A 72089-nucleotide genomic window follows, 5' to 3' on the forward strand; every position below is an offset into this window, starting at 1 on the left:
TGCTGGGGTCCCGGCCTGGGTGAGCAGGTAGCAGGACACATGACCCACCTTGGAGACTTCTCCTCCCGTGCATTGAGCTGTCGTGGTGTGTGTGTGTGTGTGTGTGTGTGTGTGTGTGTGTGTGTGTGTGTGTGTGTGTGTGTGTGTGTGTGTGTGTGTGTGTGTGTGTGTGTGTGTGTGCGTGGCCAGACTTGAGACCACATTGTACTCAGGAACACACAGCCTCTGCACCATCTGTCTCTCCTTGCCACATTGCAAATCCATTATATGCTGCATAACATTATTCCTCCACCCTAACTGACACGAGCCCCTGAGCTCCCTGCTGCCGCCGCCCTGTAGCGCCCCCTCCCCTCCCCCCCCCCCCCCCCGCCGCCGCCGCCGCACCTACACCCTTCTCTCTTTCTTTATTTTTGTATTTTTTTTTAACCCAGCCGGAAGAAGAACAACCCGGTTGCGGGCTGTGAGACGTGTCTGACTCGCTGTTCAGAATCGAACAGTTGACATATATGTAACGCAGCCACGTGCCCCCTTGTGGAGCCTTCCTTCACACGGGACCAACGCCTGCAGGGCATCCGCTTTGACTCCCCCCTCGGCTTCCATAATGTCACCTCCCCAAACCTCACTTCTAAGTTGTTGGTGTTTTAAATTACAGGGTATGAACACACACACGCACACACACGCACACACACACACACGCACACACATGCACGCACACGAGCACATGCACGCACACGCACGCACACATGCACACACACACACACGCACATGCACACACGAGCACATAGGCACACATACACACAAACACACACATGCACACACAAATGCACCCACACACATGCACACACACACACATGCGCACACACATGCACCCACACACATGCGCACACACACATGCGCACACACATGCGCACACACATGTACACACACAAGCATGCACACACATGAACACAAGCACACACGTACACGCACTCACAAACACACACACACATGCATACACAAACACACATGCTCACGAACACACACATGCAAACACACACATACACGCACACACAGACACACACACACACAAACACACATGCAAACACACATACATGCACACAAACACGTGTGTGTGTGTGTGTGTGTGTGTGTGTGTGTGTGTGTGTGTGTGCGCACAGCTCGTTCAGACGGGGCTCAGTAGTTTTATAGTCCAGCTCATCTCAGTCCCAATCAGAGATCAGAGAGGTTCTCCGCCCCCCCCCCCCCCGCCCCCGGTGTGGCAGATTCCCTGCCCCCCCGCTGGGGTGACAGATCAGTTATTATGTTTTCAAGCGGCCTCCAGTTACAAGTGGTTTCTCTGCCGGTCTTGCAGCCTTCTGGTTTCTGTGGGTGTGCTGCGCTCGGCCAGAGCAGCAGCTGCACTGGGAGTAAACACAAGCCGCTGAGACGCTGACGAGCTCCTCTGGAGATCCCCGGCCGTCCCCCCTTTCTCTCCCCCTCCGCTCCCCTCGTCTCTGATGGCTAGACGGGGGGTGACGCGGCTCACCCACTTCCCTCATTGTCTTCCTCCCTCCTGTCTGGCGGTGCAGTGAATCAGTCGGGCAGCGGTTAATTAGCCGCTTATCTGCAGTGTCAAAGGCTCTCGCGGGCTGAAAGGAATCAAACCCGTGGTGCTGGAGACCCGGTGACCAAACACCAGGTCAGGTTTATTTGTAAAGCGCTGAATCACACTTCCGCTCTCCGGGGGTTAATTCAGGGTCACACGGGGAGATACCGTACGTGGCAGAGTGGCCACGGGCACTATCAGAACCTGCATTTGCATCAGGAAGAGCTGCAGCAAGAACCTTTTCAAGGGGGGAGGAAATGGGGGGGAGGGGGGGAAATGGGGGGGGGGGATGGGGGGGGGGAAGAGCTTGAGAGGAAGGACCGCTCTTCTGGGGTGGACAGACAAGCGGAGACAAAGCGATCCCCCAGTTTGAAATAAAACAATTGACTGTGACAGTGAAAGAGTTCAACATGGATGCTGAGGTGTCCGGGTGGCATAGACGTCTATTCCGTTGCCTACCAGCACAGGGATCGCCGGTTCGAATCCCCGTCTTACCTACAGACACAGTTGGCCGTGTCTGTGTCTGTGGGTGGGAAGCTGGATGTGGGTCTGTGTCCTGGTCGCTGCACTGGCGCCACCACTGGTCGGTAGGGGGGCCTGTTTGGGGGGGGGGAATAGCGTGATCCTCCCACGCGCTACGTCCCCCCGGTGAAACTCCTCACTGTCAGGTGAAAAGAAGCAGCTGGCGACTCCACATGTATGGGAGGAGGCATGTGGTAGTCTGCAGCCCTCCCCGGGTTCGGCAGAGGGGGTGGAGCAGCGACCGGGACGGCTCGGAAGGGTGGGGTAATAGGGCAAGTACAATTAGGGAGAAAAAAGGGGAGGGGGGGGTCCGATTAAAAAGAAAAAGAAACATGGATGCTGGGATGGCGCTGCATGCAGAAGCCCCCCCCCCCAGACCAGGGGTTTAAAGGCTTCAGGTCCTGTCTCAGACCAGCATCGGTTTGTGTCTTTCATAACACAACGTCGTGCACATAGGGAGACTTGTGAAAAGTGAGGATTCTGCTTTGTCACTCGGTGGTGTGGTGTGGTGTGGTGTGGTGTGGTTCGGTGCGGTGTGGTGTGGTGTGGTTCGGTGTGGTGTGGTGTGGTGTGGTCTTCCAGACTGAATTCACAGGGATCTGAAGAGATCTGATCAGGCCTGTTCGTGGGAGAAACGGGAAGAAGGGGTTGAATCACCCGAGCGTTTTTGAAAAGTTTGCCGTCCACATTTAAACGCTGAGAAGGTGTTGAGGTCCTGCTGTTGCGTAAGCACAAAAGCTCTGTTTTCCCCGTCCAAACGGCAACACAGTACCGGCCTTTCCAAACCAGCCCACTTTGGACAGCCTTCCCCAAAAACTCCCAGTTTCGCTGGCCACCCAGACAGCATCCGGAGATGGGCCACTTCGGGCAGTGATGCGGCACTGCTGGCCTTCTTCTGGCCCTGACAAAACGGATGTGAGCCTGAAGTGGCCCACATGTATGACAGCAAATATGGTCCAAATGTGCCAAACCACACGGGGCCTTTTTTGGCAAAGACGCGGTGCTCTGGGCAACATGTGGTCTGGATGTGACCCTGAAGTGGCCCCGTTCGGTGAATGATGAATATGGCCCAAATATCACAAAACAAATATGGCCACCTTTGGCAAATATGTGGCACATGCGGCATTGCTATGGCTTGGTTCTGGCCCGGATCTGGCAAACAGGAGCGGACCGCCCAAGTGCCGTCGTTCCACGCGGTATGTGGGCCGGGTGTGGGACGGGGTCCGGGCCACAGCAGTTTTGCTCTCTGGGAAGAGGTGCTGGCTTCATGTAGGTGGAAGTCCAAAACAGAAGGAAATGGCAGCATTTTCAGATTGAGCTGTGTTAGTGTGGACCATCCCCCCCCCCACCCAAAATAAATTAGCATGTTATTCCGAGAGCAGGATCCCTTATGCGAGCCGGCCTTTGACCGACGGTGGCTGTGAATACGCGGTCCTTTACAGTGTACTAAAAGGTGTTATTGGTTGGGAGGACGGCTGAATAATGCAGAGCATCTCGGGCGTAGAAGCACACGTGGTCGTGACCAGGAGCTCGGTTTATTCCAGAGGTCACTTCAGTTTGGTTGCACCGAAGACACTTCAGTTGGGGTTTTTTGGGGTTGGTCGAATGTTCCACCCCACTCCCCAGGGGCCGGATTAAGCTGCCAGGGGGCTCTGGGGTAAAACATGTATGATGCCCCCCCCCCGCCCCCGACCCGACAACCGTCCACTCTGTGTACACTATATATGTGCAAAGCCTGGATACGGGTCCATCTTAAGACCGGCGTCGTTGCAGTGGATGTTCTCTGCCTTTAACCCCATCCTGTTGTACTGCACCCCGGGACCAACTCCCCTTCCTCTTTCCATTGCCTTGCTCAGGGGCACAGGCAGGAGTGTTAACCCTAACATGCGTGGGTGGGAGGAAACCGCAGCACCCGGAGGAAACCCACGCAGAGACGAGGGAGGACACGCAAACGCCACACAGAAAGGACCCGGGACGGCCGGAGGTTCGAACCCAGGACCTTCTTGCTGTGAGGCCACGGTGCTGACCACTGGGCCACATTTAAATTGACACAATTATCACAAGCCAGGTGACGTATGGTGAATCTGGTGCCTCTTGGGCCCCGGGGAAGTTGCCCCCTTTGGCCAGTCAGTGATCCAGCCTTGCGAGCCCCCCCCCCTCCCCCCCCATGGCGACACCCATAGACTGAAACTTAATAGCCACAAGTCTGTAAGAGTCCCTTACCCATTTGTCAGCTTCATGAGCCATCCATCCATTATCCAAACCACTGATCCTTACTCAGGGTTGTGGCGATGCTGGAGCCTATCCCAGCAGTCACTGGGCGGCAGGCGGGGAGACAACCTGGACAGACTGCCAGTCCATCACAGCCCCCCCCACACACCCCTAGGGACAATTTAGTACGGCGAAGTCACCTGACCTACATGTCTTTGGACTGTGGGAGGAAACTGGAGCCCCCGGAGGAAACCCACGCAGACACGGGGAGAACATGCAAACTCCACACAGAGGACGACCTGCGATGACCCCCCCCCCCAAGGTTGGACTACCCCGGGGCTCGAACCCAGGACCTCCTCGCTGTGAGGCGACAGCGCTAACCACTGCGCCGCCGTGCCGCCCGGCTTCATGATGTCTGCTTTACAGCAGCGACCTGTATGTAGTTGGGGTTTCTTTGAGCTTTAGCCATTTTGCCTCCACCCTTTTCATACGGTCCAGGGTGGAGCTGGACGCACAAGACAGGAAGTGGATTCAGCAGTAGAATGACTACAACATGTCGACTCGGGTGAGCAAATTTAGATGTTCCCTTTACCCACGGAGGTTTTCTCTGAATGCTGCTGCTCGGGCCGTTCATCCCGGGGTTCGAGCTCCGCAGCGGCGCGGTTATTTAAAGGCGGCGTGCAGATGGAGGCCTGACAAAACATCACAGGAAGCTTCATGTCTTCACGCCGCAGATCACTCCCGAGTGAATAAAGGACGGGCGGACAAAACTCGACAATGGTGTGTGGGAGAGGTGTAGGGGGGGTATGTACGGGACCCCTGGAAGGGTTTCCATGTGAATGCACATCGCATTCATCTCGCCATAGTTTGATGGAGCGCTGAAATGCTGGGGAGGCTTCCGCCTCAGGAGTCGCCCCTCTGACAGCAGCTCATGCACTATGTATTGAGGAGGGAGCTGTTTCTTTCCTCAGCTCCCCCCTCACCACACACCCACCCACCCTTTAACATGGTGTGGAAGTAAAGCTGTCCAACCTCGTGGTCACGAGGCCATGCTGCATCCAAACGAATGAGAACAAAGAGTCGCAACATCAAATGGCCTCCGTGCAAACATTCATCCGGCTCACTATGAATTATTACCCCAAATTGAAATGAGATCAGAATACATTTTGCAAAATTTGAATATCAAAGGTCAAGTTATTGATAGTTATGAATAAGAAATCTGTTTATTTTTGGGACACTACCACCACCGCTCCCTCTTCCCCCCCTTTTTTTTTTCTCCCCCCCCCTTTTTTTTCTCCCCAGTTGTATCCGGCCAATTACCCCACTCTTCCGAACCGTCCCGGTTTCTGCTCCACCCCCTCTGCCGATCCGGGGAGGGCTGCAGACTACCACATGTCTCCTCCCATACATGTGGAGTCGCCGGCCGCTTCTTTTCACCTGACAGTGAGGGGTTTCCCCAGGGGGACGTAGCGCGTGGAAGGATCACGCTACCCCCCCCCCCCCCCCCATGGATTCGTCAGACTGGAGAAACGGAACGGTTTTCTGCTGAGGAAACGGATCTGCTCACACGCGAAGTGAAAGTGGATCCGTCTCCGATCCAGTTTCAATAGGCTCTTTCATTTGATGAGTCTTGACAGACACCCTTATCCTGACGGGTCCATTTAAATCCCCATGTGTACTGCCCCTATTGGCCAACTTCATACCTCATTAGATAGATAAGAAAGATAGATAGATAGATAGATAGATAGATAGATAGATAGATAGATAGATAGATAGATAGATAGATAGATAGATAGAGACCCTTGTCTCAGATTTAGCAAATGTGGCGGTTCTACGTTTGATGAAATACGATGTAAACACGATGTATTAATGTAACTATAATACCTCTCTATCCCCCTGTTGACCTGCTCATCTTCCCTTTGTAAACTCATGCCATGGCCACATCCCCGCATCCAGTTCAAATGAACCATCGAATGTTAATCTGCGTTAATCCTCTGAGAAGTGCCCCCAGAACGGCATTATCATACTGCTGTCTAGTCCGGATGGAAACCGGAAAGGCAGAGATGGAACTTGTCAATTTGAGTGACTTCGACTCTGTGATGATTAAAACATTAGCACACCCAACATGCATGCCCACCAATGTATGTGCATATATTCAAACCTACACACACCTCCCCCAGCACGAATATGCATGCACATGTACACGTGCACACACACACACACACACACACACACACACACACACACACACAATCTTATTTAGAGATGCTGGTCTCATCTATCTATCTATCTATCTGTCTATCTATCTATCTATCTATCTATCTATCTATCTATCTATCTATCTGTCTGTCTGTCTGTCTGTCTGTCTGTCTGTCTGTCTGTCTGTCTTTATATTTATAACAGAAATGCTGAAATTAGCAACAAGTGAATAATAAACAGTCCTGCAGAATTATGTGATGCAAACAAAACAGGATTTAACAGATGAATTGTTCCCAGGTGAGAAATGAAAGGTACACAATACATCTTTGATCCCCAACTCCCAACACAAATATACGTGCACATGTACAGCAAGTACACACACACACACACACACACTCGCACGCATGCACACACACACAGAAACATCAACACATTCGCCAGCTATCGTAGATGGAGTTATACATGAAAGCATTAGCTGTTACAGTGCAACATTGTGTCATCCTACTGTACAGCGCAAAATTTTATCATCGTACTATACAGCGAAACATTGTAACATCATGCTATACAGCACAACATTGTATCATCATACTACACAGCGCAACATTGTATCATCATACTATACAGTGAAACACTGTATCGTCATACTGTATAGTGAAACATCGTATCATCATACTATACAGCGCAACATTGTATCATCATACTACACAGCGCAACATTGTATCATCATACTATACAGTGAAACACTGTATTGTCATACTGTATAATGAAACATCGTATCATCATACTATACAGCGCAAAATTTTATCATCGTACTATACAGCGAAACATTGTAACATCATGCTATACAGCACAACATTGTATCATCATACTACACAGCGCAACATTGTATCATCATACTATACAGTGAAACACTGTATCGTCATACTGTATAGTGAAACATCGTATCATCATACTATACAGCGCAACATTGTATCATCATACTACACAGCGCAACATTGTATCATCATACTATACAGTGAAACACTGTATCGTCATACTGTATAATGAAACATCGTATCATCATACTATACAGCGCAACATTGTATCATCATACTATACAGCGCAACATTGTATCATCATACTATACAGTGAAACAATGTATCGTCATTCTGTATCGTGAAACATCGTATCATCATACTATACAGTGACACATTGTATCCTCATACTGTCCATTTACATTGACACTATGGTGATACGATGTTGTGCTGAGCTGTTGGACGGTAGCCTGCTCTCCAGGACTAATCTTAAACCCTTATCACCCCGAGTCTGACCTTATTAAAAGTGAGGCTTTAACAAAATGAGCCAAATCCTAAAACCTTTGTGGACCCCCGGCATAATGGGTCCTGGTCTGGCCTACTTGGATGGTTTGACATGTGGTGACCTTTGCATCATGTAATCCGGGAGTCCCCTTTGACCGCCATAGGTATTATGGTCCCGGTCCAGGGCTGGGGGTGAGGGTTCAAATTGTGACTTGCTAATGAGCTCCTGTTGAAGACGTGGACTGGATTCCGAACTGCTGTGGCAAACAGAATCCCGTCACTTACTTGAAATGCAGAAAAATAGTATTTCAGTGAATGATAGATATGGTCTGGAGACGATGGCACTGATGAAAAGACAGGAGGTGGAGCTGGAGGTGGCAGAGTTGAAATGTTAAGATTTTCATTGGGGGTTATGAAGAAGGACAGGATTAGGAACAAGTATATTACAGGGACCGCTCAGGTTGGACGGTTTGGAGACAAAGCAAGAGAGATGAGATTGAGATGGCTTGGACATGTGGGGAGGAGAGGTGCTGGGTATACTGGGAGAAGGATGCTGAATATGGAGCTGCCAGGGAAGAGGAGAAGAGGAAGGCCAAAGAGGAGGTTTATGGATGTGGTGAGGGAGGACATGCAGGTGGCTGGTGTGACAGAGGAAGATGCAGTGGACAGGAAGAGATGGAAACGGGTGATCTGCTGTGGCGCCCCCTAACGGGAGCAGGCCGAAAGTAGTAGCAGTAGTAGTAGAGGATGAAGCTCAAGTTAGAAGAGGGGAAACAGTGCATATCCCAAATTGCATGTGGCAGCTAAAAATAATTTGACAATTGTCAGCAAGTTAATTTATACTCTCCAGTCACACCTACTGACTCATACCACGTATCACATCCACAGGAATCTCAAATAATGACGATAACAATTTGCCGTGTGTTGCATATTCATCGGGTCTTTGATGGACTCGTGGGCTGTAGTCTGATGCACATTTTGACACCGAGGGTCGCAGGGAAAAGACTCCATTTCATGACACTCCGCTCCCTCTGCTCCACCCTCCACCTCCGTTTTCCTCATCCTCCGTCCATCCTTTTCTGAGAGTGAGAAGGAGGATGAAGGTGAAGGTATATGTCAGATGGAGACATATGTACTAGACTTTGTGTTACGTAACCATTATCTGTTTGAGCCCTTGACGTCTACTTTAGAATCAAACGTGGAAAAGAGAAGTCCTGTCCCGTTGCTCCATACAGGGGTGTTTCTAGGCAGAGGTTGCCTAGGGCACTATCTGGGGGGGGGGGACACCCCTTGAAAATACATATATTTTTGAGGCTATGTGTATTTTTAATGATTATAAAAATAAAATGAAAAACACGCATGATGACTTATTTATTTGTTATGGGTGAGATGATGAGAGAGACAGTGGGGGAGTGCCCCAGCGGACGCTTCCCTGCCTCAGCTGAAATGTCCTGCTGGTCTGTCTGCCCTGGTGAAAAGCTCAAAGCCATCGGGGGCGCAGTTTAGAAAGAGGAGAGATGAGGGAGAAAGGAGACAAAGATACAGAAGTATGCTTTTAATGGGCATTTTTTTTAAGTATCTGTCTCTCTCTGGTTTCAGCTAAAAAGCTAAGCTAAGCTAGAAACGTGTTATTTCCACTGAAGACAGTGCTTTTTTTGGGGTGGTGGTGGTGGTGTGGGGGGTGGGGTGGGGTGGAGATCTTGCCTAGGGCACCAGAATGGCCAGAAACATCACTGGCTCCATAAAACTGGATTACCACTGGACTTTACGGCACATGCTAACTTCTGTGTATGGCTGTCTATCTGGAGCACCGCAGGGTTGATACCTCAGTCCCTTACTCTACAGACTGTTCACACATGACTGTGTTGCCAGATATCATAACAGCATGGTGACATTCGTAGATGACACCCCGGTAATTGGACTGATAAATGACAACAATGAAGATGCCTATAGGAAGGAGGTGAGGGACCTACCCACATGGTGTCAAGATAACAACCGCTCCCTAAATGTTGAGAAACCAAAGGAGGTGATTGTTGATGTTAGGAAGTCCAAAATGGTTCACACACCAATTTATATCAGTGGTGTCCCTGTTGAAATTGTGAAGAACTTCAGATTTTTAGCCATTCAGATCTCAGACTCCCTCTCCTGGCCTCTAAACACCAGTTGTATCATTAAGAAGGCTCAACAAAGACTATAACATCTGAGATGTCCTGAAAAATTGAGAATATTCACGAAAACCCTGGACAATTTCTCACTCACACCCTGGATACATCCCATATTGACTACTGCAATCCTATCCTCTTTGGTCTTCCCCTCCAGTGTCTTCAAAAACTTCAACTGGTCCAGAATTCAGCTGCCCGTGTCATTACCAGAACCCCTTCCATAGATCACATCACTCCTGTTCTCCAGCAGCTCCACTGGCTCCCTGTTAAATACTGTATTGACTTCAAGATCCCGCTCCTCACCTTTGAGGCCCTTAATGACCTAGCTCCTCCATATCTTTCCGCACTCCTTCATATCCACACTCCCTCCCGCACTCTCAGATCCTCTTCTGCTCTCCAGCTCACTACACCATCAGCCCGCTTGACTACCATGGGGACTGGAGGCTTCAGTCATTCTAGCCCCCGCCTATGGAAATCTCTCCCACAAGACATTCACAACACGGACTCTCTTTCAGCCTTCACATCCCGTCTCAAAACGCACCTTTTCAAACTGCACCGAAATTAAGGCCGTTGGATTTGCATGAGAAAATGATGCACATCAGTTGAACATATTAAAGCACTAGCCAAGTCCACACCTGCTTAGCGTCCGCCATTTGGCAGAGCCAGGGTACATGTCGGCGTGGCCGCCGGCAAAGCAGAAGCTTAGGAAAGCTGCTCACATTTACAGACGCTGTTTGGACGCATGTTGATGCACACGTTCTTCAGGCAACAGCACAGGTAGCAGTCGCCACGGACATCTTCACAAGAGGACCACTGCAGACGTTTTCGCCGTTTGAAGGGGGCGCAGCTTCCCAAACAAAACATAGCTTCTTCATCCGCCCTGAACATGACGGAAACTTTTAGGTTTTACCCCCCCGTCAAAATTACGAGAATTCTGCGTGATCAGAGAAGTAACATAAATGAATCGTGTCATATCTACAAAACGCACTTTTGTAAATTGCACAACCGCACCTCTCCCCCTTTTTCCAGTGTGGCATATTCAGTCTGAGCCGCCGCGCTTCACTGAGATTTGTGCACATGATTATTTTATACTTGTCTGTTGTATTAGCTTTCTATTGTCTGCCCTGCTTTGTTTTGATCTTATGCTGTCTGATACAGAGCTGCTGATTAATTTATTTGTTTATTTTACTGTGTTCTGTAAGGTGTCCTTATGTGCTCTGAAAGACGCCCACAAATAGAATGTATTATTATTAGTATTATTATTATTATTAATTTCTATCAGATGACCATAGAGAGCATCCTTACTGGAAGTATTCTGGTGGGGTTTGGCAACCTGACTGAACAGGACCACAAACAACTGAGAAGGACAGTAGAAGTGGCTTCAAAAATTATAGGACCCGCACTGCCACAGCTTCAGGACATGTACACCACCCGCTGCAGAAGGAAAGCCCTAAGTATCATAGAGGACACTATCCACCCAGCACATAGTCTGTTCTCCCTCCTTCCCTCAGGACAGTGCTTACAGAGCATCAGAGTTCATACCAGACGCCTCAAAGCCAGATTTTACCTCCAGGAAGTCAGAATAATGAACAGTAGGCACCTTACATAACTTAAGTCATTATTTTGTGGGAATTCATCCATCCATTCATTATTCAAGCCGCTTATCCCAACCGGGGTCGTGGGATTGGAGCCTATCCCACCAGTCACTGGGCGGCAGGCGGGGAGACACCCTGTACAGGCCGCCAGTCCATCACAGGACACACACACACACACACACACACACACACACCTAGGGACAATTTAGTATGGCCGATTCACCTGACCTCCATATCTTTGGACTGTGGGAAGAAACCGGAATTCTTTTTTGGAGATTGTGAGTTCTTATTTATTGTTTTCATTATTATTTACTATTTCCTTCTACTATATAGTTTAAGGTTTGAGAGAGCCAGGGCACATGTATTTCATTGTAACTGAAGGTACATGGAACTTTTTATACATATATGATAATAAAGCGAACCGGAACTCGTGTCTCATTCCCAGTGTTGGTTAAGGAAGATGGAAAAATGTTGCATTTATATGTAGAGGGAGGACCCTACCAAAGTAAATCCAGTCTTTATGTGTGGCATCGCTGAAATCTCAGCCGTGCTTATGCGTTACCCCGTTGCACAGTATTAGCCTACACAATGGCAAACGTCCCATCGATTGCATCATCCCTTTGCTTTAATGTGTAATAACTTAGCATTGTGTCAAATATATGTACTTTTAGCTGAAATCCTGTGTTTTGTCTTCCTCCACTGTTAAATAGTTATACATCTAGACCATGGGATCAGGTTACATAATATTAACTTGCATTAACATGTTAGGAGACACGCTCCGTATGCCATTGTTGAACGTTTTGACCAGGTAGGACGAACACCGGTGCAGCAGCAAACGTGTCCCTACTCAAACATGGAGACGGATCGAAACATGATGCCCATGTGGCGCTGCTTCTGATTCTACAATCAATATTACAGTTGGACAGCGTTCCCATGTAGTTTGGTGTAGTTTGTAATACCGTCTTTGTTAGCTTCGGTGGGAGCTGTTTACTGCTGAGCTGACGGCACACCAGCCACAATGGCTGCGACACACATTTTTGTGCAGGGCTCATTCGGTCATGAAAAAAACAAAACGAGAAGTCAGTAAATTTGTAAGTACAATTTTCAGGCCCTGGAAAGGTCTTGGGAAACGGTGATTTTGCAAAAATATTTTGATGCAAGCTCAGTCACCCAGGTGGAGAAGCACCTGAGGTTGGGGATGGAGATACCTGCAGCCAGTTACAAAAAAGCATGTGAGTGTGCTATTAGTATACGTATTTCAACTAAAAATCAGTGAGTATTCTTCAGTTTACTTTTTAAGTGCTTATCAGAGAGATACTAAACAAAATTATACTTAAGTATACTACTAGTACATTGATAGTAATATCAATGTACTTTCCCTACGGGGATCAATAAAGTATCTCAAAATCTCAAATATACTAGAAGTACACTTGAACTTTACTTAAGTTTACTTAATGAAATTAACTTCAATTACACCGTTTTGTCACTTAGACGAGTGATGAAACGTTAATCCCAGTAAACCATGTGCCCGGATGAACTGATTCATCTTTCCGGGATAATTTTTGAAAATTTTTGGAAAAGTAATAGTAATGATGATCATAATGAAGATAATGATAATAATAACCAACAGTGGGCAGAACTGTTATATATAGCACAAAAAGTAGGGAAATGTGTGTTTGGTAGATTATTTCTTTGTTGTAACAATGCTTCTTGGCAATCAATCTGATACCGTTGGAAAGCCTGTTTGTTTCCCTTTTAAATGGGGCCACATGTGTAAGGAACAGGCATTCGTGGGATGAGCAGCAGAGCTGAGGATGTGGGTTGCGCCCATGAAAAATTTGCCAAATCTTCTCTGCCAATGCCAAACAGCTTATTTTGCTGTTGCTATTGACTCTTGTTTTGAGCTTCTGGTACCCCAGGTGCTGACAACCAGCTGCCTGATATAAGATTTATTGCCAAGAAGCATTGTTACAACAAAGAAATAATCTACCAAACACACATTTCCTTACTTTTTGTTCTAAGTTTATCAGTCGAAATTTGGAAATGTACCTTTAAAACATGCTCGCCGCGACACGAGAAGCGACGTCATCAGAGAGCGCCTTCTGTTCTTTTCTTTTTTTAATATTTTATTGAACATTGTTCGTATTCATGTACAGAATCTTTAAGAAAGTTCATTATAAAACAAACATGGCAAATATACATTCCATCCAAAAATACATAGATATATCCAAAGTGCCAAAGGGAACAGTATGTAAACATGTCTATACAGTATATCAGGAAGTACATAGAGGTTGAAGGTCACGTGACAAATACACGCCTTGTGTTCTTTGAGTTGAGCGGCGCTGCCAGGCGCGCAGCTGTGGAAGAAGACGTGTGTTATTGAGCTGCTGGTTTTCTTCCTGCCTCTCGGCTCTGGAGTAAGGTTTTGGCTACGTGTGGCCTCTGTTGTGCATGGTTGTTGCAGCAGTAGCCGTACAACCGGTAACGTTGCTGGGAGTCACGACGAGCACTGTGAAAATCCCAGTACCCGCGTGGTTGTGACTCCATCCATCCGTCATGCAAACCGCTTATCCTGCCGTCAGGGTGGCGGGGATGCTGGAGCCTATCCCAGCAGCCACTGGGCGGCAGGCGGGGAGACACCCTGCACAGGCCTCCAGGCCGTCGTGTGTGTGTGTGTGTGTGTGTGTGTGTGTGTGTGTGTGTGTGTGTGTGTGTGTGTGTGTGTGTGTGTGTGTGTGTGTGTGTGCGATAGTTGGTCGCAGTATGCTAACATGGGCCTCCTCTAGCTCGCTTTCGTTTCAGTTAGCTAGCTGGTTTGCTAGCTGTCTGTTCAAACACATGGTTTCTGAGGGAACAGTAAGACATGGTTTCTTTTGTTCATGGAGGTTTGGCTAAGTCATGGAAATGTCTTTCCAGCGCCGGTGAAAAGTGTATGAACTCTGTTTGCAGTCCTTGCTGACAAAGGGATGGGGGAAATCGCAGCTTTCAGCCGCAGCTAATTTTGAACATGTGCAGCCTTAGCTGCATTGGAAAAGTGTTAGAAGGTGGAGATGTTACACCGTGGAGACATAACGCACAACTGCCCGCATGTTAACCGCCGTGTCTGTGGAGTCGCGGGTCACCGCTGTGCCGAGGCTCCCCCGAGGCCCCGCCATGACGAGATGAGGAGAGACGGGGGAGGGGGGGGGCTGGATGCAGGAGGCGACAGCAAAGCATTGCGTGCGTGTGTGTGTGCAGATGGGGAATGCGTGTGTGCGTGCGCGTCTGTCTGCGTGTCGCTAATGGACGGAGGGCGAGAGGAGCGGAGGGGTCGACAAGATGGTCTTCCACCTGATCCTCAGACCCGGGTCTGAAGCAAGCAAGAGCAGATTAACGTGAAGAAGGGACCTAAAAGCAGAATCAGAGCTAGGTTACGTGCGCCGGGGTCGCATGATCGATCCACGCGCAATCCTAAAGCCACACAGCAAAACGCAAAGATGACGCGTTGCTCTGCGCCATTCTGCTCCACGAGCTTCACAGCGCACGCGAGAGAAATACCGTAGCGATGACGCGCGCGCACACACGCGCCCAGTCACGTTTACAGACACGTGCGCGCAAGCCTGGATTAACGGGAAATTGGTGTTTCTGTTTACCAACGTCCTTTTTTCATTACACAGTGAAAATGTTGGCTGTGCGCAAACACACGCGCACACACACGCACACACACGCACGCACACTTCATTTCCCCTAAATCCCCATGACGAGGTTGGGGCTATTGGCCGCGTCTCCAGACGCACGCACGGACGGCCCTTTAGGGCCGCGCTGTCTCTAACGACATTCTCTCAGTCATAAAAGACTGTACACTGCCTCGAGCCTTTCTCTAACTCTGCCTAACCACAGCGGTTTGACTGTCTTCTCTTCCTTCCTTCTCTCTCTCTCTCTCTCTCTCTCTCTCTCTCTCTCTCACCCTCTCTCTCCCTCTCCCCCCCCTCTCTCTCTCCCCACCTCTCTCTTTCTCTCTCTCTCTCTCTCTCTCTCTCTCTCTCTCTCTCTCTCTCTCTCTCTCTCTCTCTCTCCCTCTTTCTCTCTTTCTCTCTCTCTCTCCCTTTCTCTCTTTCTCTCTTTCTCTCTCTCCCCCTCTCTCTTTCTCTCTCTCCCCCCTCTCTCTCTTTCTCCCCCTCTCTCTCTTTCTCTCCCTCTCTCCCTCTCTCTCTCTCTCCCTCCCCCCCTCTCTCTTTCTCTCTATCTCTATCTCTCCCCTCTCTCTCTCTCTCCCTCTCTCTCTTTCTCTCTCCCTCTCTCTCCCTCTCTCTCTCTCCCCTGCCTCCCTCCTGTCTGCCTGGTTAATTTTTCTCCCATAACCCAACACTCCTCTCTCCATCGTCACCTAGAGCTTTCATCTTGGCAGGGTGCTTCCTTTGTGAGAGTACTCCAATTGGCATACAAGCACCCTTGTCAGACACTATTCATTGCACTTGCATAGATATGAAAAGTGTTTTAACAAGCACTGCCGAGCTTTGCGCCGCTGTGGCAGCTGCATACCAATGGCGATGCAGATTCACTGACCAAATTAGAATTTCAAAAAAAGAAAGAACCTGTGGTGTTCCGAACCGAGTGGACCCGTTCCCTGTTCAAAACTGCCCTCGAAACTTGATCCGATGGGGGGGTGAAGGTTGTTAAAATGTGCTACTGCAACCGGTTATTTTCTTGCCCGGTGCGGGATTCGATACGGGGTGTACTGCACCACAAGGCGACATCACTAACCGCTCGGCTAAAGTGTCAGACCCGTTAGCTAGGGGGCTAACGTGTCTAATTAGTAGTTTACACTACTAACTTTCTGGCGCTAAACTATACAGGAAGAACCGTCGGCCCTCGGAAATACGCAAGCAGCGCAATCCGCGATCGACCGCGCGGCCGTCCGTGCCACTTCCGCCATTGTTCAGACTTCATAAACGTTGTTCGCTTTGTTTATATATTTTTTATTATTTGCAAACGAGAAAACCGGACAATGTCGCACCGCTTTCAGCTTCGTTTTTAGACTTTCAGTTTTCTCTGTTTCTCAAACAGATTTGTAGCTGAGCAGATAAAAGCGGTGTGTGCGCGCGCCTACGTGTTGCCATGACAACACCACAAGTCAATATGCGGGATATTTTGTGATTTTAGATGCAATTATCTTACATTGTTTGTTTTTTTTGTCCGCAGTTTCGGGTTCTTTGTGAGTTAAACTCATTAATATTTTTGTTACATTCATGACGATAAACAAGTTTTTCTTTTTATTGTAAGTGACTCGACCGCATGACCCGGAAGTTCTGGGCAAAGTTCAGAAAGGGCGGGAAATGCCGGACGAAAATGGCGAACTTTTGCGCTCCCATCTGTCGCCAGTCTGTTATCAGTTAGCCGTCAGCTCTGAGCCGCCTTTTCACGCGTCGAGGCTCATTATATTGTTACAGAGTAGTTGAAGCGCCACGTGGTGAGAATATTCACCACACACAACAACAACAAGTGACCTTCACCCGCTCTTCTTCCGGTATGGCAAGGTTGCAGTATGTGACATTGTCAAGAATTTTGACTTTGTGCACATGGATGACAAAGCTGAGGCGGAGGAAGCCATACGCAGCCTCCACCAATACGAGCTGAATGGTCAGCCCATGGACGTAGAACTAAGTCGGGGCAAATCCAGAGCTTCGACCAAGCGACATGTTGGCAACATTGCTCGCACCAACCAAGCGCTGCAGGACTACGCCTTTGTTGACATGGAGCGAGTGGAGGATGCCGTGGAGGCCATCAGATTCAGATTGATTTTATTTCGAACATGCTAAAATAAAATACACAGGCAGGAATACAAGAACAAATGGAAATAATAGTAAAGATATTTTGCAAACTCTCTGTAACAACACAAGTAACTAACTGGACCATGTTGGAAAAGGGCGTAGGATAAAGTAAAGAACTTTTCTGGTCCTACCCCTTTCTTATACTTTTATCTATCAAAACAAAACAAAACTTTCAAGACAAAACAAAAGTGGAAAAAGAAAAGAAATGCCAATGCATATAGAGATCAAAATAACAAAAACGGTACAAGTCAAACAAGGCACCTTCCACGTCATGTATTATGTCATGTTATTCCAGACCACCTCTCTGTTCATCCATCCAATATCTATTCAATATGTTGTTTTTAAAGAGTTGTTTAAGCTCACTTATTGATGTACACATCTTCATTTCTTTTTTACAGTTGTTCCATAGATTGACTCCTTTGATAGATATACAATGAAGTTTTGCATTTGTCCTCACTAGTTGTTTTTTGAATATACATATTCCTCCGAGATCGTGTTTACTTTCCCTCCTTCGGAACACTGTTTGGTAACTGCTGGTTTTTTACTCTGTACATGATTTGGATTGTTTTGAAGTCAACCAAATCCTTAAATGTTAGTGCTTTCAGTTTGATAAAGAGTGGGTTTGTAGGCTGTCTGTAAGTGGTTTTGTTTACAATTCTTATGGCTTTTTTGAAGGATGAAAATAGGATCTGTGTTTGTTTTGTATGTGTTCCCCACACTTCCACACAGTAGGTGATGTATGGAAGTATGAAAGAGCAGTACAAGGTGTATAGTGCTGGTTGATGCAGGAGATCTTTGACTTTATATCGTATTGCAATTGACTTTGATATTTTTGCTTTAATATACTTTATATGTGGTTTCCAACATAATTTATTGTCTATTATTACTCCAAGAAATTTGATTTCTGACGCTTTTTCGATTTCTGCATAATTTATCATGAGCTTTTTGTTTGAATTTGTTGACCGATTCCCAAATATTATGAATTTCATTTTGCTTAGATTTAGTGTTAATTCCTTTGAATCAAACCAACTCTTTGGTGTCTTCAATTCATTTCCTACCGTATCCAAAAGTTGTTCCAAGTTGTCCCCACTGCAAATTAGGTTTGTGTCATCTGCAAATAAAATTATTTTTAGTGTTTATGAAACCTCACATATATTATTAATTTACAAAATAAACAACAATGGCCCCAACATTGAGCCTTGAGGAACTCCACACTTAACCTTCATTAATTGTGATTCATAATTATCAATTTGCACATATTGGTTCCTATTATTTAGGTAACTGAATAGCCAAGAAAGAGCTACTCCTCTGATTCCATATACTTGTAGTTTTATTAATAATAAGTCATGGTCAACCATATCAAATGCTTTTTTTTTTAGATCTAAGAAGACTCCTACAGCATATTCTTTCTTTTCTATAGCAGTTGTTATCTCTTCCACAAAATCAATAAGTGCAGCTGATGTAGTCCTATTGGTTCTAAATCCATATTGTTGTTCACACAGTACATTTTGTCTTGTGATAAAGTCATCCAACCTTGAGTAGAATATTTTTTCCAGTGTTTTAGAGAATTGTGAAAGCAAAAAAAAAACAGGTCTGTAATTTGAGAGTGTGGACAACACAGCCTTCAAAGGTAAACTCTCGGTCAAGGGAAAGCTTGTAGTCTGTGCTATTTTTAAACATGGGTGGTTTGTTCATAAGGGCAATCGGGCGACGCACCACCAAAGGGGAAAAGGAGGGATTTTTTTCTATCATATTCTACCACTGTGTTACAGTAGTTGTGACTGTTCTAGACAGTTTGACCTGCCTCTGTATGTCATTGTCCAATCAGCGTAAGGTCATGTTCCATGGAGTATCGCCCCTTTTGGGCGATTTCATCCATCCATCCATCCATTATTCAAACCGCTTATCCGGCTCTCAAGGTCGCGGGGATGCTGGATCCTAGTCAGGTTGAAAATTGCCCAGATTGCTCTGATAGACTCATGTAAGATCAAATTTTTTCAAATCACAGGCTCTACAATGCAATCCCTATGGGGGAGAGGCTGGCAAGATGGCGGACTGAGCGGGTGTACTTGCTAGAGCTTAGGCTAAAGTTCCTCAATAGTATTAAATAAGGATTTTTTCCCCCTCAAAGAAGTTTTGGATTACGAGTCTAATAATGCCAAACAAGGGAAAGGAAGTGAAATCTAGGAAAAAAGATAAAGATATGGCGAAGAACACCAAAGCTAGCAACAAGGATGATGTACCGGACGTGCTTTTAGTTCATGACTACGTGATGGAGGCTACTAATGCCAGGCCCAATAAACGAAGTGTCGACGAGCTAGAAGATTCCCCGTTAAACACAACATCTAACGGCTTCCATATTCGGAAATGGGTAAGGCCAATGAGGAATCTGCAATTGAGTCCGTTCTGACTGCAATAAACACCCTGGGCACCAGATTGAATAAACAAGAAAAAAAACTGGAAGATCTCAATACTCAGTTTAAGGAGAATAATACAGTGATTGGCAGCCTGGCTACAGCATTGGAATTCAGTTCGGTGGAACTCAAAGAATGCAAAATTAAAGTAACTGCTTTAGAAGAGAAAATGGCAGCTCTGGAAAAAGAAAACACCAGTCTTAAAGAAAGAGCGGACGAGCATGAAAGGTACAGCAGGCGGTGGAATCTGAGAATAAAATGCATGAAAGAAAGGGTAAATGAAAGCACAAGGGAGGAGGTGATTAACCTACTCAAGAAGGATGCACCGCAATGGGCACAGAACATGGATGAGATGGTAGACACTGTTCATCGGGTGGGGAGAAAGGAGAAGAGAACGCACCAGGTCATTATCCAATTTGTCAAACGTCAACACAGAGATGGGATTTGGAGAATGACGAAGGAGACAGAAATATGCAGGAAAGCGGGAGTTCGCTTTACTGAAGACTTAACCATGGCAGATAAACAGGCTAGAGAAGCTCTTTGGCTTCGGATACAAGAAGCGAGAAAGGCCGGGAAGAAAGCAAACTATCGTGGACCTTTGGATTCATCGATGGGCAACGGTCCACAGTGGCGGCAACAGGGTATGGCTTGGTTGGGCTAGCCAAACCAAGGATTGTGTTAGCCCCACCATGGAACAATCAAGAAAATTACCAAGCAGAATTAGCGAACCCAGCACCTCCACATTAGCCTGGCATCGCCACACCAATTCGCAAATGCAAAGGGAAACTCTCATTTGGCGCAGACCAAATGCCGCTGTTAAAGTGATGACATCATTTTCGTAAACAGAACGGACACACATTCGGATAAATTAGCTTGCTAGCTAGTGCCATTGACATTTATTGTAAGTTATAATCACTCATACGAACAATTACACTGCCAAATATGAAACCCTCAGACACATTGTTTACTGTTGGTGTTCAGTGCTACAGATAGGCCGGTGTGACACATTGTTTGTGTTTATATGCTAACCTGTTATGTTCTTGTTTTAAATGCTACCGCCGCACAGCATGCAGTGGACAGGTGTGCCTGACAACACGAATGAGGTGAAATAGCATGAGTAGTGTTGTCTAAACTCAGTAGTAGTACTGACCGTCCATGTCTGTTGCTCTCGATGTAATTTTGCGTGTGAAAAAAGGAGCGCGCAATCATCTAACCCATAGTCGCCTAATGCGTGGTATTTCTAGCTGTTGGGAGGGGGCACTATTCTATTGTGTATGTGTTCATATTCAAATTCTGACATTGATTTGAGCCCCGCCACTGTACGGATTAGCCCCACCGTAATTTAGCCCCCCAAAAAAATACTCTGCCGCCGCCACTGGCAACGGATCTAGTGGACCGAGTGAACATTGATATGTAATCTGACCGGTAAAGACATTAAATAAATGATGGAAGGGGATGGATGCCCCCCCCCACCCCAGAGGAACTTCTGAGTGGAGGATACATTTAAAGAGGCTGGTTCTTTTCATTTTTCATAACAAAGTGATGTGAAGTTAAGCTTTATTTTTTTTTCATTCTATATGTTTTCTCTAAAGTCAGAGATTTCTTTTTATCGTTAAATGCAAGAGGTCTTGAGGATAATGTAAAATGCAAGGCAACTTTTTGTTTTGTTTTGTAGAGGTCTTAAAGCGCACTGCATGTTTTTGCAAGATACTCATTCATGTGAAGAGGACACCACATTTTGGAAAATACCAGTGGGGAGACAAAATTCTTTTTTCTCATGGCAGTAATCGATCTGGGGGTGTGGCCATATGTTTTTATAGATTCCCTTGGGAGGTAGTAACAGTCAAAAATGACAAGGATGGTCATTGGATTGTTGTGGTTATAAATTTAGAGGGTTCATTTGCAATTTTGATTGATATCTATGGATATAATACTATTGGTCAAAACAAAATATTATTTGGAGCTCTTACAGAAATTATTGCTGAATATAAGCAAACTTATGATGTAGGATTTACTTTAATAGGTGGATATTTTAATATGGCACCAGATGAGTGGTTAGATAGATGTCTGTCTTTGTATAATGATTACCATTACAACACTGTATTGAAGGAATTCATAAATGTCATTATTTTATTGATATTTGGAGAGAGAAAAACCCCATATAGGAGACAATTCTCTTGGATAAAATCCAATGGGAGATCAAGACCCAGAATAGATCTTCAGCTGGTGACTCCAGAAATCATAAATTGTGTGACTAACGTCGCAATGTCTGCCGCTCCATTGACAGACCATTGTGTAACTGAAATAGCTCTGAAACCAGATGGTAATCATAAATGTAGAAAACAATTATTGGAAGATCAATTCTGATCTGTTAAATTTAGAAGAATATGTTAAGGAAGTAAATGGTGGAAATTAAAAGTGATACAGAAATAGATACTTACTGCAGGAAATGGGAATATTTTAAATATAAGGTCAGGAGTCTATCAATTAAATTTAGTAAAACCAGATGTCAACAGCAAAGGGAAGATGAATATAAATTGTTTCAAGAAATTAATGAATGTTGTAAAAAAAGTTATCATATGAAAACAAAGCAAAGATATTGAGTTTACAAGCCAGATTAGATAACTTGTTCATCCAAAGGGCACAAGGAGCTTATGTTAGATCCAGAGCTAAATGGATAGAACAAGGGGAGAAGAACACGTCTTATTTTTTATATATTATTGCCAATTGGAGGTAGGTAGGAAGTAGGTATAGGACAGATAATAAGTGAAACTCAGTCGGGGTTTCCTAAAGATAGGTCTAAACATAATAACATTAGGCTGGTTTTTGATTTACTAGATTATAATTATTTGATCGAAGACAGTGGTTTCATAATGTTTTTAGATTTTTACAAAGCCTTTGACTTAGTTGAAAATCCATTTATAATAAAGTCTTTGAAATATTTTGGTTTTGGTCCAAAATTTATAAAGGTAATTAATATGATGTATAATGACTAATAGTTCAGTTTCTCTCCCTAATGGAACATCTAAAAGATTTGAGGTTAAACGAGGGATTCGACAGGGTTGTTCTTGCTCCCCTTTATTATTTATTTTATAGTTCAGTTTCTCTCCTTAAAGGAACATCTAAAAGATTTGAGGTTAAACGAGGGATTCGACAGGGTTGTTCTTGCTCCCCTTTATTATTTATTTTAGTTGCAGAATTGTTCGCTATTTTTATAAAAAATAGTCCAGACATTGAGCCTTTAAATGTGCTAGGCAATCATCTGATCATAACTCAGCTGGCAGATGATACTACCATCTTCTTCAAGAGGTCAGAACAGATCCCTCTGGTAATCAAGAAGATAGATGAGTTTTCTAAAGCATCTGGACCATCCACTAATAACTTTGTATGATATTCCAGTAAAAAATTAAGTAAAATGCTTAGGAGTGGTTATACTAAAGATTGTAAAGCTAGAGAAGAACTAAATATTGAGACTGTTCTAAAAAAAAAGTAAATCTATACTCAATTCTTAGTTACAGAGGGATTTATCAATATTCGGACGAATTTTGATTACTAAAATTGAAACATTATCTAGAGTTATATACCCAGCTTTTTCATAAGCAATTCCTGACAATTTAATTAAATCAATCAATCAAACAAATTTCAACTTTATTTGGAGAAAAACAAACATCATTATATTAGAAAAGGGGATATGGTAAAATCATTAGAAGAAGGGGGCTTAAATGTGATTGACTATGAGGCAATGAATGGAATGTTAAAACTAAAACGGTTACAGCAATTCATACAAGATAATAATGGATTCTGGTTTAATACTCCTTCTAAAATATTTAGTAAGAGCGGTGGGATAGATTTTCTGTTAAGATGTGATTTCTGTATTGCTTAACTACCTATTAAGCTGTCTAGATGTCATCAGCAGGCTCTCTTATGTTGGATACTGGTTTATAAGCACAATTTCACTCCATAGCTCTCCGATCTGGAATAACAGATGTACCTTGTTATTATGATTGGATGGAGAGAGGTATTTGGTCTATTTTACATTTGATGGATCCAAGAGAAAATCTTCTAGAGTACAATGAATTTGTTTATAAATTCAATGTGACATGTACCAAAAAACCCCAACAATACTCAGTGGTTATCAAGGCAACCCCACAAGGAATGGTGAATATGGTAAAATAAATGTTGACCTATGATGTGTTAGTACCAACGATGCCTTCACTTTACATAGAAAATCTCGATTTTATGGAGAAGAAATGCACAAACAAAATGGTAAGGGGTGTCCTTAACCTCCATACTCTTTCCTCTACCGTTAAAAAGAAGAAAATATATTTAAAAATTGTCCTTAAGAGATTATAGGAAGAATTAGAACCAGATACCTCACTCTCCCTATTTTACCAAAAGCGAGAGAAACTCATTTTAAAATGATAAATGACATTTATCCCTGTAATGAGTTTCTGAGACAAAGATTTAACACTGAAAAAAAACAACAACTGTATGTTTTGAGATTCTGTTCGCGAAACATTAGAACATTTGATTTTACTTTACTTTAAATATACTAGAGCCTTTTGGGAATTATTGGATATCTGAAAAGGACTTTAATTTGCCTAATTTAGATTATAAGGATATTAAATTTGGAGTTATAATGGAGGATAAAAATATGGAAATGTTGTACAGTAACCTGATATTATGGCTAAACAATTCATCCATAGATCTAGATTTATTAAGGCCAGGCCACTATTCTTAGTCTTCATGAATGACTTAATACATTTTAAGAAAGCACTGAAATGTATTCAAACCATACAAGCTTTGCATATTTACAAAAACATAGATATATTGATTTCTGATGAGACCTCTTTCTGTCTTTTTGGGGGTTTTTTTCCTTATTTTTTATTGTTTTGTGAAATTCTAAAAAAAAATGTAATAGCTCAGTCTGATTTGTACTATTTGCTAATTTGTTGTCGTTATGATCAGATGTTGTTCTTTTGTTCATATAATAAAGGCGTTAAAAATTCCGATTTGAAAAAAAACAAACCTCTGCCCCGTTGCTTCCGGGGGGCGTGCGCCAACGTGCCTTCGTCATACTGACCTTGCGTCCAAACTCACGCGAGACACCAGCGTGTGTCTTAACTGACCGCTACTCGGCGTAACGGACGCGAAGAAGAAGGTCGGCGGCGACGACGTCTGGTCACACCACCGTGCGTATTTAGTGAAAGGTATTTGTCACACCCGTCGATTCATTAAATATTGTTTGATTTTGAAGTAGTAGTGAAAATCTGTGGAGCAGTTTGGGAAGGAGCCTCAGCGTTACAGGGAACCACGGAATGCGGCGGGCCCCTCCCGCGTCTGAGGGCGCCGCCATGCTTTTTTTCCACGGGGGGGGGCGGGGCGGGGGAGGACTGGGCAGAGACACGCCCAGTTTCGATCAGAGGGTTTATGTCGCGTTTATGTTTGTCGCAATGTCGCCGACTGTCTCCTGGTATCTATGGAAACGCTTCGCGTCGCGCGCCGTGTTGTAAACAACGCTCTCGAGCAAAACCATGGCAACGCTCGAACGCCTCGTCCCCTCCATCCAACTATCCAATCACAGCTAAGCGACGTAATGTGCGCGAGTCTGCGACGTAAGAAAATGTGTCGTGTACACGACAGCCCTGTAACACACACACACACACACACACACACACACACACACACACACACACACACACACACACAATCGGTTTAGTGTTGATGTTGATTTTTGATTTGGATAAGTAGACACGTGGATAAGTAGACACGTGGATAAGTAGGCACGTGGATAAGTAGACGCCTCGGCCCTTGGCTAACGGGTCGGACCCCTTAGTCGACTGGTTAACGGGTTCGCGTCCCGGCTGTGGCGGCGGTTCCCGGCCCCCCCCCCCTCGAATTCGCTACATTGCTGTCAGACGTGGGGTGGCGAAACCGCGTGGTCGTCGGAAGCGCATGCGCCCTAGAGGCGTGAGGGAGTGGATTTGCTGAAGCGCAGCGGGTAGCGACACGTCGGCCCTTGGCTATCCTCGATAAATAACAGAAATTGTAAGATGTGAAGGTCCACTTCACTTTTCTATTTTATATTCCACTATTTTGTATTCTATCCTATTGCTATTGCCATTCTGTTACTATTTATAGTTCATTGTTGAATGTGGGCACTTTCATTTGCACTTAAAGATAATTAAGCTGCACAAAATCTTTAAAGTGTTCAGGCAGTCTGTTCAAATAGCCAGACTTTGTTTTTACTGTTTGTTTCTGTAAATACAGGTTATTGTTGGTGCGATGTTGAGGAATTTGAATATACTACCCCTTTATTACTTGCATTTTTATAAACTATTGTGTACTTGCAGTTTATTTATGTTGTTTGTTATCATGTTTACAATCATACCATACCATTGTCACTTTTCAAAGGTGACAGTTATATGAATGTTCACTCCATGCAATTTACTAGCACTAGATGCTAGTAAATTAGTTATTGTGCCAGTGCTTTTGTAAGACATTTGTAATGAAAAAACAAACAAACAGTACTTTCAAGAACTGTAAGTAAATACTTCTAATGTTTTTGACTTACAGTTAAGGTCAAAATTATTAGCCCCCAAGGAACTATGGACCATTTCCCTAAAATTCTGCCCAATGCTTGCATCATTCATAAAACTTTACATAGTAAAACATTCATCAATGTTAAGGCCCCTATTTGGTACATTTTGGAATGTAAGATAAATCTTCAGGTTTGCTTTATGCCAAATGTAGTGAAAATTGAGGTGGTCAAAATTATTAGCCTCCATGTGATTTTTTGCTTTCAAAACACACCTGAGCAATCAATCTGCTTTCAAACCACACTTGAGCAATCAATCGGCATTGAACTTCACTTATGGACTCCAGTGAACAGAGTTAGTGGCACTTGAACACTTGATTGAGAGGGACTACTCTTAAATTCTTGGTAAGAAGTAATTTCATCATGCCAAAAAGTAAAGAAATCAGTCTGGAACTCAGACAGAAGATAGTGGAGGCTCATCTTAAGGGGGAAGGCTATACTGCCATTTCCAAGTGTTTCACAGTGTCTAGAACAACTGTACGTTGCATCATTGCAAAGCACAAGGAGACACATTCTGTGAGAAATAAACCTGGGTGTGGTTGAAAGTGCAAGATTTCAAAAACCTTGGAGAGGAAAATAGTCAGAGATGTCAACAACAATCCCATAATTTCTGCCAAGATGGTTGTTGCTGAACTGGCCTCTTCTGGACTTGATGTTTCAAGGAAGACTGTTGTGAGGGCTCTTCATCATGGTGGGCTTCGAGGTCATCGTCCAAGAAAAACTCCATTGCTCTCACAGCGGCACATCAAAGACAGACTGAAGTTTGCCTGTGAATGTCTGAAACATGGACATGAGTTTTGGAAGGCTGTCCTTTGGTCTGATGAGACTAAACTTGAGCTGTTTGGGCACATAGATGTTGCTTTTGTTTGGTGAAGGAAGGGAGAGGCCTTCAACCTTAAAAACACAGTTGCCACAGTTAAACATGGTGGTGGGAGCATAATGCTGTGGGGCTGTTTTGCTGCTTCAGGCACAGGGAACCTTGTTCGGGTGCATAGGTTCATGAAGAAAGAAGATTATGTTGACATTTTGAAGGATAATATAAAGAAATCTGCCAACCTAGCTTTAGGTCGCTGTTGGGTCTTCCAGCAAGACAATGACCCGAAGCATACATCCAAGTTGGTCCAAAACTTCTTGAAGGACACAAAAATCAAGGTCCTGGAGTGGCCCTCTCAGAGCCCAGATCTCAATCCTATTGAGAATCTGTGGCAGGAGCTCAAGGTTCATGTCCATGCTGGAAAACCACGCAATTTGGATGAGCTGGAACAATTTGCCATGGAAGAATGGGCTAAGATCCCCTCAAGAGACACGTGCCACCCTAGTTAGGAACCACCATAAAAGGTTGTTGTCAGTTGTGAGTCAGAAAGGTTACACTATTGACTATTAATTGTCAGAGGGCTAATAATTTTGGCCTTGTCATTTTTGTTTTTTCTTGTTTCAATTCAGCGCATCAGTAAAATATCTTAATCAAGCTTAGTGGAGATTTTGTCTTTGTTCTTTTGGAAGCAATTAAATCATAAACACTTTTGGTTATGGTCATTTCCATGGAAAAGTTAAGGGTTTTGTTCGATTTCATAAAGGGGGCTAATAATTTTGACCTTCACTGTATGTGTAGTCCCCTTCTTTATTAATGGTAAAGCAGATATCGCTCTCCATGTTCAAAGGTATTTGAAGGTAAACTGACTGATGACAATTTATCCGTTGATGACCGTAGCGGATTGATCATATTCATTGTAGAGCAAATTTTTTCAGTTATGATGACTGCTGGATGTAACTTTCCACAAATAGGCCTAGCATATAGTATGTAGCTTATCTAGCTAAAGGGAAAATCTTTGTGTTGTGTGTTGCCATCTAGTGGTTACAGGTGGTATTGATATGTGAGTTGACCAGAAAAAAAACAAATTGTGGCAATTGTCTAGCTACTTATTAATTTACCCATTGAACGGGTCACCTTAGTCATCATTGCAACAATTACCCCCCCCCCCCCCAATAAATTTGTCAGGAACCGCGCATGTTTTTAAATACGAATTGGACAGCTTTTAAATTGGCGCAGAAGTCATGCGATGAGTAACCCATAGCTGATTTTCCACATAATCAGAAATAATGGATAACGTTGTATACTTTAAATGTCAAGACGGCTCCAAACAATCAGTTGTAAAATTGGGCTAATAAGATCTATTACCATTGGCATTATAAGTGGTCAGTAGCTACTGGCCTCGGGGGGTGTCGCTACGCTCAGTGATGTTGGTGAAGTTAATGAAACGTTTTTGTAGTCTTTAGAGCCCTTTCGTGTCAGAACCCAACGGTCTCATGCGTGTCTTCTCTCCCCTCAAAAGGCAAGCTGATGAACGCACAGCAGTCCACCAGTCTGCGTTGCACTGCCCTGGGAATGGGAGATCAACCCGGCAGGAGACGGGGTCACTGGTTGATGGGCTGTCCAGTCGGTTGGAACTGTAGCCACGGTGACCGCATGATGAGTTGCAGCAACCGGGTCCTCCCACGGGCCCCCCCAGGTTATGGCAGGGGCGGCTACGGAAGGGCCAGGGCTCCAGCATCTGATTACATTGGTGGCTCTGCGTGTCGCCAAGCTCCTGATATGAGAGTGCTGGCCCCACCTGCTACCAATTGGTTTTTGATGAGGTATAGGCACGCAAGAAGAGTAGCAGTCCCCTGTATGGCGAGGTCATCAGCTTATGATCGTGACCGCTATAGTAGTTTTGCCTCTTACAAGAAGTACAGAGCACGTCCTTATGATTCAAGATATTTCCAGAAACGCCGTCGCTTCCATTTCCCCCCACCCCCTCCCCCACCCTCTTCCCCTTCTTCCTCCCCTTCAAGGCTCTCCTCCAGCATAGCTCCGTATGACCGTCAGACACTGCCCTCAACTTCATCGGCCTCAGCTGCAGCCGCTAACGATGCTCGGGACGGCAGCCCAGTCAGACGAGGGCCAGTCACCTCGGCAAGCCAAACCTATGAGCACCCACCCAACTCGTCCGTGTCTGGCTCCAGAATTTCATCCTATGCTGCCCTGCGAGCCTATCTGTTCGAATGACAAAACATCGCCAGAGCAAACATACCGGGCTTTTGATGTTTCTTTTGTTTGTTTTTTTTTTTTGTTAATTTAATTTTTGTGACCTCTGAAAATGTTATCAGTTGTCAGTTGTTCTCCAGTTGGAATGCTTTATTTCTTACTATGTTAGACTATTGGAATGCCATGTAGTGGCACCAAAACCGGTATATAGGCTCACATTTGTACAGTTTTGTCCCCCGTCTCAGCGGTTCCAACGTTGGCTAATGCTAACAGCAGAAATGTCATGCAGCGTTGTAGCGTTGGCTTTGAGGCCACGGCTGATGGGTGGAGAGTACCCCTGCCGTACAGCAGCAGCGGGTGAAACAGCTGAGCTCAGGGCTCGGCCTGTACACATGTCGTGAAACGCATGCTGTTTGTCAGGGGTGCCTTTGTTAGTTTTGAATCTGGTTGGAGTTCATGTTCAAGTCATAAGTGCAGATGGTTTTCAATAAACCCAGCTATGTTGGTGACAAAAAAAAAAAAAAAATCTGTTGTTTGCGGTGATTACTGATTCAGTTACATTACTGTTAGACATGTTTTGTAAGAAAAGTAGAGACACAGGATATTGGTTTCTTTGCTGTTTTTGAGCTTTGTGCGTGAAATGACGTTGTCTGTTTCCTGGTTTTCGCGGCGTTCCGTGACTTTAAACGTGAATGTGGGAATCAGTGAGACGCGTGGGCTCTGATGAGCGGTTACAAAAGTCCCCGTGTAGTCGACCGGATGGCGAGACGTGTCGTGTGTCCTGTTGTCGGCTGGATGCTGACGTGGTCGCGGGGCTCCACAGGGCCGTGAGGGCGTGTGCCATAACGGCTTGTACCGCCAACTCAGCAGCAGGACCTGATTCAGAATTGTTTTCAAAATCTGATTTTCTTGAATTAACAGAGGCGAAATTCACCTTTATCCTAACTCTGCTTGTCAAGATACTAGCAGTCATTTGGTATTTTTTAATATTCTGTTTATCACCATTATTTGTATTTTTTGAACTTTTCTTTTTATTATTTATGTTTACCAGGTGCAGTTACACGGTACAGTCGCGTGTTGAAGTACACAACACATACATATAGATGTCTTACGAAGCAGTCCGTGGATTTCGGCGTCCTCTCAATGTCCCTATATTGTTCCCATCCTCAAAAAGGAAACGGGAATGAGTCATGATGTTTGTCCATGAACACAGATAACAGGTAAATATATACATTATATAAGAAAGAAAGGACGGTTTAAATGAGGAGAAAAGAGATCCACGAGAATTTTGTCACTATTTCTTATTTCAAACCAATTGGAAAAAATGTGAAATAATTGGGGACCACTTCCTAAAAAATATATGTTTTTAATTGTGACCTTGCAGTTCTGTTTTCCATGTAATAGACACAGTGGCGCCCCCAAGGGGTGGCCAGGGGTGGCCATGGCCACCCTGATACTATCCCTGCCCCCCCTGCTGGCCCCCCCAGCCACGAGTCGCATATGCAGAATATGCTTCTGATTATGCTTAATATGCTTCTATCTGATATTTTGCATTAGGTGCTGTTCAGTTTTCCACAAGGCTATACAGTATACTACAGCAGCATCATAGAATTCCCGAAATTCAGTCATGGCTTTTGGTTTTGGTGTGCCACCCCAAGATTTTCAGTGGCCCCATTTGGCCACCCCTATGAAAAATTTCTGGGGGCGCCACTGAATAGACATCCTTAACCTTGCCCCTCCATTATATTGCCGTGGGGGCTGATCTTCTTGACAGTTAGAAGAAGGACTCTCACGAGTGATGCAGGATTTTTGTCTTCTGCATCTTCTGGCAATATTCCCAATAAATAGCAAGATAGGTTTAAGGGCAGGTCTATATCTAAACATTTTTTTAATTTAATTTTGTATATTTTGCCAATGTTGCGATACTTTTGGACAGTCCCACAATATGTGTGAATGGTCTCCTGTCAGCCCACAGCCCCTCCAGTGGTGTGTCTGGTAGCTGAAGGTGGGCAGGGTGTTGTAAAACGGTGTGAGTTTGAATACTTGATGGAAAACGTCACCTGGTAAAACTACCGGAAGTACTCGAGGTAGAGTAATAGAGTAGCTTGTAAAAAAATGTACGCAAGTACTACATTTCAAATTGTAGTTAAATGAATTACTATTCATCTCCTCAGAGTTAACATGACAGATTCAGCAGTTATTTTATATTCATTATATAGAACTGGTTAAAGCTATGTTCAAACATTTTTATTCCTGTCCAACTTAAAATGAGCATTTTGCGTTAAAGACAGAATCCGGCGAATGGCTGCCGGGTTTCATTCGGTGCAGCTTCAACGCTCAAATAACATCCTCAGACCCTGCAGGACTCACATGTCACCTATAAGGAAAACACATTTTCTTTTTGACCCATTTCGTTCAGCTGAGAGTATGTTAAACACAGTGAAGTCTGCAGGTAAAGGGCTTTAACCTCTGGACGCGTGTTCCTCCATCACAGAGAGAAAAGCAAAGGGAGAAAAGTGCAAATTAGTCTGGCGGTCCTCAAATAGAGAAATTATATAAACTTGCAATTTACTGTTGTGCTGTCATGTCAGGGTTGAAAATTATACTCAGCAGGCAGCCCACGTGTCGAAGAAAACCAAGCTTAATTTCGGTTGTTGTGCGGTAACAACACTTGGCGCCCAGTGTCTGGATGCAAAATGTCCATTAACCACTTCTTTCTGCAAGCGCTTTCATAAACCCTGAAGTCTGCTGCTCAGACGGCCATCTGGACCCAGGAAGTAATCGTCCTCTGCTTCTTTGTTTGGTTGAACTCCACTTTGTGTCCTTGGTTAAACCCAGTGCCTGGTTCTGATGGGCGCGTCTGCTGGCTGAGGAGAGTTGAACGGCGAGTCTGAAAAAGCAGCGGTGCATACTGGGAAAGTGAGACGCTTTAAATGAGTCTCATGGCGCTCATTCAGACAGCTGCAGGTGAATTCAGTTAAACACTGACGCACATAGTGCAGCTGGCGGTCATTTTAATGATCGATTATTGATAATTGTTTCAGTTAATTGATAATCATAATCAGCCATGCTAGCTGTGTAGCTAGGAGTAGTGGGCAGCAGCGGCAGCACCCAGGGACCAACTCCAGTGCGTCTCGCCATGCCTCGGTCGGGGGCTTGGACAGGAGTATTAACCCTAACGTGCATGTCTTTTTGATGGTGGGGGAAACCGGAGCACCCGGGGGAAACCCACCAGAGACACGGGGAGACATGCAAACTCCACACAGAGGATGACCCCCAAGGTTGGACTACCCCGGGGGCTCGGAGCCAGAAACTTCTTGTTGCGAGAGGCGCCACCATGCCGCCCACTTTGAATTTAAGGAGACTTTTTGAATTCAAGAAGAATTTGTTCTTAAGCACAAATTCTTCTTAAATGTAAGGAGTAGTTGTAAAGCATTACTACTTCTCACTGCTGCCAGTCTCTAGCGAGCATGAACACCAGGCAGGGAAACGGGAACATGGACGCCACAAGGAACAACAGAGGACAATCAAGGTCAAACTAGTGTTGGACGACACAGGAAATGTTGTTATCACCATTATCATAGGGAATTTCATGAGTTATTGATTTATGTAAATATCACAGTATCTTCCTACATATCATAACGAGCAGTGGTTACGTGTTAGCCGCGTTAGCTTGGTACTAGCTAGGCTGCACCAGGATAGCTTAGCATAGAGTCATTCAGACGAAGTCAATAGTAGGATTTCGCACTTGTGTCACTTTAATTGCCTATACTTGCCGTCATACAATGCCTGGTTACGACAGCACTGTGATCTTTCAACATACATGGATACAGTTTGTAGGTGTATTTCTGACCGTTAATAATATGCAGTAATATAGTGTTTACGAGTCCGACTGAGGTTCATCACACTGACCTGTTTGGAAATGTAAATTATAAAACCAAACCAAGACTTGTTCTCAAATAATATACCTTGAAATTTCAGATCTCATTTTGTGAGAAATTTAAGGTCATCGATTGTCGTTATCAATAATTTGAGCGGGAAAAAAAATGTCCAAATTTCATCCCGATACAACACCACTGAAAGACGATATTGAATTATTTGATCAGCCCAAGGCCGGTCTTTCAGTCTATCCACCAGTCTCCCCGCAGAGTGGTATTAAGCCGGAGACTCTATGTAGGAGACTGTCCTCCACCAAGAAAACAACCCCATAGGTCGTTTGTACAAGCAGCTTATTACGACCTATAGTTACGTTTTAAGCTACCTCCTAATGGTCCTCCATAATTATAACACGTTACTTTCCCTCTAACAATAAGTGATCTCCTTCCATAAGCTGTCATGAGAACGGATATTAATAAAAGCAATGTTTAATGTCACATAGCAGTTATAATGTCCACGCTAGCTGACTTTCTAACTTTTGGCTAATGTTAAGTTAGCTCTTTTAAAACGTTATTCAACAGGTAAACATACTGCCAATAGCAATCTTAGTTACTCTACTAGACGGCGAAACGACACAAAAACACGCTGACTACATATTCTATTGTTCTCACATTGTTTTAAAAACCCACAATGCACAGAGGCAAAAAGTATCTGTGGCATATCTCCTGCCGCCGGTAGGGGGGCGCTAATTTAGGAAACGCTCCTGTGGGTCGTATTAGTGGACAAACGACCTATGTGGTCGTATGGGTTGGAGGACTTGTTGCTCCGTAGGGTAGTAAGTTGAGTTTCTGCTGAGAAATAGGTTGGGGTGGGCTGGGGGTGTCGGGGGGGGGGTGGTGGTGCGTAAGTCCTGATAAACGCTCCGTCACTGCAGATTTGAGAAGGATGCGCTCAGACGACAGGAAGACGCGTGTCCCTGGGCTCGTTCATTTGAAATCGAAGCACGCGTGTTACCAAATGCAAGGGAGACGAATACTTCATTATCAATTTCCCATCGCTCTCTCTCTCTCTCTCTCTCTCTCTCTCTCTCTCTCTCTCTCTCTCTCTCTCTCTATTGCAACGCTGCTATTTTCAAATATAAGCGTGTTCTGAACATGGCATGCTCCATCTGGCACATGTTGCGTCGTCGTCTCGGTTCTCCTTTTAGGCACCTGTAATGGAGAAAGTTCTGGCATCTAAGCAGATGACATCAGGTGTTCCGAGTTGCTTAGTTTTCTGCGTCCGCTGCACGCTGATCTGAGCCACAAGGATGCTGTCTTCATAAGGATATGAAGTGCTGGCTTGATAGACCGTGACATATCATTTCCTCGCTTCAGGATGAAACGTACAGTAGCTGGTTCCATCAGAAAGCATCCAGGCTGCACTGATGAAACTGTTACGCTTGCAAGTTATGTTCTCTCTCTCTCTCTTCCATTCTCTTTACCCGTGTCCTTAACTTCGTCTCTCTCTCTCTCTCTCTCTCTCCCTCTCTCTCTCTCCATCACCCTAAAGCAGAACTTTGATTTTTATCTCAATACTCAGCAATTTCGCTGAATAAAGGTTGTATGTGAGCGCAATACACACAGCGAATACCTGACATCTCTGTCTCTTAATGCCGGCCTTTGTTATCTGGAGTGGACCCTTAAAAACGAGACAAGTTCACAGGTGATTCAGAGTTCGGTCGGTGCCACTTTGTTCTTCTTCTGTTTCTTTTTTTTGTTGTTGCTGCTGATACAAGATTGAACGTGCAAACTAGAGAAGGGAAATGGGTGTCGAGGAACGAGAAAAGGAAGTAGGACATAAAACATGGAGGATGCTGATATGTATATGAATTTGATCAGATCAGGTGTGCCGGGGTGGCGTAGCTGTCTATTCCTACCAACACGGGGATCACAGGTTCGAATCCCCGTGTTACCTCCGGCTTGGTCGGGTGTCGCTACAGACGCAATTGGCCATGTCTGCGGGTGGGAAGCTAGATGTGGGTATGTGTCCTGCTGGCTGTTCTAGCGCCTCCTCTGGTTGGTCGGGGCGCCTGTTCGGGGGGGGGGGCTGGCTGGGGGGAATAGCGTGATCCTCCCACGCGCTACATCCCCCTGGTGAAACTCCTCACTGTCAGGTGAAAAGAAGCGGCTGGTGACTCCACATGTATCAGAGGAGGCACGTGGTAGTCTGCAGCCCTCCCCGGATCAGCAGAGGAGGGCGGAGCAGCGACCAGGACGGCTCAGAAAAGTGGGGTAATTGGCCGGATACAATTGGGGGAGAAAGGGGGGGGGGTCCAAAAAACAAAACAAGATCAGGTCTGTTGCTCTGCTGGCTTCGCCATTCCTCTCACCATCCAATGGATTTACTCCACTACTACTACTACTACTACTACTACTGCTAGTACTAGTACTACTACTACTACTACTACTGCTAGTACTAGTACTACTACTACTACTACTACTAGTACTACTTTCGGCTGCTCCCGTTAGGGGTCGCCACAGCAGAACATCCGTTTCCATCTCTTCCTGTCCTCTGCATCTTCTTCTGTCACACCAGCCACCTGCATGTCCTCCCTCACCACATCCATAAACCTCCTCTCTGGCCTTCCTCCTCTCTGGCCTTCCTCTTCTCCTCTTCCCTGGCAGCTCCATATTCAGCATCCTTCTCCCAACATACCCAGAATCTCTCCTCCACACATGTCCAAACCATCTCAGTCTTGCCTCTCTTGGATTTACGCCACCTTTTCAGTTATTTTGGAGCCAGAGAGACGCCATTAATTCAGAATGGGAGCAGCTGGTAGCATATGGCGCCACAGGTGAAACAGACCCCTGTTAAAACACAACGGTGCTGCGTAAAACGTCCAGGACAGACGGACTTGCACGTTGCACGCTGCAGCATTGTTTTCTCTGTCTGCGTCCTCGTTCGCTCCGTCTCCTTGGTGGGGGGGGGGGGGTAACACGGGTTGTTTACAGTTCCTTTAGTCGCCACTAAATGAAGCCACATTTCTCATCGGTCAGCAGGTTAAATGAGGCTGACTCCTCCATTAGCCGTCTGCTCAGATCTGCTTATGGAGGCCCAGACCCCGATCAATGATCGGCCAGTGGACTCGGACAAGCCCACATGCATGTAAACGCACACACGCACACACTTAACACGCAGAAATACTTGTTAAGTGGACCAGTTGTTGCTGCGTGGCACGAACACAAACGACTTGTTACGCAGCGTAATTGCAGTGTCACGGCATGAACTGCACAAATAGGAGTGTCTTTGTACAGTCGCGCACAAAACTGCCCCCTATCATCCCCTTGGCCTGTCACCCGAGTCCGTTCTGAGAGCTCATCAAGTCGCTGGTATGTGGTTATGCGCAAGGACAATGAGAGCATTTATCATTTCATTAGCAGACGAAATGGTGTCGTGGCCAAAGAGTCTCTCAGGACGTCGTTTCCAGGCTGCCAACCTTGTCGTGTTGGTGCCTTGCCCGACCCCCTGGTTCAGCTGCAGCTTGTGTGTGTGTGTGTGTATAGATATATAGATATATAGATAATGGATGGATGGATGGATATACTAGATATGTATACCTGTGTGTGTGTATATATATAGATAATGGATGGATGGATGGATATGTGTGTGTGTGTGTGTGTGTGTGTGTGTGTGTGTGTGTGTGTGTGTGTGTGTGTGTGTGTATGTTTTGAATGGGATCACGTCTTAAAACGTGTAGTAAGATGAATGTCAGTACTTTACTGTCTGTACCTCATAGGTGACATCGGGTCCATTTTAGTCGTTGTGTGTCATTCTCCTCTTCTTTTCTGTGGCCACTGTGGGTGACTTCTTAACCAGTCTGTGGTCAGCCATTTTGAATTATGCAGTTTTAATGCTTTACACCAACCTAACAGTGCAAAATCATTTGATACGACCTTTTTGTTTTTACTTCATATTCTAACTGAGCGTTTCAAAAAAAATCTCCAGGCATAGAATTTTTAAAATTAGAATTCGAGCGCCAACTTCTTCGAAAATGTTTGTTTCAGCGTTTATCTAGAATATATATGCTGTTGTAAGACCTCAAAGATTTTATGGTTTTGCTTTAATTGGCGCTATAATCCCCATTAGTAAGAAAATTGGCAAAATGTATCCCCCCCCCCCACTGCTATTCTCTCTTAGTCTCTGTCATGTTCCATCACTTGGTATTGTCCATGTGGGTTCAGCTGAGGTAGGATTTCACAGAAACACCGTCGACGGAGATGTAAGTAAGACGTTCTCTATCGCCTTTAGCCTGCTCAAACAGATCAATCTTCAGAATAGAATTGAATAGAATACAGCATTGTTTTCTCTGTCTGCGTCCTCGTTCGCTCCGTCTCCTTGGGGGGGGGGGTAACATGGGTTGTTTACAGTTCCTTTAGTCGCCACTAAATGAAGCCACATTTCTCATCGGTCAGCGGGTTAAATGAGGCTGACTCCTCCATTAGCCGTCTGCTCAGATCTGCTTATGGAGGCCCAGACCCCGATCAATGATTGGCCAGTTTACATGCATGTAAACGCACACACGCACACATTTAACACGCACAAAGACTTGTTAAGTGGACCAGTTGTTGCTGCGTGGCACGAACACAAACGACTTGTTACGCAGCGTAATTGCAGTGTCACGGCATGAACTGCACAAATAGAAGTGTCTTTGTACAGTCGCGCACAAAACTGCCCCCTATCATCCCCTTGGCCTGTCACCCGAGTCCCTTCTGAGAGCTCATCAAGTCGCTGGTATGTGGTTATGCGCAAGGACAATGAGAGCATTTATCATTTCATTAGCAGACGAAATGGTGTCGTGGCCAAAGAGTCTCTCAGGACGTCGTTTCCAGGCTGCCAACCTTGTCGTGTTGGTGTCTTGCCCGACCCCCTGGTTCAGCTGCAGCTTGTGTGTGTGTGTGTGTGTGTGTGTGTGTGTGTGTGTGTGTGTGTGTGTGTGTGTGTTTTGAATGGGATCACATCTTAAAACGTATAGTAAGATTAATGTCAGTACTTTACTGTCTGCTCCTCATAGGTGAGCTCGGGTCCATTTTAGTCGTTGTGTGTCATTCTCCTCTTCTTTTCTGTGGCCATTGTGGGTGACTTCTTAACCAGTCTGTGGTCAGCCATTTTGAATTATGCAGTTTTAATGCATAATAATGGGAAATAATAACTTTATTTCACATCATTTTACTCCTTTCTGTTTTTACTTCATATTCTAACTGAGCATTTAAAAAAAAAATCTCCAGGCATAGAATTTTTAAAATTAGAATTCGAGCGCCAACTTCTTCGAAAATTTTTGTTTCAGCGTTTATCTAGAATATATATGCTGTTGTAAGACCTCAAAGATTTTATGGTTTTGCTTTAAGTGGCGCTATAATCCTCATTAGTAAGAAAATTGGCAAAATGTATTCCCCCCCCTCCCCCCACTGCTATTCTCTCTTAGTCTCTGTCATGTTCCATCACTTGGTATTGTCCATGTGGGTTCAGCTGAGGTAGGATTTCACAGAAACACCGTCAACAGAGATGTAAGTAAGACATTCTCTATCACCTTTAGCCTGCTCAAACAGATCAATCTTCAGAATAGAATAGAATAGAATACTCTTTATTACTAATTTTTGTACAAATGAAATATACTCTCTGCAGTTAACCCATCCTAGCTGTGTAGCTAGGGGCAGTGGGCAGCCGCCGTGCAGCATCCGGGGACCAACTCCAGTTATTTCTTCCTGTTGCCTCGGTCAGGGGCACAACATACAAGATTTAGGTGCAAGTTTCAAGTGTTTCTGATGTGTCAGCTTGCTATTTCTGGGTTATCGGCTAGCTAAAAACATGATTGAGACAAGCTAACATTAGCTCTATTGAACCGCTGCAAAAGCATCTATTATATATTGTCAACGTTAATCATGCAGCCATATGATGTAAATAACATGTAAGATACTCAGTTGAAAATGTGCCGGCAGTACTAGACCTACTTCCAGTTACAAACTGAAGACAACGATCCTGTATCATTCTGTTCACAACAGTCACAAAAAAAGTTGTGCTTTGCATCTGTGACGCCATGTGTCGTTGTAAAGAAAGGGTCACCTCAACAGCTAAACAGCGCGACATCTAAACTGTAGGAATTTCACCTGTCGTTTGTGGCTGTTCTTACCTGGTCCCCTTCTCCTGGATCACCACCTTGCTGGGGTGGAGAAGCTTGCATGTGTACTAATGATCCCAAGAGCTATGTCGTCCAGAGCTTGGCTCCTGGTAGGGTCACCCAAGGCGGCTAGGTCAAGGGGGAGGTTCCAGACGAAGCGTGAGCCAACAAAGACCTCAGCGGTGGAACTGATGGAAGATGTCTCCAGGTCACAACGGCAGTGAAGGCAGACGAAGGCTGCACCAGAGGGTGGTCTCCAATCATCTTGGATCTCCACGCCATTGGACTCTGGACACCACCCCCTGCCGAGGACCATGTGGTGGCTGCTGGCATCCTCCCATTATGCGGCTCCAGGATCAGCCTCTACGCCCGCCTGAGGGCCCAGAGAGACCCAGAGGGAGGACGGTCATACCCCGGGTGACCGCCGATGATGCCTGTTCCCAACTGCTCCTCAGATAAGGAGCATAAACCAAACGATGCGGCGCACTGTTGCAGCTTTAAAATCAACTTTCTCTCCTTTATTGTACCGTCTCAATCATGTCTTCTTTTTCTTATTCTTTTTTTTTCATTGCAGAGAAGAAAGTTTCGGATAACTTTTAACACATTGATTCAGATATTATTCACCAACACACAAAAGTGAGCCACACAACTCCACATCCAACGTGCAGGTGGAGAATTTTGGAAGCGTTTTCTTTCATCCCATACGGGTTTGTTAATGTCCTATTTTGATGCTTTCATTCTCATAGAACTTTTATATATATATATATGGGCTAGTCTTTAACAGACAACCAAGTGGTAAAAAATAGGCTTTTATATCTTGGAAATACTTTGAGAAATATGTATTAATTATTTTGTCAGGCTTTTTTTTTTTTTTTTTTTTTACTCCTGGCGTTATTCATGACTTTGTAAATGAAAAGCGTTTCATCAGAGGATTCATCTTTTCTCGGTTCTTTTGTTCGCATTTAGCAGAGATTAGGCTGATGGACCGTTTTTAAGCAGTAGTTGAAAATCCATTTCTCTTTTCAGAGATTTATTCAGTTTTTTTTTTTTTTGCCCCTGACTGAAGAGCGGCCCCGGTGCACGGGTACCCAGAGAGTGGGTGATACAGTCAGGAATAAATGCCGCTGTGTCCAAACGTAGGTGTGAGCGAGGGAGGGGTGGGGGGGGCGGTTGGGCGCCTCCTCCTCCGTCTTTTGTGGCTTTGAGGAGGAATCTGGCTGTTCCCAGTCTTGGCAAATCTGCTGCTCCAAAATCTTTTCCCCGGTGTTTCTGTTGTCCCACCAACAGGGAGCCGAGCGCGCAGAAGTCCATTGTGACCCGGTCATGCATGAGTAACAAGAGGCCCCGCCGAAACGCCGTGTGTGTGTGTGTGTGTGTGTGTGTGTGTGTGTGTGTGTGTGTGTGTGTGTGTGTGTGTGTGTGTGTTGCCTGCCTTTAGAGACTTGATCATTATGCGTTAGCCTTGCGTGCCCCTCTGCGTTTTGGCTCTCTCTCTCTCACTCTTTCTCTCCCCTCTCTCTCTTTCCCCCCTCTCTCTCTCACTCTTTCTCTCCCCTCTCTCTCTTTCCCCCCTCTCTGTGTCTTTCTCTCTCTCCTCTCTCTCTCTTTCCCCCTCTCTCACTCTCTCCTCTCTCTCTCTCACTCTTTCTCTCCCCTCTCTCTCTTTCCCCCCTCTCTGTGTCTTTCTCTCTCTCCTCTCTCTCTCTTTCCCCCCTCTCTCACTCTCTCCTCTCTCTCTCACTCTTTCTCGCTCTCTCTCTCTCTTTCCCCCCTCTCTGTGTCTTTCTCTCTCTTCTCTCTCTCTCTTTCCCCCCTCTCTCACTCTTTCTCGCTCTCTCTCTCTCTCTTTCCCCCCTCTCTCACTCTCTCCTCTCTCTCTCACTCTTTCTCGCTCTCTCTCTCTCTTTCTCTCTCCTCTCTCACTCTCTCTCCTCTCTCTCTCTCACTCTTTCTCTCTCCTCTCTCTCTCGCTCTCTCTCTTCTCTCTCGCTCTCTCCTCTCTCTCGCTCTCTCTCCTCTCTCTCTTGCTCTCTCTCTCTCACTCTTTCTCAAATTCAAATTCAAACAGCTTTATTGGCATGAACAGAAAATATGCCATTGCCAAAGCAGTGGCATAGCTCTCTGTCTTTCTCTCCCCTCTCGCTCTCTCTCTCTCTCTCTCTCTCTCTCTCTCTCTCTCTCTCTCTCTCTCTCTCTCTCTCTCTCTCGTGCTCTCTTTCTCTCCTTTCTCTCTCTCTCTCTCTCTCTCTCTCTCTCTCCTTTCTCTCTCTCTCTCTCTCTCTCTCTCGCTCTTGCTCTCTCTTTCTCCCCCTCCCCCCTTCTCTCAAATTCAAATTGCTTTATTGGCATGACCATAACAAAATACAGTGTTGCCAAAGTGTACAAATAACGGATGTTAACAAACACACATGCAGAAAGAAGACAACAATATACACGTATAATACACAAATAATAAGAAGGTGAGGTAAAACTGAGGCCTGATGCAGATCAGCAGGTCATCCTGCTTCCCTCACGTGGCGGCAGGCAGAGAGAAACCGTCCCGCGAGAACGCAACTTTCTTTCCTTTCCCCCAGGATCATTTTTAGTTCTTCGCCATCTGATTTAATAGATTGTGGGGTTTTTATTGCTGAACTTTGGGAATAATTGCTCCCTGGTAAGTGTAAATGTTGGGCGCTGTGTGAGGAAGTGCTGCTCCGGCTCTACAGCAGTTCCTCCACACCGTTGGCACCGTCGCTGCTCTTTTGGCAGCCATGTTTTCTGATGCCCGCCTGTTTCTATGGCCAGGCTACGAGCACTCGGTCTGTGCTGTGTTAACATGTGTCTGTGTTCAGCGTCAGTCACTGTGCTCAGGTAGGCTGCCACAGTGTACTTGTCTTTTTAGGGCCAGATGGCATTGCATTTTACTTTGTGTGTGTGTGATTTTGTGTCCCAATAGGTGAGGTGTTTTAGTTTCTGTGTGCGTTATAATTTGGTTTACTCTGATAGTCCTGGTGTCAGATTGGTCCTGAGGCAGAACACCGCTTGGGCTGGAATGGAGTGTCAGGACCAGCTGAGTGAGGTGACCTTTGTCTTTGCTCATCTCTTGGCTCTGCAGGGCTTTGTGGTGGTAGGTGGTCGTCTCTCCCTCTCTCCTTCTCTCTCTCTCTCTCTCTCTCTCTCTCTCTCTCTCTCTCTCTCTCTCCTCTCCTCTCTCTCTCTCTCTCTCTCTCTCTCTCTCTCCTCTCTCTGTCTCTCTCTCTCTGTCTCTCTTCGCTCTGTCTTCCTCTCTCTCTCTCTCTCTCTCTCTCTCTCTCTCTCTCTCTCTCTCTCTCTCTCTCTCTCTCTCTCTCTCTCTCTCTCTCTCTCTCTCTCATAAACACACACACTCTCAGGAGTACACTATGCTCTCTCCACATCCATGGCTGTGCTATATGCAAGTCCCACTGCAACATGCTTACTGCCCATTTACACAACACGCTCCCCTCATCCGTCTGTAGCAGAGAGGCATTAGCAGTAAAAGGCACATTATCAACTCCCGTCCCTTGCAGGCAGGGATCTTTTTATTTTGGACCCCCTAAGCCTCGGACGAACTTGAGTCGGTCATTGGAAATCAATGCGTGATGATTTTCCCCCATCAGTGAATGACCATTTTTGCTATTGGAGCGGGCTGCGGTTCTGATCCTTGTGTGTGATTATGGAGACACACGGGCCCAATCTGTGTTGATCAAGTAAAGCAGGAGATGAATGGCCCCCCGTATGTCAGGGTATTGTGGATTTGGCTCGTGTTTTTAGCATGCGGCTTGGTGTTGCTGTGTAGGGCTTTTTAACACATGCTGTGTTTATATGGCCATGTGCAGTAAATGGCATACTCTCGTGTGGAGGACACGGGTTTTGACATAAGAAATACTCTTTGTAACATCAGTGATGAATTGAAATGGGGGGGGTGAAATATAGTGTGCACAATTGTTTATAGTCTCAAAAAAATAATTTATCTGTCAAATACCGTCAGTTCTTCTTTAACCCACCTCAGATTACCGGTTTGAGAAAGGAATAATGGAGCCGTCGTACTGCAGGTACAGATTAGAGCTGTGAAACGTGGTTCTTATCATCACTTAAAGGATTTTTACAACCCGAGACTTATTTTTTGTAGTTTTTGCCATTGTGCACATCGGTTATAATATAATTTTACTAACTAGCTTCATTTTGGAGATTTTGGACATGGGACCACTCAGCTTTACAGCTGTGTCTTATGGGACAACTGAACAGGGAGTGTCAGACATGTTTCAGCAAGTCCAGTTTAACCCGATTATCTAAACCACGTATTTGGAAGTGAATGTTAAAAGTTATGGTGTGAGATGTCCAATATGATCAGTGGTGGAGGACATTGCTGATCTACTTCCTGGTTCAGCCTGCAGGAAGCAGCAGCCTATACTCACCATAGACAGAAGTAACCATCCATAAACTAGCTGGCAAGCACAATAGAGAAGTCATGGATAATGGACAGTCATGGACACAGTCTGACTAAGACACTCGGGGGGTTTGCTGTTTAAAGGACACGTTTAAGACTGTGTTTAGATATGAGGCGTTGTATTACTGAAGCTGCTGGTGTCGACAGCTTGTGGCTATACTCTTTTGTGTGTTTGTGCTTCTTCAGAGTTACTCCGATATGCTTACAACATTCATCAATTCAGAAATTATCTGTCAATGCATTTGCATCACGTCAAAAACCTTGGTATGATATTTGATTCCGCCCTCAAGTTTGACAAAGACGTTAATGCAATAGTGAAAGCCAGTTTTTTCCAGCTTCGTACTATTGCCGAAATCAAGCCGTTTCTTTTTCTTAAGAAGCTCGAGAAAGTTGTCCACACTTTGATATCCTCATGCTTGGGCTACTGCAACTCCATGTGTATTGGGATTAGTCAGTCATCCCTGTCCCGCCTGCAACTGGTCCAGAATGCTGCAGCCAGGCTCCTGACAGGTATCCGGAACAGAGATCATATTACCCCTATACTATTAAAGTTGCTTTCTTGGGGGAAAAAAAAGGGGGGGGCAGCACAGTGGCCTGGTGGTTAGCACTGTTGTCGCACAGCAAGAAGGTCCTGGGTTTGAACCCCGGGCCGTCCCAGGTCCTTTCTGTGTGGAGTTTGCATGTTCTCCCCGTGTCTGCGTGGGTTTCCTCCGGGTGCTCCGGTTTCCTCCCACCATCAAAAAGACATGCATGTTAGGGTTAATACTCCTGCCTGTGCCCCTGAGCAAGGCAATGGAAAGAAGAACTGGAGTTGGTCCCCTGGGCGCTGCAGCTGCCCACTGCTCCTATATAATAGGATGGGCTAAATGCAGAAGACAAATTTCATTTTAACTAAACAACTGTACAATGACAAAAATAAAGTGGCTTTCTTTATACTGGCCTCTCTCCATTGGCTGCCTGTGCGGTTCAGAATTGATTTTAAGGTTCTCCTATTTGTTTATAAAGCCCTAAATGGGCTGGTCCCCTCCTATATCGCAGAACTTTAAACCCTGTATTCCACCTCCAGATCCCTCAGGTCAGCTGACTTGGGACTCTTGGCTGTCCCGGGATCTAAACTTAAGCTCAGGGGTGACCGGGCCTTTCTGGCTGCAGCCCCTAGACTGTGTGGAATAGCATTCCCCTCCCCATAAGATCTGCCCCCTCCATCCACTGTTTTAAGTCCCGGCTCAAAACACGTTTTTATTCTCTAGCGTTTGAATCCTGCTGATGAGGCTGGTTTCTGGCTTGTGCCTGAGCACAGTGAGCTATGTGCCTCATTGTCTGTGTCGGTGTTGCTTGTATTTGTGTTTTAGATACCTGCCCTGGTCTGTACAGCACTTCGGTCTATGTGGGTTGTTTGTAAATGAGCTCTATGAAAAAAATTGACGTGACTTGATGTATCGTTTGAGTCACCTCATTCCTTGTTCTTTTTGTTTGCGATGGTCCTTTAGCCGAATGCTGTATAAAACTGGTAATCCACAGACCGTAAATGATGAGCTTGTTGTCCATTTTGTTTTTTTTTTAGTGGGAACTGGGAACTAGAATTCGGTTTGCTGTTTCTTTTTTTTATTGAAAGCAATTTATTTACAAAACTTAAGGGCATACAAACCATGACAGTAAACATCTCTCAACATACAAGGCACCTTAGGTAAGAAAGAGAACTTGTGTAAAATAAAGTATATAACATAAATGATAGAGAATAAAAAAGTAATAGATAACACAAATTAAAGATAATACGTCTGCACTTTTTCATAGTTGCTCTAGGGGCCCTCAAATATTTTCGGTTCTTCATAAGCTCTGAGGAGAGATGTTGCACGTTTTTTTTCTCATTAGTCTCAAAGCACTGAGATGACTGTCCACAAGGTTCCTTCTGAAAACAGAAAACAGGGGTTTATTTTTCCTCCATTTGGATGTGTGGATGAAAAGTTTCGCCAGGAGTATCAGGTTGTTCAAAATCAAGTCCCTCTTAATGTCCTTCATGTGAATACCAAACACAATATTGTCTCTTGTGAGAGGAGTTTCCTGTTTCAATGTGGCTGCTAGGAAGTGAACTGTTTGAATCTGATTGGCTACTGCCGGCTGATCTGTTGCTCGTATTGGCCAAAACCTCGGCGTTTCACAGGTCGCCGCCCCGCCCATAATGCTGCGTCACATCCTGTCTTCCGCTTTGCTCGCTCTTCCAGAAAATGAACCGACGTTGCTTCGTCTCTGAATGCGCCGTAATCATCGTATCCAGCTGCCTCGTAAGACGGCGTTTTGGTCCCATAGCCAAAATCTCTACAAATGAAGCCTCTAAGTAAAATATTATGACCAATAAACAGAATGGCAAAAACTATTAAAACAAGACCCAGGTTGCAAAAAAAACAAAAGCAAAAAAACTTGAACTTTTATTTCAATGAAACTGCCCTGCCTTGTTCTATTATTCTATTCTATTCTATTTGACAGCCACTCAGGAAAGGGCAGAGCAGGCTGTTCTTCCTTGGGTCCTTCGTAGGGCTGCAACAACGAATCGATGAAATCGATAAAGTTCGATTATAAAAATAGTTGGCGACGAATCTCATTATCGATTCGTTTGGTCTATGTCGGTGCACGCTGTGTCGCGGAGCTGTTACGTCACTTCAAGGGGGAAAGAAACCGTTTGAAACATGGCGGAGGCGAAGAAAACTGAGCAAAAATCATCTGCGGCAGCGCGTCACGTTAAATCGGAGTGTGTTGCGTTTGAGGTGACGGGGGTTATATTTGCCTTTCCCCTCTTCCGTGTCTCACACACTCGGACGGGTTTTCATTGGGAAGTGATTGGGGGCGTGGTTAAGCAGTGTTTATACATGACGTCACTGCCAGGCGCGTGGGCGTCGCTTGGCTTGGAGTGAGGTAATGGCGGCAGTTTGCGTACATACCCCTGAGGAGGATACGCCACTTTGAACACGTTTCCCGGACACTACAAGTTCACACCTTTCCCGCTCAACACCATCAACCTAGACTGAACCGACCTACCGAGACGAAGTCCGCCGCTTACGGGAGCTGAGACCCGTATGGCCGAGGCCTTGTCGGAGGGACCTGCTAACTGCTAGCCTCCTACCTCGGTAAGCTAGCCCACCTCCCGGCTATGTCTCTAGTCTCGGAAATCAGTCCTCCTTTCTGTTTCTTCCCTCTTTTCCATCGTTTGTACACACGCCAGGTTAGGACTAGTATTGGTTAGGACTAGTATTGGTTAGGACTAGTGTTGGTTAGGACTAGTATTGGTTAGGACTAGTGTTGGTTAGGACTAGTATTGTGTGCTTAACCCTTGACCCCTAGACCCAACTAGCCAGTAAGAGAAGCAACCTATGTAAAACTGATCTTGTAGGGGAGCATGGGATGCATAATGAGAGAACACCTGAAACCCTTGTTTTTCTTTTTTATTATTAGCTATTTTCACCGCTCAGCTACCTGTTTATTTGCACTTTGTTAAAAAAAAACAACAAAAAACAAGCATACATCTTTTACACATGTTGTATAGCACACATTTAGGCCTGTTATTTGTGTTAATATTGTCAATTTGGAATAACATTTTATTTTTTTGAATAAAACAATGGAACTTTTTTTTGTTTTTATCCGATTCATCGATTAACCAAAGAAATAATCGACAGATTAATTGATTATCGAAATAGTTGTCAGTTGCAGCCCTAGGTGGACTTCTGCAGAAATGTTATGGGTCTGCAGGGGCCAGCATGCTGTTCTATTTAGTGGTGTGCTGTAGGAGCGGTGCCAAGGCTGGGCGAACAGGCTGCGCAAGCTAGTCAGGGAAGCCGGTTCCGTTGCGCACTGAACTGTACCGTTTGGAGGTAGTCGGGGGAGGAGGATGAGGGATGACGTCAATTCCATCTTCGGTCAATCCCTCCCACCCCCTCAATGAGGAAATATGGAGGATTGGGGAGCACCTTCAGCAGGAGGCTCATCCGCGCCCCAGGTGCAAGATAGCAAAGACTCTTTGGCCCAAATATGGCCCACATGGGTAGTTATCTTACGGCCTACATTTGGCCTTGAATGATAGCGTTGACTCGGGGTGAGTGTGGCTGCCTCAACTCAGCCACAGGTCCACCTCATCTGGCCCACATAGTAAGTGCTGTAACCCAAGTCAAGCCCGGTTCATTACATTTGGGCCACGTCTTGCCCACACAACAGTTGCCAGTGCAGTAACTGAGCTGTAAGTACCCAAAGTGCCCCAGATTAGGCCCAAATGTGTCTGCTATCTGGGGAGCGTCTCAGGCGCCCCTTTGTGCTAACGGCCGCCAGACTGTGCAGCTACAGTATCTGAACAACCCCCCCCCCAATTCTGGAACCGCAGAATTTGTAGTCTGGTATCGCACATTGCTACTTTTACTATTTCAGTATTAGTGATATTCATTATTATTATTATTTGTTGTATTATTTATTGCAATTATTAACACTATTGTATGACTGATGCACTTGTATGATACTGATTTATACTGTTCTGTTAATTCTTTTTGCTGCTGTAGCACCTAAATTTCCCCGTCAGGGGATTAATAAAATTAATCTAATCTAATTTGAACGAGAACCCAAAAAGAAAAGAAACAAGAAAACTGATCGTCTTTGAATTTCCTTGAGCCCCCCTTTGCTCTCCATTTCCTGTCACCCCCCCCCACATACACTCCCTTTCCTCCACCTGCGCCTCCCCTCTAAGCCAGCAGTGACGCGGTACAGAAGTCCATTACTGTCATAAGGGATTACTGTGGCAGAAATTGAGCCAGTAGAAGAAGAAGACGGGGGGAGTTTCAGCTCAGAGATGACCCGATCTAGTTTCGTGCCTGCACCCGCGCTGTGTGTGCGCGCGCGCGTGTGTGTGTGTGTATCTGGCAGGGTAGCTCGCCAGCATGCGGCTTCATGCCAGGGCTGCCTCGCAGTCCAGCGAGCACAACATCCACGAGCAGGGATACCGCTTTAAATGGTGGTCGCCGGGTGTTTCCTGTAGTATTAACGGAGGCTGTGAGCTCTTGTGTGCCGTCAGCACAGATTCAGTCATCTGAAAGGTTTGACTCAATTTAATGGAAAGGCAAAATAGAAGGAAAGAGGATGGCCAAAACTTTAAATTATGTAAGATGTATGCTTCACCAGAGAATACGACAGACTCACTGAGCACCGAGGTATCATGGGCCTGCATGTTTTATGATATACATAACCACTGACCACACACACACACACACACACACACACACTGTCTCACCCTCTCAGATGGTGGCCCTGCTTTTGTGGCTGATCTCAGCCCCATGCCTGTGTCACATTACAGGTCAGATTTAATCAGTCTCTCTCTCTCCTTGTGTCTCTGTCTTTGTCTCTCTCTCTCAATTCAGTTCAATTCAATATGTGCTTTATTGGCATGACATATGTTTGTGTACATATTGCCAAAGCATGTACAACAACACAATACAACAATGATTATAATAATAACAGCAACAACAACAATGATTATGATAGCAAACAATAACAGTAGCAACAGGTCTGTCCCCCACCGTCTCAGGTTGTGGCAGGAAAATATAAATCTTGCTGCAATGCTCTCGCTGTCTCTCTCTCTGTCTCTGTTTCTCTCTCCCTCCCTGTGTGTGTGTGTGTGTGTGCCTGTGTGTTTGTATGTATTTCTACCATACTTCTCTCCCTCTCTTTACCCCTCCCATTCTCCACTCTCTCTCTTTACTTTGTCTACCGTCCCTCTCCGTTTCTTTCTCAACCCTCTCTCCCTCAATCTAGCCTCGCCCCTCTCTCTACCGTCCCGCTTTCCTTTTCCCCCCCTCACTTACCCACACACACATTCACACATAATGCACAAACACACACACACACACGTGCGCACACACGCACACATATATTCACATGCACACCCATGTTCACACACGTGCACACACACATATTCATCCACGCATACACATGCACGCACACATTCACACACGCACACATATATTAACACACGCACAAACACACATATCACACACGCGTACACACATACATATTCAAACATGCACACGCATGTGCACACACACACACTCAAAACACACACATCACACACACGTGTACACATACATATTCACACATGCACGCGCACACATACACACACATGCAAAAGACACACACACACACACACCCCTTTAACCAAGGTCGTGTGAAACTCACTATGTATGCTTAGGTGTGCTTGCTGATGTTGCTTAGCTCGCGCCTATCCAGCTTAACTCCTGTTACTGTTGATTTTGTGTGTGTGTGTGTGTGTGTGTGTGTGTGTGTGTGTGTGTGTGTGTGTGTGTGTGTGTGTGTGTGTGTGTGTGTTGAAGAGAGTGAGCTAGACATGCTGTCATTCCCCCTCGCTACAGGCACAGTTGCAGTTCAGGGCTGGTATTGTTTGGTTTTCTTTTAGTCGCGTTCTATTTTTGTTGCGCCTCAAACGCAGCAGAACGTGCGGCGCAGCGCGGTCCCGCGCAACACGGCACCGGTGCTCAGGCGGCGTGCTGCGTCCGTGTTTATGTTTGCGTATGTTGCGCGTGTCTCCATTCAGTGAAAACCCACTGTTGCATAAGATATGTAAATAAATGATTCAGCACCAGCACAGATCACATGGTTTCATCTCCACTTACACTCTCTCTCTCTCTCCCCCTCTCCCAGTATGCCTCATGTGTGTGTGTGTGTGTGTGTGTGTGTGTGTGTGTGTGGTCGTGTGGTCGTGTGTTTGTTTCCACATATGCCCGGGTGATGTGAAAACAGTTGGTGGATGGTTAAATAATGACCAGCAGTGATAGAAACAGAAGCTTTCAGATCCTAATTCCTCTCTCGCTCTGTCTGTCTCTCTGTATCTCTTCCCTGTCTATCTCTTCTCTGTCTACCTCTTCTCTCTCTTGCTCTCTCTCTCTCTGTCTATATATCTTTGTCTCTATCTCTGTGTGCTTCTCACTCGCTCCCTCTCTCTCTGTCTATATATCTCTGTCTCTATCTCTCCCTCTCTTCTCTCTTGCTCTCTCTCTCTCTCTCTATATATATATCTCACCCTCTCTCTCCCTGTCTGTCTCCATCTGTCTCTATCTTTTCTCTCTCTCACTCTCTCTATATCTATATATATCTATATATATATATCTGTCTATCCCCTCTCTCTCTCTCGCTCGCTCTCTGTTTATATCTTTGTCTCTCTCTCTCACTCTCTACATCTCGCCCTCTCTCTCCGTCTATATCTTCGTCTATCTATCTCCTCTCTCCCTATCTCCTCTCTCTCCCTCTCTATTCTCTTTTGCTGTCTATATATCTATATATCTCTATCTCCTCTCTCTCGCTCTCTCTCTCACTCTGTCTATATATCTTTGTCTATCTCTTTTCTCTCTCTCTTTCTCTGTGGTTTTTTTCCTGTTTTCCTCAGCCTCTCAGCATGCAGCCAGCCATGCCGGCTCAAAGTGGCTCTGCAGGGTCAGCTTTGGCCCCCTGACAGGCTGACGAACCGAGTGGCTGTCTGTCAGGGCCCAGGCCTATTAAACGATCAGAGACTCTGTTCCCTTGACACCGCTTTGGCTGAGAGGCCACAACTCCCTCCTGGAGACCGGCCCGGGTGTGTGTGTCTGTGTGTGTGTGAGGCTGTGTTTATGTGTGTGATGTGATTGAGCATGTTTTGTTTCATTTTAGATTGCTTTGTAAAGTGCATTAGGCCTGCAACTAATGGTTATTTTCATTATTAATTCATCAGTTGGTTTTTTTTTCTTCGATCAATGAATTATTTATTTCTGTAAAATGTCAAAAATAATGACAAGCGCCCATCTCGAGTTCCCAAAGCCCAAAGTGATGTCTTGAAGCTGTTACTACTTAATCTGACCAGCAGCCTTGATAACGCTAAAGTATTCCTTATGTGATGACACGATTCAAAGAACGGTGGGCAAATCTCAACATTCACAAGGCTATAACCAAAACGTGTTTGGCAGTTTGGCCTGATAAATGACTCAAACGATTAATCAGTCACCAAATCGGTTAATCGATTAAAACAAAATGCATTAAATTGCCTTTTGTATTTTACTCACTCTTGCATGATGGCATCATGTTGAAAAGCATCACAATTTATGCAGTAATAATGAGTCTGAGCATCACTTCCCTGTGAAGTGTACTCCCAGATAAATATAAAAAATATGTGCGAGGGAGTGAGTACATGGAGGCGGGGAGTGAATCCCTAACACGTGTGTGTGTGTGTGTGTGTGTGTGTGTGTGTGTGTGTGTGTGTGTGTGTGTGTGTGTGTGTGTGTGTGTGTGTGTGTTGGGGGTGTTTACTGCCTACATCAGTCGAGCACTAGCTAGATTTATTCCTGCAGAGCCATTTGAGCCAGCATGGCTGTGTGAATCTCTGCTTGCATGCTGAGAGGAGGAGAGAAGCCGAGAATCCCCACCCTCATAAGCCCTCGTCCCTGTCGCTGCTTGCCATTGTTCGACCATTCGCCCACTGTTTTACCCCATCACACATGCACACACAAGGCCACACACACACACTCGTTTTATTTCCCACACACACACACACACACACACACACACACACCAGCTCCTGCCATGTGACCCAGCAGAGGCCATGCAGGCCTCAGGTTAAGCTAGTTGAGGATATAAGCGTTGTGATTAACAGTTGTCAAAATTGTGATCGTGACAACTATGATCATCACAATCTCCAGGAGAGTAGTCGTGATTAATGCTGTGACGAGTTTTTCCAGCTTTCACCAACTTTACCAAAGCTGTCGACATTACAGACAGCCACTGTGAGGGTGTATGTGCAGTTATGGGCACCTGGATATCTACTACTACTACTTTCAGCCGCTCCCGTTAGGGGTCGCCACAGCAGATCATCCATTTCCATTTCTTCCTGTCCTCTGCATCTTCTTCTGTCACACCAGCCACCTGCATGTCCTCCCTCACCACATCCATAAACCTCCTCTTTGGCCTTCCTCTTCTCCTCTTCCCTGGCAGCTCCATATTCAGCATCCTTCTCCCAATATACCCAGCATCTCTCCTCCACACATGTCCATACCATCTCAATCTTGCCTCTCTTGCTTTGACTCCAAACCGTCCAACCTGAGCTGTCCCACTAATTTACTCGTTCCTAATCCTGTCCTTCTTCGTCACTCCCAGTGAAAATCTTAGCATCTTCAACTCTGCCTCCTCCAGCTCCTCCTCCTGTCTTTTCGTCAGTGCCACTGTCTCCAAACCATATAACATAGCTGGTCTCACAGCCATCTTGTAAATCTTCCCTTTAACTCTTGCTGGTACTCTTCTGTCACAAATCACTCCTGATACTCTTCTACACCCACTCCACCCTGCCTGCACTCTCTTCTTCACCTCTCTCCTACACTCCCCGTTACTTTGGACAGCTGACCCCAAGTTTTTAAACTCATACATCTTTGTCGCCTCTACTCCTTGCGTCCTCACCATTCCACTGTCCCCCCTCTCATTCACACATATGTATTCTGTTTCCTCACTGACCATGTTACACTCCAAAAGCTGTTCTTTTGTTACGTCCAGGGTTTTCCCTACCATTATAAGGCATAGGTACAGCACCCAAGCCATACTAGGCATCACCTAAACTGAATGAATGTAAAGTCAATGTGGAGAGCATCAAAACTGAGTTTTCCCAGATCTAATGGTTGTAGTTGGTTCCCAGTGGACTTCTGTAGCAATTTGTGTCTTTAAGCTTTTTGGGTACTGTCTATTTATTATCTGCTCTTCTCCAGCATTTTATGCACAGATATGATAACCAAAATGATGTGAAATTGCATATTTATTGAAAAACGCAACATTTTCTTGTAAGTGAACTTAAGTCTTCCACAAATTGAGGGAAAATGCTAAAATTTTAAGCTATTCCGACACACGTGAATACAGGCTGGCATCGCATGCTCGCTGCTGAAAAAAAAAATTCTGTCCTTCTTTGTCACTCCCAACGAAAATCTTAGCATCTTCAACTCTGCCACCTGCAGCTCCACCTCCTGTCTTTTCATCAGTGCCACTGTCTCCAAACCATATAACATAGCTGGTCTCACCACCATCTTGTAAACCTTCCCTTTAACTCTTGCTGGTACCATTCTGTCACAAATCACTCCTGACACTCTTCTCTACCCACTCCACCCTGCCTGCACTCTCTTCTGCACTCCTCATTACTTTGGACACCTGGAGATGCACACATGCAGGTATTAGCAGTATCTGTTATCGGTTTGACGACAGGATCGTGATGGAATAACCTGTGAATGCCAGAAAGCTGCAAAATTTGCTTTTCTATTCACTAAAAAAATCTTCCAGCTACCTTTGATCTTGCTTTGTTTGCCAGGTGATTGAAAGGGGAATCTATCTGGAGGATTTGTTTGTGCAAGTTTCCACTCTGGCCGTCTCTGGTGTCCGGTGTGCCACCATTAATCCAGAATGACTTGTTGGAGCGCAAGTCGAGGCGCAGTGGTATTTTTGCAGGTGGTTTTAAGATGGTGAGTTTGAGATGTAAGGACCCCAAACTTTCTCGTGTTCACTCGCTCCGCAGGCAGGTATGTTTCTAGATTCCTCAACACAGCCACTGACTATGTCTTTCATGGTGAAACATGAAGAAGATGGGGGCATCTGGGTAGCATAGCAGTGTATTCCATTGCCTACCAACACGGGGATCGCCGGTTCCAATCCCCGTGTTACCTCCAGCTTGGTCTGGCTTCCTTACAGGTACAATTGGCCGTGTCTGCGGGTGGGAAGCTGGATATGGGTATGTGTCCTGGTCGCTGCAATAGCGCCTCCTCTGGTCAGTCAGGGCAGCTGTTCAGGGGGGAGGGGGAACTGGGGGGAATAGCGTCATCCTCCCACGCACTATATCCCCCTGGCGAAACGCCTCACTGCCAGGTGAAAAGAAGCGGCTGGTGACTCCACATGTATCGGAGGAGGCGTGTGGCTCAGATAGCAAAATTGCTGTGGCCCGGACCCGTCCCACACCCGACAATTTCACCCGGCCCATATACCGCATGGAATGATGGCAGTTGGGCAGTCCGCCTCTGTTTGCCAGATCTGGGCCAGAACCAAGCCATAGCAATGCCGCATGTGCCACATATTTGCCAAAGGTGGCCCATATTTGTTTTGTGATAGTTGGACCATATTCACCATTTACCACACGGGCCACTTCTGGGTCACATCCAGATTACATGTTGCGGAGAGCACCGCAGCTTTGCCAAAAAAAGGCCCACATTTGATTTGGCATATTTGGGCCATATTTGCTATTATACATGTGGGCCACTTCAGGCTGACATCCATTTTGTCCGGGCCAGAAAAAGGCCAGCAGTGCCACATCATTGCCTGAAGTGACCCACATCCGGATGTTATCTAGGGGTAGTCTGCAGCCCTCCCCGGATTTGCAGAGAGGGTCGAGCACCGACCGGGACGGCTCGGAAGAGTGGGGTAATTGGCCGGAAACAACTGGGGAGAAAAAGGGAGAAAAATCCAAAAAATAGAAAATTGAAGAAATTATGATCATGCATCACCTGGCGTCTTTTCCTTTCCACTTGTTCTCAGTGATCTATCTTTTTCTGTCTGCTCTGCCTTACGTTTCTATGCAGGGACTGAGAGTTGGGTCTCTAAATATTAATGGGGGTCGGAAAAGACACAAAATGGCTTTAATCGATGTAGTTATACAACAGAAAAGACGTGATATATATATATATATATATATATATATATATATATATATATATATATATATATATATATATATATACATTTTACAATAGACCCATAGCAATGACGGAAAATGAGGTTGACTGGAATTGGTGGTTCTCAGCCATGGTACAGATGTCACTCCATTAATTTGGCTCAATTGCTGCTGTGCTACTGCAGTGACTGTAACGTGGTAAAGAGGGGGCGACACTTGATAACAGTGTAGACGCTAGGTGGCAGAATAGTGCTTGAAGAGGGGGCGACACTTGATAACAGTGTAGACGCTAGGTGGCAGAATAGTGCTTGAATCCTGTTGACAGTGGCTCATCGAGGGGCGTCCGTAGGCAGAGGGGCACTGCAGATCTGATTGGTCAGAGAGAAATAGAACGACTCTGATTCTTTTCACAGTCAGTTCCTTCGAGTTGACACGTAAATGTAGTGAACATTTCGAACCTTTCGAGTTTTGATTCTTTTTGCAAAACATGATGTAATTTTCTCTGTGACACTCCGTTATAGTACATGCATATTCTACAGCTAGTGCTGCCCGCCCCACAAAACTTATCTTCAATGCGTTACCAGTCATCATGTATAAGTTTACATTAACAAAGATAAAATATTCATTTTAATGCATTGATTCAGCATCCCACTTGTATATGTAGGAAGGCTTTGTAAACTCAATATGACGTTACAGAAATGTCACTGACCAATGATCTGCCGTTCTTTTTGAGGGGCAAGTAGCAGACGTCCTAGTTAAAGAGAGTAGTTCGTTCATTTATTCATACATTCATTCATTATCCAAACCGCTTATCCTTATTGAGGGTCACAGTGATGCTGGAGCCTATCCCAGCAGTCATTGGGCGGTAGGCGGGGAGATACCCTGGACAGGCCGCTAGTCCATCACAGCTCGTTCAATTTCAACCTGCTGTCTTTCTCGACTCGAGTCCGATTCAGTCGCTTCTTGGTCACTCATAAGTCCTAGTTCGAGAGAACGGTTCATTTGATCTCGTTCAGTGAGTAACTGCCAGGCTGTCTCAGCCCGAGTCACTCATTGACGTCCTTGTTCGAGTCAATGATTCCTGCTCATTCATTGGTTGTCCCACTACCTATGTTTTGAGCAACTGCACCACTGTAGCAGGCAGCGTGAGCAGTACGATAACAGTGTTGCTCAGTTAAGTTCAGCTAAGTTGCTTTCAAACCCCAAAACATGCTGCGCCAGAAAGTGGTCCACCCCAAGGATCAGGTCCCCTGGCACAAACAGAGCAATGTAGTGTGTACGCTGTTAAGTGTCAGCAGGATTGCCGTGACTTGTACATTGGGGAAACCAAACAGACCGTGACCAAGAGGATGGCATAACACAGACGAGCTAACACATCAGGCCAAGACTCCACAGTCTACACCCATCTACAGGCTAGTGGCCACTCTTTCAGGGATGAGGATGTGCACATCCTTGATAAGGTGGAACATTGGTTTGAATAGGGAGTCAAAGAGGTCATCTATGTGAAGAGGAAACGATCATTTCTGAACTGGGGGGAGGGGCTAAGAGTACATCTGTCACCATCTTACAATGCTGTGATTGCAAACATTCCCAAATCCTCTGTGAATAGTACACGGCCTTTGAAACTCTAGTTAATGGTCACGCCCATATTTGCATATGAACCTGATCGTTGGTTTCGGTTGTCATGCAGCTGTATAGTTTGTAAGGTTGGGGATACCTGCTGTCAGTTTAGACTGAAGAAGTCACGTAGATGAGTGATGAAACATATCTGTCAATAAATGTTTATCCAGATGAACTGATTGAACTTTCTTTGATAAGAGCAAGTGGGCGTGGTCATTATGAGTGGGGAACAGTCAGGGATTCATGAGCACTCGGTACTTCAACATGCTGACCCGGTACATAGCGGAAACTAAAAAGTCATTCAAAAAGATTCATTCATTCATTTTCGCCCATTGCTACGCTGTTTACAAACAGAAAATACCGAAGCGAGATTCAGGTAAACTTGTTTATAATCTATCCATGTTAAAAAAATGCTTTTTTCAGTGAATCTCTTAGTTACTCTAATATTCTTTATTTGAAGCAGCCATTTTGAGTTGACCTTGTTAACTTTTTGAAAATAAAACGCTTGTGTTGGGCGCTGGCAGAGAACAGAGGAAAAACTAATCAACCCGCACACAAGCGATCTGTGGGGCCTCGCCATGAGGAGGTACTATCAGTTTCAATTCAGTCTAATTTTATTTCAGACTCATATGTCCATATTAGTATTAAAAAAAATACAAGGACAACAACACAAAGATATTATCATTGCGGTTCACAAGTCCACAGTGATTAAAACACATGCAGACATTTGTTCCAGTGTTTCCGTTGGCTCAGTTAAGACCATTATCATTAAATTTTTTTGAATCAATTAATTGACACATACTTTTGTACATAAAATTCCTCAGCACAGCGTGAAAGGTGGGCATATTGCTAGTCACAAACATGTAACTTGCAGTTGTCCATCTTGGGATCTTGAGCAAGATTCCAAATGCATCATTATATGCCAGCTGAAGCTTTTTCGTTTTTGCTGCACCCTAACTGCACCACAAGTGGGCTGTATGGAGTACAGTAGGCTATAAAGGGGGCTTTTTCAACATCATCTGTACACCTCAAATTTGCATGCCAGCTCATTGGCTTGTGCATACAGTTTGCGACACTGGTGCTGCACATCGTTGTCATCACATGGGTCATTCCAGGTGATGTGAGCCAGATATCTTACTTTGTTCACCACATTTAGCAATTGGTCTGCCATAAAGAAGGAAGGAACATTTTGCTTCTGATCCTCCTTGGTGTTAGCAATCATGACAACACTCTTTTCAACATCTTTTCATGACAACACCATAACTTGAGCACACTCTGGGCAGTTGCTGTAAGCCAGCCAGCACTATAAGGAGACAGGACGACTTAGTCATCAGCATACATTGGATGGTTAATAAGACTATCCCCCACTATACATCCAGTTGTACACTCTTTTTAGAAAGGTCGTCCATATACAGAATGAAGAGGACAGGTGACAGTATTCCACCTTGTCGGACCCCATTATTCCCTAGAAACGGTGTGAATTTACTCTTACCCCATCTAGCTTGCATGGTTTGATGCGAATACCGGAAGTGCAAGATCCTTATCAAATATTTGAGGGGGGGGGGGGCTGAGGGAGACCGACCCCTCGCTCATGCAGTTTAACAAACAATTTACCATGATTAATTCATTCAAAAACTTTGGAGGCATCTAGGAAACACATAAATATTGTAGTGTTATGTCTTCTATACTTACCAACAACGTTTTTTCCAGTGCATGTATACAGAAATCTGCGTCGTGTTTATTTTTAAAACCAAATTGATTGTCAGTGTTTATTATGTATCCTTGAAGCCTATCCAAGAGAATTCATTCTAATACTTTGGAAAGTATGCTAGCCTGGACAATTGGTCTGTAATTTACTGGTTTTGTCTTTGACTACAGGCACTAATAAGACAGATAACATAGTCATGTAGTATGCCAAGAATTAACAATCCAGAAAAACACATAGCAAGTAACACTGAGATTCTACTATCTGCAGCAGAAAACAAAGTCCAGAAAAGTGAACCGAGTCGGGTCCAGTTGAGCCTGCACCATGCAGTGGAAAAGGGGCAAGAGTTTCACATCTGTATGAAATGACTGGGGCGGCAATGTTGGCGCAGTGGTTAGTGCGGTCGCCTCACAGCAAATAGGTCCTGGGTTCGAACCTTGGGGTAGTCCAACTTTGGGGGTCGTCCTCTGTGTGGAGTTTGCATGTTCTCCCCGTGTCTGTGTGGGGTTCCTCCGGGGGCTCTGGTTTCCTCTCACAGTCCAAAGAGATGTAGGACAGGTGAATCGGCCATACTAAATTGTCCCTAGGTGTGTGTGTTGGCCTTGTGATGGTCTGGTGGCCTGTCTAGGGTGTCTCCCCGCCTGCCGCCCGATGACTGCTGAGATAGGCTCCAGCATCCTGTGACCCGAATTCAGGTGAGCAGCTTGGATAATGGCTGGATGGGATGGGATGACTGCCATTCTTCTAGACATCTGTAATGTGACACAGATTCTCATGTGCTTTTTCTTTTCGTTTTTCACCGAATGTCTTGATATCACAACGTTTTCTAAATGAAGAAATAAAACTTCACATTTTTCTGTTTTATTTCAATTCAATTTTTTTGTGCAGCACTTTGTTTCTATTATTTATTAGCCTATTATTATCACTATTACTATGTAGGTCTGTCTGAAAGCCTACTGACATATGATATTTCAGAAATAGTCTACTGGGGGTAAATATTATTATAATGGCATTTGGTTGATTCGGGCCTCCACTGCAGGATTGACCTATAAAATCGAGCTGTCATTAATTTCTTCACTGAAATCAACTTATACTGAACACGTACATAGAGCCTGCCAGCATGGAACCACATCTTCGCTCTCTCAGCGCAAAAATTACACAACATATCCCTGACATTTAGGCATGAATAAAGCGTTTGGACACAGCTTGCGTTGGTGTGGGAATGTTATAAAATTAAAGAATTATGATCCTGCATAAGCAAACGGGCTCGGATATTTACACACAATAAAGCACAGATAAAGGGAATAAAGCACAAATGCCAAAAAAATTATCTTTAAGCAAAACAATTTGCCACCAAAGTTTTGTTGTGTGTGTGTGTGTGTGTGTGTGTGTGTGGGGGGGGGCAGTTTATCAGTGGAATTCAGCCTCGGTGTAAGAAGCCTATTATGGAATTGTGAAATTATGCCGCAGCGATTTTGGTGGCGTTTTCTAAATGACCAAAAGGAAAGAAATAATTTTGCACAGTCTGCTCGGTGCGCTCCTGCATGGGCATAATAATAGGTCACGTCGCTTGAATTTTCTGAATAATAGATGTCTTTATTTGAATTTTTGTTGTGCAGCCCATCATCCAAAGTGACAGAGAGGAAGAGGAACAGTTAGAGCCTCTCTTCTACCGACCCCACCTGAGCAGCGACCACCACAGCTACAGAAGACCGCTTTCACAGGGACACGATAACGCTGTAAACCAGCCAATTAAAGTAGTGGGGGGGGGGGACTGTGGTTCCTGTTCTACATTTAAATGCTCCAAATATTTCAATTGTGGAAAACCAAAAGTCAGGTTTGCTAATTTAATTTGGTTCGTGTTTTTTTTTAATTTTTATCTTTTTTTACACTGCAGGAGTTGGTTATACTTGTTTTTCTTAGTTACTCACCCCATTGTGGAGTTATTACACTGTGAGAGCTGTGGAGACATAGAGAGGTCAGTAGAGAGCCGTAGTAGGGGGCTGGGGGTATCATCATCATCAGTTCCGTAAGCTATGGAGGTCGTTGGAGTACAGCTGATGCCTCAACAGGTTGAGCATCATTGTGTTTCAGTAGGGGGAGTACTTGGTGGTCCCTATCTCCTCTCCAGGTATGGATGGCCGTTGGTTCACAGAGGAACCTATCCGCCTTGTGACGGGTTTTGTGTTTAGTCCTGCTGGGTGTCCACACACCTTCCTCACAACAACCCAAGGGTTGAAGTGGGGGTGCCGGTTTAGTTGCAGTTTAACGTCGTACCCAGGTGGGGGTATACTGGTTTATAAATTAACAATCTCTACGGACACACATGCATTTATCTATATAAATCTCTCGCATTTATTTATATAAGCAAGCGCCCCACTCGCCGACTGTGAATCAGTTTTTCTCAGCAGCCTAACTATAACGAACCACAATTACATTTTATTTTACATTTAGCCTACAAATGCATAGAGTCTATATAACCCCCTGCTTAGTGTACAGGATGGTGGAATTAAGACATAAATGCTTTCATTATGGCGGGGATAATGGGTTTGGTCACGTGTCTCTCTGTGTGTGTATAATATAATATTTGATTAATAATAGTACATAGTATATGTAGCATAAATAGTAGTATAGTATGATACAGTAAATACAATAAAAATATTAAAATAGTGAGTAGTGAATAGCATGATATAGTATAATTAGTACAATAATATAATAGTATAGTATAATAATGTAATAATAATGTGTGTATGTTTAAATATATATAGATAGATAGATAGGAATGCTGGATTATCCAAAAAGAATTTGCCTTATTTGCCTCGCCGCCACACGGAAGTGCCATAGTCCATAGTCTCCGATGTTAAAGCTTGTCTATAAAAATACAATTTCCCCCATGTTTGTGCTGCTTGGCTTCACGTCGCACAAAGTTTCTCTTTGTCTCTCTTACTCCCCATTAATCCCGCATCAAACAGATAATACAAAATGTAACCTTTTTGTTTTAAGTGATTTCTTTTTCTCTGAACAAAAGGCTGTCAGATTACTTTGACTTGACTGTTACACAGTAGTTGTCCCTAGGTGTGTGTGTGTGTGTGTGTGTGTGTGTGTGTGAGAGAGAGAGAGAGAGAGAGAGAGAGAGAGAGAGAGAGAGAGAGAGAGAGAGAGAGAGAGAGAGAGAGAGAGAGAGAGAGAGAGAGAGAGAGAGAGAGAGAGAGAGAGAGAGAGAGAGAGAGAGAGAGAGAGAGAGAGAGAGAGAGAGAGAGAGAGAGAGAGAGAGAGAGAGAGAGAGAGAGAGAGAGAGCCCTGTGATGGCCTGACAGCCTGTCCAGGTTGTCTCCCTGCCTTCCGCCCAATGGCTGCTGTGATAGGCTCCAGCATCCCTGTGACCCTGGGAGCAGGATAAAGCGGTTTGGCTAATGGATGGATGTTACACAATAGTTTACTTTGGTTGTCAAGCAACTGGAAAGTGACACATATACTAGTGGTTAAACTGCTTTCCTCATTCGGACACAAACATAAGCACCTTCACCTGCACCTTCCTCTCATTAGGATTTTCTGGGGACTCAGGGTATGATGAAAGATCAGGTTATTTGGCTTTAAGTGAGGACATGCTTTAATGAGGAAAGTGTTGTCAGTAGTACCAGTTTACCAGGTAGCCAGATATTGCACTCGTTTTTTACGTATAGTTCCGCTATTAGCATATTATCACAGTGTGGTCGTTGACCTAGTAGAGGCAGAGTGGTCACATAATGCGTGAAAACCGTGGGTCATAGCGAACCTGGCAACCACTCCTAGCAGGTTTTTAGAGCCACTCCAAAAAAATGTGTGTTTGATAGTGCTGTATTAGTGCTATAGTACGAGTCTCTATAATACGAGTCTCCCTTTAATTTGGCTCAATCGCCATGCTGCCTGTACCACCACGGCAATTGAGCCAAATTAATGGAGTGACTTCTGTAGTATTTTCAGTGGTGGAATTACTGTGATTTTTTTTTCTGCTAGTTTAAGCGTAAATATTATTTCTAGTACAGAGTTAGTCAAAGGAAAAAAACTGATAGTGAGGGTTGATGTAGATGGCAAGGTTTACTGTTTGGTTAATATTTATGCATCAAACCAAGGCTCAGAGAGAGTTTCTGTTTGTAATCAACTGAGAAATGAGCTGGATTCATATAATCAGGATTACATAATAATGATAATAATGGTAATAATGGTAATAGTAGATAATAATGAGAGGGGACTGGATTTGTACTATTGATTTTACACTGGATAGGATATGTGAAGAGATTTAGATTATGGGATCAATTTAAGGAAGATGGTTCAACATTTAGATATGGTAGATGTGTGGAGGATCAAAAATCCAACTGTTAAACAATACACATGGGTCAAAGTGACTGATAATGGGGTTAGTGCTGCTTGATTGGATCGGTTCTACATATTGCATAGGGTTAGGCTTAGGATAATTAACAGTGGCATTAACCCAGTAGGACTTTTTTGACCATCATCTTGTCACTATCTACATTCATACCTCACCTACAGGAAAAACAAAAAGAAAATCATTGGCATTTTAAAAATAAGCTTCTTACACACACATTTTTTTGTCAAAGTTTAGTGAATTTATGAGAAAAATGGAGGTGCAGAAAGAGGGAATTTGATTCACTTAGTGGTTGGAGTGTGGAAAGACACAAATTCGTGTTTTTAGCCAGCAGTATGCCTCCTACTCTACAGTCAGAATTTATAAAAATAGTTCAGGAGTTGGAAGAGGAAATCAGGCAGATTGAAAGTAGTTTCCATGAAAAGTTTAATCCTGCTAAAAATAATCTTTTGCAAAACAAAAAACCGGAATCAAGCTCCTTCCTTAGGTGAGTGAAGTGGACTTTTGTGAGATTTTGCTTCATTTCCATTAAATCCATTGAAGATATGGACACCCCACCTCTTTCCTTTTTTTAATTTAAAAAAGACTTTAGCCAGGAGTAAGCAGATGACTTGCCTCAAACTCCCTAGAGCTTGGGTGACTACAGATCCAGGATGAATGAGGGTGCATGCCATAGACTTTTATACTGCCTTGTTCGGAGCAGAATACTGTGACATTATTTGTGTTGCGGAGCTTCTGGAGGGACTTCCCTGGCCGGTTGCACTTCTGTGCACTGACTACAAGGTGATTTCCAGAGCACTATCCAACAGACTCAAAAGACTATTTTGAAATAATGGTGCATATGGATCAGACTTATTGTATCATATGGATCCGACTTATCGAGACATTCTGGATGTTAATGACTTGTTTGGTTTAAACTTTGGAATTTTGTCTCTTGATCAAGAAAATGGTTTAGGCAGAGTTGATCGTGTTTATTTTTTTCAGCTCTAAAAGCTTTTGGTTTGGGAGATGGCTTTATTAAGTGGTGGAAATTACTGTACGGTAGGGCTTCTTGTATGATTAAGGTTGGAGGAGGTTAAAGTTGACGACTTCCCGTTCAAAGGGGGATAAGACAGGGCTGTTCAATCTCAGGCCAGTTGTATAGTTTAGCTATTGAGCCATTGTTGTGTAAGTTGAGGCCTCAACTTAAAGGTCTCTCTTTACAAGGAATGTCACACCTGCGTCTTGTAGTATCAGCTTATGCTGATGATGTAAATATTTTCATCAGGGAGCAGGGAGATGTTCAAGCTGTAGTTCAGTGTTTGGAATTGTATGAAAAGGTTTCCAGTGCCAAATGTAATTTGGGAAAAGTGTAAAGCTTTACAGATAGGACTGGGAGGAGGACACAGTGCCAAGCCTGCCTGGAGGATTGCCCTGGATGAGGAATGGAATGAAAGTTTGAGGGGTAATCTTAGGAACATAGAATTCTCAAGAACAGAATCAGGGCGGCATTATGGAGAAGGTGTGTGCTAAGTTTTCTCAATGGTAATAGCTGCTTCCTCAGGTGTCATATAGGGGACGCGTTTTGGTTGTCAACAACTTGGTCACCTTGATTGCTATGGCACAACCTTGCTGTCCTACATCCACCCAGGGGCCTCATAGAAGAAATCCAGAGGACTCTAGTAGATTTTTTTCTGGTCTGGACAACACTGGATTTGTGCTGCTGCCCTGTACTTGCCGGTACAGGAGGGGGGGGGCAAGGTTTAATTGATATATCCTCCACAATAATAGCTTTTAGGTTAAAAGCAATGCTGAGACTGCTGTATCATCATGGTTTGAGGTGGCAGGAAACTGCTGAGTTGATCCTACAAAGAATGGGTTGGCTGGGATATGGCAAACATGGGTTGTTTTTTTTTTTGCTGAGACTTGAAGAACTTGACCTTAATGGACTCACTCCTCTCTACTTTTCAGTTTTACAAGCTTGGAAGCTGTTGACGGCTGAAAGAGATCCTACAGCAACAGCTGGAATGTGGTTGTTGGAGGAGCCACTGTTTTATAAGGATTTTATTCAGTCAAAGACCCTACAGTTAGCTAGTCTAAGGACTGCTTTGTGTGAAGTGGGCTGTGTCAAACTGGGGCACCTGCTGTAATTTACAGAGATATTAGTTGAAGTTTAGGTGAGATGGATACTATAAGATCATCTAGACTCCTGTCCAGAATTGTGGAGGTTTCTATGTCCCAGCCATGGACTCTTAGAGACTGTCAGAAACTGCAATCTTGTTGACTGGTGGAATGATGATGGAGGTTATGTTTCCCTGTTTTTGACTCTTACCTCAGCTGTTGGGGAATGGGAAGAAAACGAGCATTATTTTCTGTCCTTTACAACTCCAAAATTGGATATCTTTGGGAGAATGGCAAAAAAGCAGCGTACTTTGTGTCAAAGTGTCACATTTTTGTACCCTGACAGGAATGAAAGCATTGAGGTGGGCTGAGTGTTTTGGCCCAGGTAAGTCCCTGAATGGCTGCTGGTGGAGTTTGTACAAGCTGCCCATTGAAAAGTGGACAGCTGACCTCCAAATGGAGAATCATGCATATAGCAGTAGCTACAAAAAGATAAGTTGCACACCTGGATTCGAGCCATAGGGATAGTTCCCCTTTTTGTTCACAGACTGAAACAATAGCACACTTATAGGTTGAAAATTGTATTTGAGTTGTTAGGGTTTTGGTTTCTTGGTTTAGTGGAAGTTTTTTCCTTCCAGGTTATCTATTTTTGGTCCCCGCTATTCTGCAAAGAAAAAGGAAGTGCATACCTTGATTATGTTTTTATCTGGTGCAGCTAAGCTAGCAATATGGCTCAGCAGAAAGAACCAGATGAAGGGTGTGGGTCTGTAGACCCAGAACGGGCGTGTAAAGGATTAGTGGCAGCTCGTCTTAATGTAGAATATACCTATTATAAACTGAGGTAAACTTGAAGCGTTTTAGCTAAAGTGGGCGCTTGCAGGTGTTCTGTGTACGGCAGGGGCTGATGGAGACCTAGTTCTATCTTTTTAAGATTATGTAACTAATGAAAATAACTACAGTAATTGAATGGAAATTATTTTTCTACTGACTTGTACTGTTTCTTGTTTTAATGTTGGTGTACTCTATTACTGAGCTTTTCCAGTAAATTGTTCAATAAAGGGATTTTGAAAAAATCTCTCTCCCTCTTTCGCTCCCTTTCTCTCTCCCTTTACCCTACTCAATATGGCTGACACACGGCACCAGAATTCATTAGAACACCTTACACCATAAAACCCGTAATACCTTCTTCATGCCCAAGTATCTGTGTTTGTATACTTGTGTGTGTGTGTGTGTGTGTGTGGGGCTTATTGTTGTGCATGCACACGTGTACAGAGTGTCATTAATCAAGTGGAGTATTACCGTTTTCAGCATCTCGACCAGGACTGTGCATTACCATTTTAATGGCATTACTCGCCTGTTAATCTGCTTACCCCTCGACCACCGTTGCACCTTACAAAACTACCACAGAAGTTATTTGGTAGGAAAAAAAACACAAGGCTATAAAGAGAGAAGGAACAGTAATTAAAAGGCCACCCTAATGAAAGAAAACTCATAAACGAGAAAAAAGGGTAAACGAATGGAAATAGTGCACAGGCTGCAACCTTGAATTATACAAGCCACTATAAGTAGATTCACTTCGGGGGAGGGGTGTGTGTGTGAGGGAAAGCACAGAAGTACAGTTGTTGCCATAAGCTGAATACATTGTACAGAAAACATGCGCATTCCTGAGGGCCCAAGGCCAAAAAAAAAAGACGTTAGAGCATCTTCTTATAGACAGATATTATTGGATCACCATCACAGTGTACATGGTGTGGGATATAATTTCCAACCATAAAATACAACGTTAAATATCTAAAAAAAAATTGTACTTGAACACTCAACTCTAAATGTAATTTCTTACATACATTTATTTCTGATTTTTCCCTTTTTCTCCCAATTTAGTGGCCAATCGCTCCCTATTTTAGTTCAAACACCCACCCTCGTACTGCATGCGTTCGCCAACTGCATCTCTCCAGCCGGCAGTCTCGAAGGAGACGCCTCGCCACTTCCGTGACAAGGCGACTCCAGGCCGAACCACTGCTTTTTCTCCACACACCCAGAGACGCATTCATGTGACCAACACAAGCCGACTCCGCCCCCCTCCCGAAGACAGCATTGCTAATTATTGCTGCTTCATCGAGTCCGGCCATAGTCGGATCTGATGAGACTGAGGCGCGAACCCCAGTCCCCAGTGGGCAACTGCATCGACACAAAGCCGATGCTTAGACCGCTACACCACCGCGGACCCCGGAAACATCATTTTAATGTGTACGGTTTAGTTGTACCTTCAAGTGCAAGTCAGTTTTACTAAGATCCAGTTGGTGATGTGCGACGACGATTTTGGGTTTATTTTCATAAGCGTAAGCCAGTATGAATATGTGTATTGACGTATGGGTATCAGAACACAAGTACAGCTCTGTAGACATGTGTGGACTTGTAGACAATGATTTCGCACCAAGTTGAGGTCTGGACTGAGTCGCTCCTCTGCTCGCTCTAGAATCTAAGATTGATGAAATGATAATTTTTCAAACAAAATCTCTGCGTCCGGGTGGTGTGGCGGTCTATTCCGTTGCCCACCAACACGGGGATCGCCGGTTCGAATCCCCATGTTACCTCCGGCTTGGTCGGGCGTCCCCACAGACACAATTGGCCGTGTCTGCGGGTGGGAAGCCGGATGTGGGTATGTGTCCTGGTTGCTGCACTAGCGCCTCCTCTGGTCAGTCGGGGCGCCTGTTCGGGAGGAAGGGGCAACTGGGGGGAATAGCGTGATCCTCCCACGCGCTTGTCCCCCTGGTGAAACTCCTCGCTGTCAGGTGAAAAGAAGCGGCCGGTGACTCGATTCTTTACTTGTTACATCTCAGTATACGAGTACAAGAGAGTAAACTTCTTGTGTTGCGGCTCCTCAACACTGCAGCAACAATAGCAATAAAATAACATCAAAACAGAACAAAAAGCAGCAATAATAATAACTAGTGTGTGTATGTAGGGTGCTGTGTGTGTGTGTGTGTGTGTGTGTGTGTGTGTGTGTGTGTGTGTGTGTGTGTGTGTGTGTGTGTGTGTGTGGGCCCAGCCTTAATAAATGTGCATATGTGTATGTAGTTGTTTGTATATTTGTGTGAAGTTTATGTGGATCCCCAGTAGCTGTTATGCAGGGCAGCAGCTACTCTTCCTGGGCTCCACATTAAACACATTCTACAGCAGCATCCATGTATACACATGCTTTCACATGCATGCCTACATAAATAAACACGGTTGCATCACTACATTTAATTCATCCCCTAGCCCAGCCCACCCACCTCAATTAAACCAGCGTTCTTACAGAAGCCAAACACATAACCCCCCCCCAACACACACTCACACACACACACTTACAGTAGCATCTATCACAGACTACTCCTACTAACTGCTTTGAGCTACATATTTGAGAATAAAAATGTACAAAGTTTAAATGAGACGTTTTAGACTTTGTGTATGTCTGTACCCAAAAATAACCTCCTCAGTTGCCTTTTAAAGCTTTCTTTACTTGTTGCCTGAGTAATAACGTATGGCAACCTATTCCACTGTGAAATGGCCCTATGCATAGCAGCTCTTCTCATTGCATTTGTTCTGGTTGAGGAATTGCAACATGACCCCTGCTGACTCGTCTTGTTCCATGTTCATGTCTGTCCTGGGAAAGAGGTCTTCTTGAGTACAGGCAGGAGGGTTGTTTTGACACAACTATATTCCTGAATAACGTTAGAAGACTGCGTGTTAATCTGCCTGCTACTTTCAACTTTGTGTTTGCATATGCCAAGCTACATCTGTGTGTGTGTGTGTGTGTGTGTGTGTGTACACTAATGATCTGCTGAAGACCATAGGTCAGTACCAGTCAGTCTGGCACCCGGCTTAGTGTCTTTAGTCCGGCACCCGGCTAAGTGTCTGTTAATGTTCTTTGTTCAAAAGCCAGGCTGCTTGGTGGAAAAAGCTGTTCTGGAGCCTACTGGTCCGGGCTTTGAGGCTGCGGTACTGCTTGCCTGACGGTAGCAGCTGGAATGGTCCATAGTTGGGGTGGCTGGGGTCTTTGGTAATCCTATGGGCTTTGCTGACACAGCATCCATTGTTTAAGTCCTGGATGGAGGGAAACTCACATCCATTGATGTCCTTGGCCGTCCACACAACCCTCTGCAGTGTTTTGCGGCTGTGGGCAGTACAGTTCCCATGCCAGGCGGTGATGCATCCAGTCAGGATGCTCCTGGTTGTGCCTCCGTAGAAGGCCCGTAGAATCTCGGGCCCCATGCTGAACTCCGTCAGTCGCCTGAGGCGAAAGGCGTTGCTGTGCCTTATTTGACCACATGGCTGGTGTGTTCATCCCAGGTGAGGTCCTCGGTAATGTGGACACCGAGGAACTAGAAACTCTTGACTCTCTCTACAGCAGTCCTGTTGATGGTGATGGGGTCCAGCCTCCCCCCTCTCTTCCTGTACTCGGAGGAGGCATGTGGTAGTCTGCATCCCTCCCAGGATCGGCAGAGGGGGTGGAGCAGTGACCAGGACAGCTCAGAAGAGTGGGGTGGTTGGCCGGATACAATTGGGGAGAAAAAGGGGGAAAATCCCCCCCCCCAAAAAAAGAATATGGAACATGTGGTATAACACTGCCTGTTGCTGACATGTTACAAGTTTTCAAGCGCTGAAGGCACGACACCTGTCAGATGTAGCAAGAACCCATGTACTGAACGACCCGAGTCCAAGTGGTTTGCTGATTCAACCTCATTTGCCAGCTCTGCTGAATCTGTGAAACTCACTTATATCAGGGGGAATCAAGGTCGTTATGTCCAGTGAAATGATAGACAACTTAAGTCCTCATGTGGCGTCCAGCCACAGCACCTTTCAAAAGCTAATTAAATCCTGGACCTGTGAATCTCAAATGCATATATTTGGTATTTTTGGAAGCTGCTTTCACAGCTGTATCATCATTCAAAGCACTTAAGAAAGAATGATGCAGACACATGTAGGAAGGTGATTTTAGTTTCTTTAAGTTTAATAATAATGTAGTTATGGAGCGGTCTATTCTATTGCCTACCAACACGGGGATCGCCGGGTGTGTGTCCTGGTCGCTGCACTAGCGCTTCCTCTGGTCGCTTGGGGCACCTGTTCGGGGAGGAGGGGGAACTGGGGGGAATAGCGTGATCCTCCCACGGGCTACGCCCCCCTGGCGAAACACCTCACTGTCAGGTGAAAAGAAGCGGCTGGCGACTCCACATGTATCGGAGGAGGCATGTGGTGGTCTGCAGCCCTCCCCGGAGCGGCAGAGGGGGTGGAGCAGCGGTCGGGACGGCTCGGGAAATAGGGTAATTGGCCGGATACAATTGGGGAGGAAAAGGGGGGGGGGGAGAAAAAAGAAAAAAAAAGTAATTCCTCTAATTTGGAGATAGCTCATACAACACCTTCTGTGGTGTTTTGTGGGTGTAGCATGTTGACTTTAATGTCTACCTTGTGCAAAACTCATGCAAACCTACCTACATGTTAGCAGTTCAGAAACACAACAGGTTGTTATTGTGTGTTAATGTGTGTATATGTTCAGTATGGTTTAAGGAGTTATGGACTGCAGAAAGGCTGCTTAGAAGAGCATGACTATTGCTCACTGGACTAAATATGTGTTTATATGTCAGATTTGTGTGTGTGTGTGTGTGTGTGTGTGTGTGTGTGTGTGTGAGAGATAGCCAGCTGAGGGAGTGTCTATTGGTTTATGGCGTCGAGTCGAGCCAGCCAGTCCGAGCTCCGTTCCTCTTGAACAGCATGCCCAGTTTTTAAGTGTCCTTATGGGTCTGCTTGCAAAGGGAACAAAACCAGCTCAACAACAGCCATTGCAGCTATCAGTCTGCATTCAGCTGGCTGTGAATCCACCTTTTTTTTAGACATATCGTGCCATTCCTCTCACTGCATGCTAAACTAACCTCTGTGCTCAAGTCCCCTGATATTCGTTTTTTTCACTTACTTTCTCACGGCACATCCACTTCCAGTTTCAACTTGGATGACTGCCCCAATTAACTCGGCAACCCCCGGCAGGCAAAGATATGAAAGACGGAGGAAGAGAAAGAAAAGTGTCGAACTCAGCCGAACACATGTTCCCCAAAGGCTGAAGTAGAAGAATGGTAGTCTATGTGACAAACGTGGTGTAGTACAACAGATCTGAGAGTGTCTTTTGTAGGACCAGTGTGTAGGATGTAGGGGGATCTATTGACAGAAATGGAATATAACATTCATAACTTGTGCTTTTATTGGTGTCTAATCACCTCCAACTACAAATTGTTGTGTTTCCGTCAGCTTAGAACGAGGCCTTCATAGGGAACGGGTCCTCTTCCGCGGAGCCCGCCATGTTGCACCGCCATGTTTCTACAGTAGCCCAGAACGGACAAACCAAACACTGGCTCTAGGGAGGCCCTTTCGTGTTTTTACGTTGAAGTGGCGGCTTGAATTTGGTGGCGCTGGCACGACTACATCGGTTGGACTGGCTCCTGAAGGCCACCGCGGGTTCTCCTACATGCTTGGAAAAGGAAGGGTGTCCGGTTGGTTGCAGTCTGCGACCTCACCGCTAGATTCCACAAAGTCCGACACGCTGGTCCTGTAAGAGGCAGATTCATACATGGAGTGTGTTGTTGTTATGGTAGGGATGGGGACCCCATCATTAAGGCTGTTCACATGGGCCCTGGTGTGCTCCTACCGAGGACACCCTGCAA

At 45.0% G+C, this 72089-nt stretch overlaps 1 protein-coding gene across 1 annotated transcript; it reads left to right on the forward strand.

Annotated features, from left to right (window-relative positions):
- Window positions 1-7892: 7892 nt before the first annotated feature.
- Window positions 7893-29443, forward strand: LOC130117082 (RNA-binding protein 4.1-like). Its single transcript, XM_056285231.1, has 4 exons — window positions 7893-7920; window positions 17027-17325; window positions 18988-19012; window positions 28728-29443. Exons 1-4 carry the CDS (start codon window positions 7893-7895, stop codon window positions 29441-29443), a joined length of 1068 nt encoding a protein of 355 aa, XP_056141206.1.
- The last annotated feature ends 42646 nt before the right edge of the window (window positions 29444-72089 follow it).

This window comes from Lampris incognitus, chromosome 8, assembly GCF_029633865.1.
Source record: "Lampris incognitus isolate fLamInc1 chromosome 8, fLamInc1.hap2, whole genome shotgun sequence".
In the NCBI taxonomy this organism is placed as follows: domain Eukaryota; kingdom Metazoa; phylum Chordata; class Actinopteri; order Lampriformes; family Lampridae; genus Lampris; species Lampris incognitus.

Coding starts and splice junctions, on each gene's coding strand:
- LOC130117082 (XM_056285231.1), top strand. CDS start 7,893: ATGGGTCCTGGTCTGGCCTACTTGGATG. Junction 17,326..18,987: donor TGGAGCGAGTGGAGGATGCC/GTGGAGGCCATC, acceptor CTGTAATTTGAG/AGTGTGGACAACACAGCCTT. Junction 19,013..28,727: donor GGACAACACAGCCTTCAAAG/GTAAACTCTCGG, acceptor TCCCCTCAAAAG/GCAAGCTGATGAACGCACAG.